This window comes from Chanos chanos, chromosome 10, assembly GCF_902362185.1.
Source record: "Chanos chanos chromosome 10, fChaCha1.1, whole genome shotgun sequence".
NCBI classification, from domain to species: domain Eukaryota; kingdom Metazoa; phylum Chordata; class Actinopteri; order Gonorynchiformes; family Chanidae; genus Chanos; species Chanos chanos.
Genome location: NC_044504.1, coordinates 35,424,221 through 35,495,595, shown reverse-complemented (window position 1 = coordinate 35,495,595; position 71,375 = coordinate 35,424,221). Strand labels below are relative to the sequence as shown.

General features: G+C 41.5%; 5 protein-coding genes across 5 annotated transcripts in view; 2 read left to right on the top strand and 3 right to left on the bottom strand.

Annotated features, from left to right (window-relative positions):
• The window catches only part of pknox1.1 (pbx/knotted 1 homeobox 1.1), a 5,456-nt gene extending 3,989 nt beyond the window's left edge, over positions 1-1,467 (top strand). The window contains exons 8-11 of the mRNA XM_030786773.1: positions 1-65; positions 205-281; positions 454-617; positions 1,280-1,467. The exon at positions 1-65 is cut by the window's left edge and continues 64 nt beyond it. Coding sequence (XP_030642633.1) covers positions 1-65; positions 205-281; positions 454-617; positions 1,280-1,467 — 494 coding nt within the window. The remainder of the gene's footprint in view (positions 66-204; positions 282-453; positions 618-1,279) is intronic.
• Positions 1,468-4,977: 3,510 nt separating this feature from the next.
• On the bottom strand, positions 4,978-11,381 carry tmprss3a (transmembrane serine protease 3a). Its single transcript, XM_030787613.1, has 13 exons — positions 11,262-11,381; positions 10,421-10,685; positions 9,493-9,609; positions 8,783-8,899; positions 8,560-8,683; positions 8,313-8,441; positions 7,187-7,233; positions 6,708-6,873; positions 6,325-6,494; positions 6,084-6,179; positions 5,706-5,848; positions 5,377-5,529; positions 4,978-5,022 (listed from the first exon to the last, which is right to left on the bottom strand). Exons 1-13 carry the CDS (start codon positions 11,379-11,381, stop codon positions 4,978-4,980), a joined length of 1,692 nt encoding a protein of 563 aa, XP_030643473.1.
• A 2,171-nt stretch (positions 11,382-13,552) lies between these two features.
• On the bottom strand, positions 13,553-16,347 carry LOC115823552 (fibroblast growth factor 4A-like). The gene is made up of 5 exons (XM_030787612.1): positions 16,272-16,347; positions 15,850-15,945; positions 14,346-14,501; positions 14,017-14,120; positions 13,553-13,747 (listed from the first exon to the last, which is right to left on the bottom strand). The coding sequence occupies exons 1-5, from the start codon at positions 16,345-16,347 to the stop codon at positions 13,553-13,555; spliced, it is 627 nt and encodes a 208-aa protein (XP_030643472.1).
• Positions 16,348-18,337: 1,990 nt separating this feature from the next.
• Positions 18,338-26,319, top strand: pdxka (pyridoxal (pyridoxine, vitamin B6) kinase a). The gene is made up of 11 exons (XM_030786310.1): positions 18,338-18,639; positions 19,048-19,102; positions 22,125-22,229; positions 22,355-22,438; positions 22,840-22,874; positions 23,107-23,192; positions 23,459-23,504; positions 23,639-23,750; positions 24,176-24,312; positions 24,882-24,948; positions 25,104-26,319. The coding sequence occupies exons 1-11, from the start codon at positions 18,559-18,561 to the stop codon at positions 25,214-25,216; spliced, it is 921 nt and encodes a 306-aa protein (XP_030642170.1). The 5' UTR covers positions 18,338-18,558; the 3' UTR covers positions 25,217-26,319.
• A 7,339-nt stretch (positions 26,320-33,658) lies between these two features.
• LOC115823551 (nectin-1-like) lies at positions 33,659-40,675 on the bottom strand. The gene is made up of 8 exons (XM_030787611.1): positions 40,529-40,675; positions 40,276-40,381; positions 36,457-36,810; positions 35,223-35,522; positions 34,878-34,983; positions 34,328-34,473; positions 34,073-34,166; positions 33,659-33,722 (listed from the first exon to the last, which is right to left on the bottom strand). Exons 1-8 carry the CDS (start codon positions 40,673-40,675, stop codon positions 33,659-33,661), a joined length of 1,317 nt encoding a protein of 438 aa, XP_030643471.1.
• Between the last annotated feature and the right edge of the window lie 30,700 nt (positions 40,676-71,375).

The following is a 71,375-nucleotide window of genomic DNA, read 5'->3' as shown; positions in this document are numbered from 1 at the left end:
AACGAGGCGTCCTCCCCAAACACGCCACCAACGTCATGCGCTCATGGCTTTTCCAGCACATCGGGGTGAGTCACGTCTGCTCAGAACTGTCACCTCTGGCCTGAATGCCCAGGGAGGCCTCTTCTTTAACTTTCCACTTCACTCATGGTTCTGTCCTCCCCCCCGCCCCCAACCCCCAACCCCCACCCCCTTCTTTTTCCTCAGCATCCCTATCCCACAGAGGATGAGAAGAAACAGATCGCCTCCCAGACAAATCTGACCTTACTACAGGTCAACAACTGGTTAGTCAAACAGTCTCTCAATAACATTATAAGAACACAAGGGCTGAATTTTCATTGCAATGAACTAACTCATCCCGGCCACTCAGCTGATTGGTCAGTTAACGTCGGCCTCCTGTTCCTGATTGGGCCTCTTGTCCACTATGCTAAACCAGTACGCTTTCCTCCACTGTAGGTTCATAAACGCACGCAGGAGGATCCTCCAGCCTATGCTGGACGCCAGCTCGGCAGAAACTCCCAAGTCCAAGAAGAAGACGCCACAGAACAGGCCTCTGCAGCGCTTCTGGCCCGACTCCATCGCCTCCTCCGTACCCCAGCAACAGCTTGCCATGCCAGACGGTACTGGCTTTCAATATCTCAGAAAGGCTGTTATACACAACAAACAAGAAAGGATCGCAAGTATAAACAACAACAAACAAAACTGTCCACAAAGCAAACAAGAAAGGATCACGTCTCACTTCAGTTTGACACGCAAATCCTGTCTTTTTTTTTTTTTATCAAAACATAAGATGAACCCTTGTTAATGCTAGCCAAAGCCTTCATAACGCTAGCCAAAGCCTTGGTAACGTCCCTACAGTGGTTAAATACCTAGGATTCCCCACCAGTCAGTCAGACCTGAAGAAGCCTCTTGGATGAGAGGTGAAACGTCTTCAAGTGTCTACAAACCAAGTCCAGTTGCCCTTGACTTAACCCGTTCTTGGATAACCCTTGTCAAATGTCTTTGAGAGCCTTTCCATTCTTTCTTCTCGAGAAGGCATCTTTGATATGCAAAAACTGACAGTAACATGTACAGAGATGCCTTGTTGTTCAGACACCGGTTTAGAATAATCTTATTAGTGTCATCAAGTGTTATCAAGTCTGGCCTGGGCGCAGGCCAAATGAATGAAATACTTTGATAATGAGGCTTTGAAAAGAACCCATGGTAGAAAGACACACTGATTCAGACCAGTTTTGGTAATCAAACGGTGGTTGTGTGTTCATTTCGTTTTCTGTTCATTTAGGTACCATGGTGACTGTCGGCATGAGCGTAGACGGGTTTCAGACGTTGTCCGACGGGGCCGCGCTGGCGATGCAACAGGCCGAACTAGGCAATCACAGCGAAGAGGAAACGGACGAGAGCGGCGACGAGGACGACATGCACCTGTCCTCCGCTAACATGCACGGCCTGGGCCTGGACGCCAGTGACTGAGACACGCACGCACGCACACACACACGCATGCATACGCTGATCCGAAAACTTCCACACAACGACAGAGGTGCACAGTGATTTACCTACATATATATTCATGTGCTCTCACAAGTAAAACCGCAGCTCACATATACAGCCTTAGCACTGCTGATACTCATACACTACAGAGAGAAAAGGGGTAATGAAAGGAAATTGTACACAACAACAAAAAAACCCCCTTAATTGTACTATATGTAGACGTAGTCCTTTGTACACTCACACATTAACAGTTTACAGAGAGCACAAAGCTAACAGACAAAGGTCTGCTAAGACAGTCAGGAGTTTCATTTCAGAAACTGTTTTTTATTGAGTAGATGTGTAGGCAAGTGCACTTTTTTTGTATAATACTATAAAGAAATGGAAAAGTAAAAAGAAAAAAAAAGAGAAAGAAAGAACGAAAAACAGACAGAAAGAAAAAAACGTTGAACAGCTCTGAAAGTTTTTTTGAGGTCCGTTAGTGATTGTTTGTTAATGATTTTGCTTTTGTATGATGACTGTTTTGGATGCCAACACTTTACAAGTTTGTCCTTTGCGCTGGTTTTCCACACACACTGCATGCTAGTGTTTTTCCTCCAGTATACTCATGCTTACGAAGACTCCAAGGCTTAAAGAGAGCCTCTGAGAGAAAAAAAAAAAAAAAAGAGAGAGATGCTTATTTTTATATGAACATGAAAAAACATTGTTGGTTTTTTCATTTGTTTGTTTTTGTGTTTTTTAAGGAATATTTATGTACAAAAAAAACATTATTAAATTAGGTACCCTGTTGGTCAGGGTTTGTTGGAATTTTCTAAATAATGTTGAAAGAAAGATGATTTAAAAGAAAAATGTAAATTGGTTTTACCGCAAGCTATAAAAAAGGCCTTACGTGATTTCTCTTTTGTAAAATGAAACAGTCGATAAGCATGAATTCATGAATCCACTATCGAATTCATCCAATAAAAAACACAGATGTTTGAATCAGTAAGTGTCCCTTCCTTTCAGTGATATAAGAGAATGGTCGAATGGTTGAATCAAGAATAAGTTTACAGGATTGAGAGAGATAATGTTATAGTATTAGCTGTAACTGTTGGGGGGGGGGGGGGGGGGGGCGAAATTTACCATTGAAACTGCTGACATCCTCAATCATAATGAAGTCTTATCAAATGCTGATTTAATCTCGTTTGCATTGTGCCAGTCTCTTTGAAAAAAATATACATTAATTCCCATTGCATACATAGGAGGCAAAAATGATTGGGAATGACAAATTCATTCTTAAGAAAGTTTCTGTAAATTAGGATAGTCCAATCACAATTAAAGCAGCATGAATACTGAAGAAACTGAAAGTATATCTTTGATTCTGGAAATGTGAAAAGAAATAGGTTTTTTCATACCCAAAGTTTGAGTCCAAGAGAGATGTCCTGAACAACTGTGGTTCATGGGATTAAAATGTCCTGATCATAAAATAACCATGGACCTTTGCAGTTTAATGAAATAATTAATGTGTTGTATATTAGCATAACTAATAACAACAATTAGTAACAAATATTAACTCCATTGCATTGCTTTGAATGCAAAGACTTTGCTGTGGTCTTAATAACACAAGTTAGAATACATCATTTTAAGCCTCTGGCTTTGTTTCATTTACACATAGCTCAGCAATATCATAAAGGTGCAGCAGAATTTCCAGCTGAGATTCCTGAATCACTGTGAACAAGTTATTTCAGATCATGCATAATTACTTATTTACAAAGCAACGATTTTCTCAAGGAAGTGTCTTAACCCTACAGAGGGCACGAAGATTAGAGCCCTGTCAATTATATTGGACTTTAGCATTTCCAAATGGATACTTACTGGAATATCTGTGCTGAAAGCATAATAAATCATGATGACCTTTAAATCACTATCTCATTAAATCATTGTATAATGATCTTTGAAACAGTCTTGGATTTCGACAGATTCTTTTTACGACTAATGAGGAAGAGAATGGTGAATATCATTCCCTGTTTGTCAGTTACTGTTCGTCAACACCAGTATGATTATCAGAGTAACACCACACCAAAATTACACATTTAAATTAAAATTAGTAGGTTATCTATATAATTCAGTGTGCTATATGTAATCTCGGTTTTGATGACCAGTTACAGCAAGCTAGACAGGACTTCAGTTGATATATAGTCCTTCAGCTTTCTGAAGCGTTTCGGTGATTTGGAGTTCCACAACTTTACGTCCCACCACGGTGTCACAAACTGTGTGGATTTTCCGATAAAATAGCTCCATCTTGTGGACGAATTTTGGTACTGCAGTTGACATGTGGCATCTGAACTAGACGTACCGGCCCAGCAGGAGTCCCCCGGGTCCTCCGTCAGAGGCCATACTTGCTCATGATGGAAAGTTCTTTGTGGCTTTTCAAGGAATGGTGAATTTCTTCTCCACCTTGTAGAGGAAGTTACTGTTTTGCCTCTGATTGGACATGGCTGAAAAAAGAACCACACTGTTCCAGTGACAACTGTTCATAAATTGGGTCTTTTTTTTATTTTTAGCTGATTTGTACTGTGACCAAGAGATCCCTTTGGGTGTTAAGGAAAAATGCAGCCATTGTTCCACTTTTCATCCACTCCGGAGGAGTAGATTCTTTTTGTTGGCTGTTATCTCTCAGTGATTCTTCAATTCTGTTCTTCAGCACCTTGGCAAATTAAAATAGTAGCACCACAGAGTTTCTTAGGGCATCATTTAATATCTTTTGTCATCATTCTAGGGATGTACCATTTTTTTTCCTATCTCTGTACCTCTTTGTGTTTCAATTTTGTCGTTCTCTGTCTTGCAGTTCTCAAGCAGAGGGTCTCATCACAAGAGGTCTAGTAACAAGATTAGAATTTATATGAACTCACAGTCATGAACTGCAGGGTATAGTTCATCTGAACTGGAGAGATATGTGACATCCGTGTTACTGAGAGCCATGTTCATGTCTTTGTCCATTCCGTCTCAGAGATTTTGAGTGTTTGATCTCAGCAGTATCTCACGTCACATTTATGTCACTTGCAATGCTGCCTTCATCCTTCTGATCCCTGACATCTGCAGTGATCGATTACTCGACGTTTCTTTCAGCAAGGATTTTTTTATTTTCGTGATCTCCTTCTCTGTAGTCCTACACTGAGATAAATTGGAAAGATTCTGGCAGGTTGTAGTCAAATCGCAGGGCCATGAATAACCCATAACCTTATTTTAAGGTGTCTGGTCACTTTGTGAGGTCTCACTCACAGGGCAGCGGGGTTCCTCTGTAGAGTCAGCCGGTAACAGACAGACAGACAGACGCCCACCCTGTGACTGTGTGATGAGCTCTGATGACAGACAAGACTTAAACTCCTCAAAGCTCCTCAACACAGAGGAGGTCACACCAGTGGTTGTTATGCCATCAGAATAAAGAAGCTGGATTTTTAGTTTAAAGTATTCTTTCACAGTGTGGTCTGCGGTAATTGCTCAGTACTGCCCCCGTCAGCTGTCTGAGCTCACAGCAGATGGATTCAGAGTCTCCTCTCTCTGCAAGGGAAAAAAGAAACTGTACAGCATTTTTGCTACATTATCTCGCTATATAAAGTCTATCTATCTATCTATCTATCTATCTATCTATCTATCTATCTATCTGCACAATCCTGGTGAGGTTCGTAAGCAATCAAAGCTAAACTCTTTTTCTCCATTGTGCAGATACAGCATGGTACAATATGAGACTCCTCTTTTCCGAACCTACTTCTGTTCGATACTCCTGCTTCCTTTGGTTCCTCAAAAATTACACACACACACGCGCACACACACACACACACACACACGGGCACACACACACACGTGCACACACACACACACACACACACACACATACAGCCATCCTCCCAGTACCTCCATTTGCTGCCGTATCCAGGTAAGGGATTCTGTGATGCGAGTATACACTCCAGGTTTGTTCCTCTCTGCACAGCCCTGTCCCCAGCTTGTGGCCCCAACCAACTTCCACACACCAGAGTCCTCACAGGCTAGTGGGCCCCCACTGTCCCCCTGTTACATGCCATGACACACACAGCATTAAAATGACTCATTGTTATGGTGTGCACAATTGTTTGCTGTACTGTAAACATAATATATGTCATTATTAACTGAAATATTAATTGCTTGACAAGATTTTCGTAATTAAATATCTATAAAGTCTAAATGTCAGAGGGCTGTTATGGTACCTGACAGGAATCTGTTCCTCCTTCCAGGTATCCAGCACAGATCATCCACGGGGAGATGAAGCCCTGGTATACCTCAGGCTGGCTGCAGGCCTTAGTGGAGATCAGAGGTACCCGGGCAGAGTGAAGAGATACACTCGCTTCACCTAGACCACATCATAGAGAAGACATTCGAGTGTGTGCATGTGTGCGTGTGTGTGTGTGTGTGTGTGTGTGTGTGTTTGATATGCAAGGCATTTAGCATACTATAATAATATCTGCATCGTGGATGTGTTCTGTGATCATTACTACGGCCGTGAAGTCATCTGGTCTCTCCCCAAAACACACCCATTATTACTCACTTTTGTTCTGTTCCTCCCCTCTCTGTCATGACTGACTCACCTCCATCCTCTGTAGCCCCCCAGCCAGAAATCCAACATATCTTTCCATCTTCAAACTCCTCTCCAAAGTTAGGGAGGCAAATGGGTTCAACATAACCTTTAAAAGACATAGTGGGGGAATCAACTACATTACCCAGGGTGCACCTGGCCAAACACAAGCAACTCCAGTGCTTTGTTGGCCCTTTCAAAGAGTCAACAATTTCTCGAGCAACCAGGAGTCAGGGCCAAAGGGTCAGTGTTACCGTTAAAGTTTAGTGGCTCAACCAGTTTCATTAAAGCGATGTCATAGTCCAGGCCTTTGGGGCGGTACCGGGCATGATAAAAGATCTTCTCCACGGCCAGAGACTGCGCCCCATTGACCGGCTGCTGTGTCAAACCAACGTGTACCGCCCACAGCTGAGGGTATGCAAATCTGAGTTAAAGACAGAGAAAACGCAGAGGAGAAAAAGTGACTGCAATTACAAAAGTCTAATATTATCAGGTTTCAGACTAAAATAAATCTAATGTCAATATGTTTATGCGCACGTGTGTACAAATTTTGCATTATTTCAAGGACAGTGTTCCTCAGCCAGTCTGTTTACGTGTGAGACTTGCCTTTGCGTATGTAAATATGTGCTTGGCTTACCCATACACACAGTGTGCAGCTGTTAGTATCCAACGGGAAGCTACGACGGATCCCCCACAAAGGTGCTCACTCTGGAAGTGAAGACTTGCCTGCCAGGGAAACTGTCCCTCTACGGAGAGATTACCCCCGACTATTCGACTGCTGAACTGAGGCCTGGAACCACAGTCTGTGCAAATACAAAGAACCTCAGTGAGATATTCTTCATCAAATTCAGCGCCTACTGAGAACACTGTCAATGTTTCCATATGCAGACGTAACTGGGGACGGATAAGTTGTCCTATAATGTCCCTGGACATCAGAACAGGACAGGGCCTTATATGGCCTAAAACTATTCTTCTGGTGTCGTTAGTACCATTTATGTGTAATACATGCACTTATTCATTTATATCGCAATCTTTTTCAAACGGATCAAATTCTATCAGTACTTTAGTCTTTCGGTTTATTTTAGTGTAAGTGTGGCATAATTCCCATGTACTCACCTAAACATTTTAGTGTGGTTACCATCCCTGTGCTACACTGAGTTTTACTAGAGAGAGAGAGAGAGAGAGAGAGAGAGAGAGAGAATGAAAAATGAAGGGATAGAGAGGGAAAGTCAAGGAGAGAGTTTAATAAAGATCATATACCAGGGGGCATTGTGACCTATGAAATAGAATAGCAACATGTGGAAGCTATACTTGGGGTGGGTGCATTTAAAACATGAACAAGGCAAGACTTGGTGAAGAATAGAAAAGCTAGAGGCAAAAAACTCTTAATTGTGAACTAAATGTTCTTCCAGAAACAAACAAATAAGCTGTTCATTTAAATGTTCCTGGATATTTAAGCTGCTAGTCCTCCAGTCCTGTGGCAGCTGTCTTGTGTGTGTGGATATGTTTACACATGACCATGTATATTAAGGCTTTGGGTGCTACCGAGCTATTCGTGTGGAGGGAAAATACAGGTTTGATTACATAGTAGAGAGATGATGTGTATCCATGCTGGTGGGTAAATTTGCCTTCGAAATTTTGCCTCTGTCATTTGTCATTCTAAGGCGCTTTGTTACGTGGGAGATACTGTCTGAGGACTGAGTTCAGGTTTCCTCTGAGTCAAATCTATAGCCTTATCATGGGGGGGGAGGGGGTTTAAATGGCGGCGCTGGCATCTAACTTTACCAAGGGGTCATCAAGTTCATTGTTTTGTTTCCCCCTCGGCTAAAGTGACATTGTTTGGTTGGGTACAATTCAAAATGAGTATCAAAAAACACAATGCCAGCCAGTACACTGAAAAGTGCTTTTTAATCAAAGGAATGAATGGATGAATGGATGGATGGATGGATGGATGAATGGATGGATGGATGGATGGATGAATGGATGGATGGATAAATGGATGGATGGATGGATGAATGGATGGATGGATGGATAGAGTATGTAGTTCTTAAATTTACTTAAGTTTAAACTAACTTAAAAAACTTACAGAAGAATGGCTTACTCAGTAGACATTGCTTGGACAAGTCTTTAGGACTGAATGACCATATAAGGCAAGAGCCCAGGTTCAAAAGCCATTCTAACCAATCAAAGCATCTCTCATAATGATCTGTTCAGGTCATCATGTACTTGTCACGTGACCCACCTGTGACTGGATACATTGTGGATCTTCACAATCTGCTGGACGTTATACTGGCTAAGGTTGATTGACACCAAGTTGTGTTGAAGATCCTGTTCTATTGATGAGATGGGGAGGGACTTAGACTCCACATATCTGAGAGAAACAGGACAATATGGACTTTTTTGTCTACATTACAGACGCATCCTGAAAGTGTCTTCGATGCCTGGAGTTTCAAGACCAATTTAAAGCCCAAACTGTCCTCCACCATTACCTGGAGTAACCCAGTTGTTTACAGGCTAACAAGGCCAGAACAGGGTTCCAGTCCTCTGAGCAAACAGTCTTCCAGTCACCCCCACTGCACACCTGTAGCACAGAGTTCTTCCCACTCAGCCGCACTGTGGAAACATGCAGAGGCTCAGAAACGCACATACACAGGGGAGGAAAAAAAAAAACCCCAGACACACAGAATGGTGTGGAGGAAGAAGGACACTCACCACAGTTGAGTTCATCTTCCCCGTGGTCACAGTCCACCTGTCCGTCACACTGGGCAGACCTGCCCACGCACTGGGAGGAGAAACCACAGCGGAACTTCCCTGCACAGCTCAAGCCCACTGTAAACAAGAGATATAAACAAGATAAACAAGATACAAAAAAAACCAAAACAAGATAAACATCATTAGTCATCTACCCACTCATCATCGCAAACTCTGAAAGATAAATAGAAAGATAAAGAAAAAGAGGGAGAAGAAGAGAATGCACTTACAATATCAACTGTATTCTCTACGTCAAATGAAACTCAGCATAAGCAATCTCTGTATGGGGTATTACAATACTACGCTATGAGATAGCTATTTGTTTCACTGCATAATGAACGACTGAGTTGAGTTTCATATCAGTTTATACATTATTAACTGCAGTCCATACATTATGACCAAGGCACTATGGTCACATGACATGGCATAGTGTTTCTTTATTGGTTCTTTTTGGACTGGGCAGCCAGTGCTCCAGACGTCTTCTGTTATTTTTACCTGGGGGGGTGGGAGTGTGGGGGGGGGGGGGGGGGGGGGGGGTGTGCAGGAGTGGGGGGGCGTGCTGTGGAGCTGAATGGGGTTCATTCATTATTTACGCTGGCTGGGGTGATATGCTGTGTTGTGGTCATTTAGGAGAGGAGAAAATGAGAGGATGGCAGGAGTTAGTCACTCACCTCCTAGTCCCACCCCCAGAGCCAGGCTGAGTATCAGCAGCACACACGCACCAATCAACAGCTCCATCCTGCGTGCGAAGAGACGCCCTCGAAGAGTCTTCTCCTCCGGAACATCGTCTTATCGCAGAGACGAATTGGGAGAGAAATACAATCTGATTACAATGGAGCGTAATCTATCATCTTAAACAAACTCACACACTGCTACTCTGTGATTGTATTCTGTTCAGTGACCTGTTTTGTTCTGTGTCTATATTCTGCTCTGTGACTGTACTCTGTTTGGGGATTATACTCTGATCTATGGTTGTTATAGATTTAAGTAATCCATCTAGATTTAGGTAATCCATCTAGATTTAGGTAATTTTTTCTTTGGCTGTCATACTGCATTCTTTCTTTGCTTTCACAACTGTCGGTGAATCACAGCTGTCAAAATCACACAGTACAGAAGCGATTCTTTAAAAAATTTGAGGAGGAAAACAAAACAGGAAAAAAACCCAACGTTCTTTTAATTTTGTCACGCTGTACACCTTTTTAATGAACTGGTTTCAGTGTTACACAACCCAGTAAATTCTCACAAATTGTAATTGGATCTGATCATTAAAAACCAGGATGCACACTGGTCCTCGTGAGTCACAGCCTGTTCCCCTGTCTGACAGAGCTTAGGGGTGACGTATTCTAAACTCTGTCTTAAACACTCTCTTTAAACACTGGTTTGATATTGTCTTTCTGATGTCTTCACCACTAACCTCAATTTCTTATCTATTAAAAAATGATTGGATCCAATTAAGCACTTATACCACACATGGTCCTTGGAATTGTTCTTGCCTTTTGTGTAGTGACATGTGTTGCCTACTTCCTATATTCTTTGTGAGTTGCTTTGGGCTAAAGCATCTGCAAATGACTGAGTAGAAATGTACCACTGGTGTCTTACCGCTCAGAAACGGCTGCACTTTGGTGACAGGGATCACAGGGCTGGGCGGTGCTGGCATCGTGCTGGCGCTGTCGGCAGGAGGGTCCCGTGTCTGTGCGGTGTCAGAGGCAGGGTCGCTGGTTCCATTCTCTTGAACTGGACTGGCGTTCTGGCTGCCAATGGGACTGACGTTAAGGGTGGTTGGCGTGTCGACGGCAGGGAGCTCCTCGTCGGTCACAGACACAACCTCTATTCTGGTCGGGTCCGGCTGCTCCGCTGTGCCATCCTGTTCAGACACACAGACACAGAGAACACTCATATTATACCACACTTACGGGAAAAAACCCCCAGCTGGCATTATTTTAAACCAGATAAAAACAAACAATTATTTTTGCCCTGTATTTGCTAAAATGTATGTTTTGCTGTCATTCAAATCCAAAATTTGATTACTAATACCTAGTCAACACCTATTGCTGCTTCACAAAGCAGACTCAAATCTCTAACATCCTTTAATGGTCAGAGTGCATATTTTCACATTTGCAACTATTTATCAGTTCGTATTGCATATTAAATTATGTACGACACACTTAGACACTGCGCTTAACACTTCATTAACAGAGCAGAGTGACTGACTGAGAGTCCATTATTGAAAAGGTCACATTAAAATTCACAGAGAAACTTAATGTGCCAGTGATCACACACAAACAAACATCCTGATCTCCAGCCAAATCGTGTTTACGTCAACACCCATTGCGTGGCTTGATTGCACACCGATAAAAATTTCAAACACACCACACACGAATCCATCCAAACAGGAACGAGAGAAATGTGTGTGTGTGTGTGTGTGTGTGTGTGTTCTCACCTGTGCATTAGTGAATGTACTCTGTCCTCCATTTGCTTCAACTGCCCCCTCACCAGTACCCTCAGCACTGGAACCAGTATCTACACCAGCTTTAGCCCCGGACTCTTCTGGAATGGCCATCTCTGTCCTCACACACTCGTTTTACAACAACCTTTCAAGCTTTGCTCACACACTCTTTCCAGCCATGTCTGTACACTGCTCATTTAGCTTTAGGATGAGGAAGACAACTGACTACAGGGCCACGTTGTAAACATAGAGAAGAGTTTAAAAAAAAGAAAAGAAAAGAAGCAGACAATGGAAAAACGAAAAAGAAAAAAAAAGACAGAATGATGTAAGTAACATTCGGTTCCTCTAGGGCCTTGAGTTCCTCCTGGACTACTTATCATTTAGCCAACCTGGATGTCAAACGCATAGTATAGTCCCTCTGTAATTTTCTCCTTCTCTGTGCCTGACTCCTCGGCTTCTTCCTGTCTTTAAATGTCTCCCTCTACCTCTCTAGCTATAACAGGACACACGAGGAGTCGTGTCACTCTGAGAGGGGATCAGGTGACCTCGCGTTTCCCCGGAGACAGGCTCACGTTACCTGTGTCCCACCGTGTAGCGGGCGGAGCAGGGGATGATACTGGCTCGACGCAGACGGGTAACGGGATGGGGTTGGTATGGGATAGGAGAATGGTGAGACAGACATCGATAGACTAAAACAGAGGAAACGTAGGATAATACAAGCCACGAAAGAGAGACAGAGATCCAGATAAACTCTTCATGCCAACACACGCTGACTATCTACAATGACTTGTCCAAGCAATACTTGCACGAGATGCTTAAAAGCAGAATTCAATTACCAATCCATGGCAGTGAATTGGGAAGCTAAGGATGCCCTCAGGAAACAGTCAAAGCTAAAGGGTACTGGCATTCACTCCATTTTGTGTGTGTTACAGACGTGCCCAGTACACCCAGTCCAGCTGGAGTCACAGGAGAGGCCAGTGGGTGGCAGGACTGTCTGTCCACACCCAGATTCTCCTTCATGCTTTATTCAGAAAGGGTTACACTGAGTCATTTTCCAGGAGCTGTTTGTGTGACGCTATCTGTCCCTCGCGTGTGCTGGGCCGACCGTTTATATCTCAGTGATCGCGTGTAGGATGCGCCACGTTTTCCCTCACTGATTTCTAAACCCAAAAATGAATTCAACTCTCAGAGAGGTAACTTTCATTAACGTTAAAAAAATAAAACACAAAAAGAGAAACAAACAGAGCAGTGACATTTAGCGTAACATTCTGCAGTTAGGACCAGCTTTTCCAGTCATTTACTCGCTGATTTCAGAGGAGCACTAGAAAGATCATGAAGATGTTGTCATACTTGTTCCCTCATTCGACCTTTGTCTCAGTAGAAACGGCAAAGGAAGACAGAGCAAGGAAAAACTGCTTCCATGTCCATGTGCTCTCCACACAGTCGTCAGTTTCTTGTAATCGATGCACATGAGAAAGTCTTTCAATCCACCTGAGCACCTAATCACTGAAGGACATATGTTTCATCTAGAGGTTTATAGTTCAGTTGGTTGAACTATCACATGTTCAATCATTAATTAATCATTTAAATCAGACTACATATATTAAAACATATATTTACTGTATGAAAGAGGATACATTCTGACCTTACATTTACTGTGCAAGACTGTTCACATATAACTTTCATCCACTTTAAAAAAAATAAACAAAACATTAACATATGCACAACTAACAAAATAAAGCATACTTTTGACAGAGAATCGAACAAACAAATGGACAAATAAATAAATAAGTGCATACAATGCATTAAGAGGATAAAAATACATTGGAAGAGAGGCCTTCACCATCACATTCAACAGCAGCTGAATCAAACTGCACTTTTCACAAAGTTCGCCGGTGTTACTGCTGTGATACATTCAAAAGTCAGAGGATGAATCTCATAACCGGACTGAAGTAGTGTTATCTTGCCAAACTAAGGCACTCATATAAAATACCTTTGTTATCTTACTTTTGAAATTGTAAATACGACTGAACTAAACACACCGCTGTCGAATGTAAGTTAGAACGATCAGTTAGAACCACTGTATCTGAATTCTATACCAAGACTGCATGAATAACTTCTATTTCAGTATTAAATGCAAGATGATTTGTAGAAAATATTTCAGATCAAAGCTCCAGTGAAGGTCCTTTTTGGAGATATCAATGTCTTCAGTGAGTGCACTGATCACATTTTGAAGTGCAGTTAAACAGTTTCTCTTTGTGTGTGTGTGTGTGTGTGTGTGTTTTTCAGCTGAGGTTGATCGGGACCTTGCGAGGCAGGAAGTGTGTGCAGGCCTGGTGTCTGCCCACGTTGTTTCCCCGTCTGAGCTGGCCGCGGTGAGACAGGGCTAAATACAGGCCTGGGTGAGACAGCGAGGAGTAGGTCGTATAGTGGTTCTCCTCCAGGTTCTCCTTCAACAAACAGTCAGGCGAGAACTTGCTCTGCAAGAGGGAATAGGTTTGATGTATTTACTGATGCCCTTAACTGTGGCTCTCGCTCCAAGATTCAGACTGTGAATTGTGACAGTTTGAGAGTTATTGTATAAGTGAACAGGGACGGTTGGCAGGAGGAGAGAAAAGTCATGAAATAATGTGAATGAACTATATTGGACATATGTTCACACAGAAAGAATGATCTGAGCTCATGATTTTAGCATGAGGTGGTGGGTACTTCCATTAAAACTAAGTGTACGCTTGTGTGTTCATCTCACCTCACCATGTGACATTCCCTCTTCGTTCATACATAAATACAGGCCGCTCTTCACACCACGTATGCCTACTACTCCACGTTTCATGGCAAACAGCCTCAGTAAACCTACCAAACAGTGATAAAGTAAGTGAGAGAGAGAAAACGTGTAGGAATAATTCCATGAGCTGTGCGAAATCACAAAGACAGATAGAGACACAAGAGCTCCATCGTAATCAGTGAACTCAGTTAGTAGGTAATCAACACAGTACATCTCTGGCAAGGTCTATGACATCACTCACAGAACAGTTAGCTTTTTTTTCCCATTCGGTTTCAGAATTCAGAAGAGCTTACTGTACTCGGTGGGTTCATGGACACCCCCCACGCTCCCATTGGACAGGATCTGAAGGTGGTAGCCAATCCCCACGCGGCAGTACAGCAGCTTCTGTGTGATGATCTCTTTGACTGGATGAGGATGTGGCTCTGTTGTCAATGTGGTGTGAACAGATACTAAGAAAATGAATGGAGATGATTCAGTAATTGAGGGGTGAGAAATTTAAAATGTTGTTCATTTTTTTTCAATCATGATCATAGTTATTTTTAATATTTGCTTCAGATTGATTTTAAGTAAATACATTCTCATCTATTCCTTATCCCCCACTCAACTGCATGACAGAGAGAGAGAGAGAGAGAAAGAAAGAAAGAGAAAGAAAGTAAGACAGAAAAAGAGAGAGAGAGAGAGAGAGAGAGAGAGAGAGAGAGAGAGAGAGAGAGAGGGAGAGATGTTGTGATGCAATGTCGTATTGGTTTCTTACAGGTGATATTGTCACCACTCATTTTAGACAGTTCTGCACTAAGCTAGTTTTAACCTATAGAAAACCTACACGTATCTACAGCTACACATACAACTGCAGCCTCATCCAGCAGAGGTGTGCACATATGGAGAAGAGACACATGCCAAACACATTCAGTCGAAGATCAGTGTACAGCTGCTGGTATGTGTCACAGGCCTATTCTTGTGTTTTTGATTGTTCTGGACCCTAATGGCAAAAAAGCTGCATCCAGATACTATGCAGAAGATTTGATTCAGAGTACAAATACATCATGGTCTACAAACAACTGTGTGAAGAAGGAAAATCTTGATTGTAGATTGTTTTGATTTTTCAAAAAGATGCTATATGCTACCTGTATGGTTACTTTGTATTCATATTACAGTGCTACACATATGCTGCGCACTGTTTATTTCAATATCTAAATGAAATATAATATTATCTGTCTACAGCATATAGAGAGTATGCTTTGCAAATGTGGTTATTATTGAATAGGGACATTGTGTTGGAATATAAATGTCAGTTAGACTGAATAATCATACCAAAACAATGATGATCATTTCTCCCAGAGCCTTTAAGGATCAATACACTGTTTAAACACTGTACCCTTTTTCTCTAGCGTAACACCATTACTATGTAATGTTAAAACGATTTTAATAAATATTATTATCAAAAAGCTTAAACTCATGTCCTGAGTTTTTCTAAACAAATGTTCCTAAGTAAATGCAGATGACAATATAAATACCTATAACTAATATGAAACAAATCAGTGCACTCCCTGATCCCTTAAGTCTAATTGCAACAATGCTACCTGAAAAATGAAACCAAAAAGTGGTTCTTTGGGGACAGAGGACAAGAGATATTCAGAGCTGTGAGAGGCGTGAACCTTAAATGGCCATCAAAAGTGCCATTAAAAAGTGCAACATTGCCTATAAAAAGCAAAACAAAATACACAACAACAACAAGAAGAACAAAAACTGCCAAGAAAGAACGGATTGGAAAGCCTTACCCAGATGAATTACTCTTACCTTTATCATTCTGTTTTGATTCTTTCATGGACAACTGCCAGAGACGTCGTAATCGACCACCCAAATCCCCAGAGAGCCTAGAATCTGCATCTCCATCTGCACAGTCACACCCCACACAAAAAGCAAGGACTGCTAGACATGGAAGTGCCCAGTAAAACTCCATGACAACCAGTGTCAGATCCATACCAACAAGCAGCATCTCCACTCAAACCACCCTGGCATATTAGCCATGAGTATCCAGGATAGCGTCTCAGGTACAGGCAGAGGTTAGCTCATCCGTGTCTCTCCTCTCTGGCTGCCACAGCAGTGCCCTCAGTGACTTCCTCTCCGCTTTGAACGACAGAGAGGAATACGGAGGTTTCCTTTTCTGACCCGACCCTTGCTGAACACGTTGTCCTGAACTCAGTGTAAACAGCCCCGACTCTGCTGGGTCAGTGTGTCTCCTTCACGCTCTCTGACTTTTCTCTCATACTCCTTTCTCCTTATATCTCCTTGCATTTCAGATTTTCTGCCTCGGACATATTTGAATAACATACAGGACATGAACACACAGGCACGTACATGTGTTGTACACAGCAGATACACAATTACGTCTGTAACTCAGTTTAATTACCCCTGATACATCAGCGTGCTATCATCACCCTCCCATCACTATCAGTTCATTGCAGCTTGTTGAGAAACAAGCAAGAATTTTTACAGGCAGTTTACAGGATAAAAACAGCAGGGCAGTCCCAAGCAAATCATGTGGGCAGTGTCCATTGTACATCACGTCATCTTTATTTCATCTCTGTCATGACAGGTAGGGCTGTTGTTTTTTGACAGTACTAGGTATGTACGAACTGACATGGTTTTCATCACTGTCCACATGTTTATAAAACGGACTTTACAGTGGGTCAGGATTACACTGTGCATTTAAACGACAAGCGTTAGCAATGTAACAGTGACCTATGTGTTTACAGGCAGGAAAATTATCGTTGTTTAAGAGAATGTTTATCAGAGAGTGCTGGGGGAAAGTACAGACGCAGATTACATTTATGACACAGTTGTTTTGGGGTGTGTGTGTGTGTGTGTGTGTGTGTGTGTGTTGCAGTATCTGGTAGCCCTACGAAGGACTGTGTACACAGATCCATGATTTGTCCATAATTTCAGATTGTTCATAATTTTAAAGTGAGCATACACAAATCATTACATCGACATCCAAACGGGTTGAACACAAGAACCCATGAAATATTGGGTGGGGGAAACATGAGCAAAACCAGATGCATTTCCCCTGGAAGCAAAATTAAGTGTAAACATAAGACACAACAACATTGGATGTTTAAGTCTTTACCAGGCCAAGATTAAAAGCCCTAAGATAAGTGGGAAGTTCTCTTTGTGTACGAACTTTAAGGCCTCTAAAAACAAAGGACTGACGTACGTGTTTTTTGTCCTGATGGGGCACAGAATGTCTGAAGAGTTACATAAAAATGAAAACAATATTAACAAGACAAGACTTACACATACTCTGTATAAAAAAATATCTTTCACTTCAGGAGAAGTTCATCTAATCCTTACAGGTCTGGGAAGCTGCTGCTGGTGTGTGTAGTAAAGACCTTTTTATTAAAATACATGCATTGTATGCTGAAATATAAGCCAAAAAGATCATGAGTAACTTGTAAATTAATTGTAAGATGTATTTATATTAAATACAAATCTGTCTACCTGTTAATTACTGTAGAAAAAGGTGAATTTTAAGCATACCGCTACAGGCTTCTAGTCTATGTTCGGTTTATGCTTAATTTAATACACCATACATTGCCGGAAACGAATTCTGCAGTATGAATAACACCACAGAATTTATCTAAGATTTGGCGTGACGCAGACACATGCACACGCCTTGCTCTGCTTCTAAATTTTAGTGACCAAGGCAGCACTCAAATTTTTTGGAGGTCATTCGAAGAAAACACTGTTAACTGCAATAACGAGAGCGAACCGCACTTTTACAACCTCTAGTTGAGCACTTGGGAACAGTCCAACAAATACGTCTGGGTGAGAGCACTCGTTTGCGAGAGCGGGGACTCTTGAGTAAGTGACACAGTCACGTGAAAGACCGTCGTTCCACCTGTTCCATATCTCCATGAACTGAACTTTGCGACGTTGTGAAAACTTCTTTTTTGTGTGTTTGTGTTCGAGTCAGTTATTTTCAAATAATGGACAATATATTGTCCATTCACGTGTCTCAAAACCTTACACTGATAGCGCTAGACGGCTTTTTCTGCCCGCTCAGAGATTCAGTGCACACAACATTTGATTTCCATACTCACAAATAAGCCACTATGACACACAGAACAACACTGCATAATGAGAACTCCCCCCGATCTCCTCATAATTACGTGATGTAACATGATGGTTGTAACACACTTCGTTAACTATTAGCGGAACTGCTTTTATAGTCAGTGCGTGACCATAGGTGTCCATCTCAAACGCCTGAAGTTAGCAGTCTGTTCCGCCGCTTTTGCCATAGGTATTTGAAATCTGTCCTGGTTAAACTTGTCTTTAAGTTACTTTTTGTTCACTTTTTTGGACGGTAATCTATTCTGTACATAACACGAAGTTCTTTTGCTTTTTTGCAACTCGGGCATGGTAGCCCACGAAACGGTCTGTCGTACGTAACCATAGCAGTGTGCAGGTTTTGCCGGTTCATACTTGCCACTCATTTGCACAAACGAAATGGATTGTAGAGTGCTGTCAATTCAAAGTCATGTTGTCAGAGGGTACGTCGGAAATAAATCTGCAACATTTCCCTTACAGGTGAGAAATGATTCCAATATTCAATATTTGACATATTATCCTACTTTTTTTTTTGTTTGTGTCAGTGACATTTCGAGAGACTTTTTAATCTGCTCTGTAAACTGCATCAGATTAACGACGGGAATACGATTTTGAGACTGTCAGTTCCATTTCAAAATCTGTGTTCATGGGCTATGAAGATCGAACTTTACTTTTCTGGAGTTGCATTGCAGTGCGTACACCGTTTAGACAACTTCACGGTTTTTGCGTTTCCTGACAGTATAGATTAGGGTTTCTTGTTGAAATTTGGTAATTCACAGTATCATCGTATTGTCTCTCATTTCAGTCAGTCATACTTACTGAAAATTCTCAGATAAATTTACGTTAATAAATACATCGAGAATAAATTTATCTGTTACTTATTTTCAGGTACTGGGATTTGAAGTGGACTCTATCAATTCTGTGCAGTTTTCCAATCACACAGGTAATTTTCTTTATCACGCACTGCATTGTTAGGCTATGCATGCTCATATGCCTTCAGTGTTTTAGTGTTTGAAGAGACATCTAAAACATGTGGTTCTGATTTCATAGTAGCGCCCTCGTGCTGTGTTGTGGTGTTGTGCAACGTTTTCTTGTTCATGTATTTCTATGTTCTGTAGAGACAGGCAGGGCATTCCTGTTGCTTAACCTGCCACATTACGATTCAAATGAAGTCATCCCATTGCCCCTTCTTCTCTTTTTGTTAATCACGTTAAGCAGAACAGGATCTGTTATGCAATCTGGATTCTTCTCTGTTTTGCAATCTTGGACGACCACTGCTCTCCCAGCTGGAAAACACACACTCAGAAACAGCCCCTGCCAAATTCCCATCTGCTCAGTACCTATCTTTCTCATCTGTGTCTCCTCTAACACTCAGACTTTTTTTTAAACCCACCTCTTTTCATGTGAAACACTCTCTCTGTCGCTCTTTCCGATGGACTAGTTCAGTGTGAATTTGACTTTGTCAGATGTACTAATCAGTACAAGAAATACACTTGAGAGAATCTGTCTTTGCACAACTAAGCGGCTGATTGGATTAATCATGATTGCTGACTTAATCAGTCAGTTTTATTGCATTTTGCATTGTCTACTGCACTTGGACTGTTCTTATGGTTGATAGTGCTCATACAAGAGATGAAGAACACGATGCATACACATGCTAATCTGACGAGAGGGCATAAAGCAATTATAAAGAGGTAAAGGGTGAGAAATGTGAGCATGAAAATCTGATCATGGAAGAAAGGCATACAGTGAGGCTATGGCTGAGGTGGGAGTGTCTGTTTTGTTGATGATAAACCAATCATCGCAGTTTGACCTGTGGAAGAGCTAACCACTGGGCTGTATCTGTGACTGACACCTATTGCACAGACAGGGCGGCCAGCTTGTCAAAGCTTAACTAAGCCCTGAGAACCATCTGCCTAAAGAGTGTCAATATCTCACTACTTAAAGGAGACCTTAATTTCTTTTAATACCAAAACTTAAACTTATTTTGAAGAGGAGCATTGGACCTCTGCCCACTTGAGAAGAGATTCATCAGGGTAGTGTACAAATTTAAAGAGAAAGTCCACAATGGCTGTAAACCAGGCCTCCCCGTAGATGTAAACAGAATCATTGTACGCTTTTAAACAGGCCGCTAGTTCCCAGTACCATGTATGGATGTTTTTTTTTTTTCTTTCTTTCTCTTTCTCTCCTCCACCCTCTCCTCATCTCATTTTGCTTTTCTATCTAAAGCGAAGTGCATTTCCCTCATTCTGGGATGTTTTCTGGGATGAATGCCAAAGCTGTCTCCCTTTTCCGGAGAACTTCTTCTTTATTCTCTACCCCGGATTCTTCCCTCTGACCCCCCCCCCCCCCCCCCCAGTTAACAACCATTCATTTCCCTCTTTCTGCTTGGCCCCGTTCACTTTGCCCTCTTCTGATGCCAACAAGAGCTCTCTGTGTGCAGAGCCCCAAAACATTCCAGGGGGACCCAAAACCAGAAAATACACACTCGCGAGGGAACATACGCACGCATTGCTGTGTGAGACAGCTGTGTCCGGACAGTTGTCGGGAGGTTGCGCTTACGCGCGCTGTAAGGCGGGGGTTATAGTTATGCCGTTACGTGCGTCCTCTCTCACCTCGTTGTGACGATCTCCGAGGATCTTCTCTGTCAGTGGATCGATCGTCTGCCGGTTCGAGAGATGTCTTTACTGAAGCCAAACTCTTTGTCAGTGAATTCCACCTCGTGATTGAATGCAGATGAACTGAGACTGATTGGCTGCATAGTGAAGGCGAGAGGCTGGAGGGGAAATGGAAGGACAAAAAAGAAAAATAGAATAAAAGATTTTTGTTGAAAGTGTAGTCGTTTTCATGGAATGGCCGCACCTTCAGTTTCGTGGTATGACTTAGAACTACCAACAGTGAAAATAAAACGTCATATGCAAGATCCGACTGTGAAAGTGTAGAAAAGTGATATGTGGGGACGAGGTTTAGGCCTGTTGACTTTCTTACTCTGTGTGAGGGGGTTCTCATTCTTAAGAAAATATCCCAACTCCCAGGCTGAAAAAGGAGAAGGATGTTTTTCACATTCCAGAACAGTCGATGAGGGATTATATGTTAACAACAGGGGTTTGTACCTCTGCCTGTCTGTCCTCACTGTGCACAGCACGGCCTCCTCTAGTTGTACTGTATCCAGTCAAAGGGCAAAGGTTATATATAAGCAGTTACTGCTGGTCCGCAGTTCGGTGTCCGCTGATCTGAGGTTATGTTAAAGTGGGCAAGTGACTTAACTCAGATCAACCAAACTGTCCTTGAGTCCACTACACCCTGCTGTCTCAGCTTTTACATCATTAGTTTACTGATTCTCCATGGACCCTCCATGACCTCAGTGTGTGCGTGCGTGTGTGTGTGTGTGTGTGTGTGTGTGTTTGTTCTGTGTGTGTACTAGAGCAGGAGAGAGATCAATCTCATTCTTCGGATTCTTTAGGTCTAAACCCTCCTCCATCAGTTGGCATGCTGTAGGCAGTTAATTAAAAGGAGTTTAATTTTTACAGATTAAGGACTAATCTGGGTAATTTTTCATCCTGTTTCTTTGGTATGTGAAACCTTCCCGCGACACTCAAACGGCCTCACGGCTGCCTCAAATCTACTTTCATCCTCTTTGGTTTGTGAGGTTTCATTTGACTGCTTTGAATGCAAGCGCAACACAACATGGGGAAAAACTCTCCAAAGTCCCGAGGCTTGTATCGACCTGTTGGATATTCATGTTGGCAAAGACTACAGCAACAATGCAAGACTCACCTCAGGCCATGCTTTTGTGCCAGGATACTCTGACACGAGACTTACCAGAGCAGAGCTACAGTTTTCTGATGAGACAAATGACATGGGCGTAAATGATCAGAAGTGAAACGATAATTCACTCTCCTTCACCCCCCCCCCCCCCCCCCCCCCCCCCCCCCCCCGCCGTCTCCTCTCTGTTTGTATCCCAGGTTACGAACACTGGAAAGGGCAAGTGTTGACTGCAGATGAGCTGAAGGTCCTCTATGAGGGAATTAAACTCAACAATGTGAATCAGTATGACTATGTACTTACAGGTGAGAGCACACACAGACACACACACACACACACACTCTGTCTCTCTCACTCTCACACACACACACAACAGACAGCAACATACCCATTTATTCACTGATTGTTAATAGTTAAATTCATTTTTCAGGATACACCAGGGATGTGTCCTTTTTAGAAATGGTGGTGGACATTATACAGGAGCTGAAGAAGATCAACCCCAAGCTGGTGTATGGTTGGTATCCCTGGGTCGTTTTCCTATTCAAAATCCCAAGTATAAGTCTCATCTATGCCTCTTTAATTTAAATGAGCATATACACGTACACGTATGTATGCAGGTACATCTCATGACTTAAGAAAGAGCTTTGATGAGGCATTCATGAGCGCTGTAGTTGTGGATTATTTTAGAGCTAATTTGTTGTTGCTAGAAAAGCTTTATTGACCTTATAATCTGATGTGTATCATATTATCATCTCTCCACTGTTTTGAATGAATTTCATTTCATCTGCTCAGTTTTTAGTTAAGTATTTGATTGAAGTATTTGACATACTGGTTCTGTGTGATTGGATTTAAAATATTTAGCTTGAACAAAATTCTGAGTAAACATGTTTGTGTGTTTTCTTTTTGTCTAATTAGTGTGTGATCCAGTCTTAGGAGACAATGGCTCAATGGTGAGTATGAGAGCAGTATACTCTCTCTCACACACAGACACACATGCACACGCACACACACACACACTCACACGCACACACACACACAAAAAACTATTTGTGTCTAGCTTGCTTTGTATCAATAGCTTCTTACTGTTTAGTTCACATCAGTCACTTTGATGTGCGTAAGCTTAGCCTTAAAAATAGCCTCACACAGAAAGCTCCTTTTTCTGTCCGTCCTCTCTCTCTGCAGTATGTACCCGAGAACCTCCTGCCCGTCTACAGGAATAAAGTGGTGCCTGTGGCCAATATCATAACCCCCAACCAGTTTGAGGCAGAGTGAGTCTACTGGTTATGGAGTGGGTTTTGAAGAAACAGCTGCCAGTGGAATGTGATGGTTGGGGTTGGGGGTGGGGAGTGATACTCTTCGTAGCAACGTGAAACTCTTGATATTATCCATACAAACTCACCCATTTCTATAAGCGAAATTGCGTAAAGTAGTCACTGAGTTGACTTCATATTTCCATCATTTCTGTCCTTAAGTGTTGTGTGCTTGAGCGTCAGTGTACATTAAGCGATGTCTTTTCATGTCTGTGTTTATGCAGGCTGCTGACGGGGAGAAAGATCAGCACGGAGAAAGATGCCGTCGAGGTGAGTGCGAAACATTAATTTTTTTTTTATCACCGGCTAATGATCGAATTCGCTTTGGCTGCGTCTTGGCGACGGCGAGCCGTGATTACGAGTGAAGGATGTGAAACTTGCCTTGTCTTTATCTCCACTCTCAGGTGATGGAGCTGCTGCACAAAATGGGTCCGGACACTGTAGTCATCACAAGCTCAGACTTGCTCTCTCCTCTTGGGAACCAGTACCTGGTGGCACTGGGCAGCCAGAAGACAGGTACTGTTTGGACTTACATCAGTGTGTTATGTATATTCATTCATTCATTTATGAATGGATGAATATTTATGTCTCGGACTGTGTCCATAGACTCCAGTTCACTTCTCAAACCAAAAGTGAACAGTAAAGAGAAGCAGAGGCAAAGCTCAATATATACTTTGTGTGTTGTGTGACAGACAGTGTGTGACATGCACGCCTGCAGTGATGGGTGATAGTCCAGCAGGAACAAAGTAGTTCCAGAATCTTGCCAATCTCGGTAAATTTGCTTGAATCCGTAATGACGGAAAACAGGTTTTGTAATTGAGACAACAGGGGTAAAAGCTAACACACAAATCCTCTGCAAAGAAAATCGACAAAAGAAAACTGTTACATCTGTAAAAGGAAGTTGCTGAATCCACTGAAATTACTGTTTTTGTGTGTCTTAGTGAAACCAGACGGTACAAAGGTAACCCAGCAGATCCGGATGGACATCCCAAAGGTGGACGCTGTGTTCGTGGGCACCGGTGACCTGTTCGCTGCCCTGCTGCTGGCGTGGACACACCACCATCCTGACAACCTGAAGGTATGCAGTGTCTCGACTGTGCCGTTTGTTCAGCCACTCTGTAGTGTTTCTAATGCACGAGCACTGTTGCTCTAGCCCTTTATTCTCATTGTCACTGTGGATTTTAGGTTTGCAACACCCTTGTTTACCTGTATTTGAAATGCCCCATTTGAACTAGTAATTTTTTTACTGTGTTGCAGTATGTTGTTCTGTAAAATTCTGCACATTAGTTACCATAAAAGATTCTATTGACAAAACTCTTATGACTTTTATTCATGAAAAAACAAAACAAATCAAAACAAAAGTGAAAGTAGATATTCTTTTAGCAAAAAAAAAAAAAAATCAAAGCATATATTATTTTTAACTTGAAGAACTGTCAGTCTACCTTATAACTCAAACATGTGTTGCCAAGCAACAGTGGTAATTAATCTGAATAAACAGAGTTAGTCATGTTATGTTAGGAGGGAGATGTTTATGGCTGGCTTTAGAGAGTCACAGCATTCTGCTGGACATCAGTTATAAGAGAAGTTCATGGAACATCATTGAGTTCAGTTTACCCTGCCTCATCATCTGTAATGTGGTTTAAACAGATGGCCTGTGAGAAGACTGTTTCGGCCATGCATCATGTCATTAAGAGGACAATGGCTTACGCCATAGGTAAGAACTGACACGACGCAGACAAAACGCCCAAGGACGGGAGATTTTGGTGTCTTTGCATTTTTTGTGTCTTTGTATCTCCATTGTTCTGTGTGAGAGTATGTTGACAATAAAGTCTCTCTCTCTCTCTCTCTCTCTCTCTCTCTCTCTGTCAGAGGTAGCGGGGCCTGACAGGAGACCCAGTCCAGCTCAGTTGGAGCTCAGGATGGTTCAGAGTAAAGCGGACATTGAGGATCCTGCCATAGCCATAGAGGCTGTAGTATTGTAGGACTAAGGCCCCAGTCCTCCTGCTCTGTGTGACCATCTGAATCGGAGGCCGGGACTGTGGCCCTGTGTTCACCTTTTAGAGCACAGATTTATTTTTTTTAACATTATGTCCAACATCTCAATCGGCCCCAGGGAAATGGGTGTTGATATGAATTAATATCAGAAAGAGCTGTAATATGGTTGTCAAGCATGAACAATAATCAGTATTTCTCTCTCTCTCTCTCTCTCTCTGTCTCTCTGTCTCTCTCTCTCTCTCACACACACACACACACACAAAGAGAGACAAACTGACCATATTTTGGAGGCATTTTAGAGTTCAACATTTCATTTTAATAGTACTGAATAATCTGGTTTAACAGTTATGAAAAGATTTTGTAGCAAATGTGAAACTTCGGAGGACACAAAGTGTAACTTAATGAAGTTACCAGCAGGTGGCATATGTGAGCACATCTTATAACACTGTTGTAATATCAGCACATTCACATTCCACTTTCAGATGAGACCATCCGTCCCAGTTTGTTTGCTGCCATACTTTTTGAATACTTGCATTCATGAAATCAGTTAATTAAGAGTCTATTGGGATTTCTCTAAGTCTGCGATCTCTTAGGCTGATGATATCTAATGGTCTCATTGTCATATCATTCCAATGTCGCATTTGTCTCTGTCACCCCTACCAGTGTCTTACCATAGTTTCAGTTTTTGCCTTTTTGATTTCACTGCCGAGAGATATTTAAATCACATGATTAATAGTATTTCATGAACCTTTTAAACATTCCGTTGTGTTAATTCTGAATCATTAGGTTTTCATGATCTCATCTTTATATATTTTTTATAATGTCATGACTAAGAGGAGCCTTAAAACTGGGTGGTAGAATTGGTATGTTGAATATGTGTGTGCATTAATGGAACGTGAAGGAAACTATGTAAGAAACTGCTAAACCTGAAGATGCTGCTGAATGATGTCATTAATAATTAGATTAATAGAATGAGTATGTCACATTCTATGGAATAAAGGATAATTATATTTACATATGATAATCTGATCACAATTATCTTAGTATGTCACATTCTATGAAATAAAGGATAATTGTATTTACACATGATAATCTGATCACAATTATATTAATAAAACTGTTATCTTTACAATAAAAGTCAGTTTGTATGTGCTCAGATACAGTTATAGACACACAAAGACAAGGCTTCATTGGGTAGCTTCAAGGACTATCTTATCATTATGTTTCATTTTTCTGAAACAAGAAGTTGGTGTCTAACAACTTCAAAACACAAATACACAAGATGTTTTTTAATCGCATACACAAGTCCTTTAGAATTCTGATTAAAATCTCATAAGTTAGGTTTCCTTTTATTGTTCCCCATGAGTGAGTTCTCTCCTGCATTAACCCATCTTAAGTGCTTTAGAGCCGTGGGCAGCTGTCATACAGTGCCTGCTAACCAGATAAAAGTTCTGCTCTAGTGCAGATGTTGGGAACACCTGCTGTATACCATGCATGCCTGGCTAATGTACGAAACCAGAGTACACCCCCATGAAAACACTGAGAGGACAGAAAATAACTTCTACAGAGAGAGGAGCCCTAAATGGAACAGAAAACCAAATCCTTTTCCTGTGAGGTCACCATGCTAGCCACTATGCCTCTGTGCTGTTAAGCTAAGTCTTATTTGGTTGAATTGACAGAAAATGACTGAAAACTTAGAGAGGATAATATACCATAAATATGTTTTATATGTATATATAAATATACAGAAGTATTGATGGATTACAGAAGGGCATAAGCTTGGGTTTATGTTCATTATGTCTTTTTTGCTATTTAGCTGATAAAGAGAATGTAGTTTCTCTTAAAGCGATTCTGTAATGATTCAATAAAAAGAAACGTTAAACGTCTGTCTTAGTTGCGTGCATTTTATTGTCTTGTGACAGATTTAATTGAGTCATAGACATGTTATCAGTGGACTTTTATTTTGAAAAAGTAGTTATTGCTCTGGGAGGGACAATTTTTGTGGCTTGTTAGTTCAGTTACCAGAGTTTCCTAATTCTACCAAAAGCCGAAACACTCTTGTGAGTACAAAGAGGCACTTCACTCATTTTCTCTTCAAGGCTTCATAACTTGAACTTTTAGACATATGCCAATGACTTTATACAACCCCATTCAGTGTTTAAAGGCCATTTAATTACTCTCTGAACACATCCCATCCTCCCTAGGTTGAAATGCTCCTCGTCATGAAAGGTTTGTTGCACTCTTTCTGAGAAGTTATTTTATTAGATAATTATTTTGCAGCGGTTCTTGCTGTCTTGAGGTGGGCCTTGGAGCAGGTGAGTTAGCTTTGTTGGCTGAACATTTCGCTGTGATGTTGTCTGAATGAATTATGAAGAACTTGGGTGTCTATTCATCCCTCCAAAAGAAGGTACCAGGTATCATGGTGAACAGAACCTATAAAACTGACAGTGCATAATGGCAAGAGATGGATAAACGGTTCACAGTGGTTCAACAGTGGTTTGAAAGTTGTTCCTTGAAAAAACAAAACAAAACAAAACATCAAGTCAAGCCACTGTCCAAAGTTCGGCTGAACTACACGTTCTGTGACTGAACCCATCTATGGTGTATCATTTTTAGTGTTAGAATTCTGGCACATGATTGTAATACAGGATATGCAGGAAAAGCCCTTTCTCATATGTTCAGATTCTGCATTTTTAACATGTTTCTTGGGTAAGACCACCTTCAATCAAAATATGTCTTATACTTATTTTTCTTTGCAACATTTCAGCATATGGTTGGGCAATGGTGTTTTTTTTTGGGGGGGGGGGGGTGAAATATTTAGAAGATAATTTTAAAATCCTTCAGACAAACCTCTCTTCGTGTAAAGCTAAAAGTGTAGGAGTATGCTCTCTCCTAAACAATGTTAAATTGGTACCTAGTATGTGGCTAAAAAGCGGTCTCTCAACTTGTTCAGTTTTTGTTTTAAATAACATAGAACAGTGAGCAATGAGGAGTCACAGTTGGGGCAAGATTTCACGAGTCCTGAAAAACAAAAAAACAAAATCAAAGGCCTTTGCACTGACATGCCTGAAACATGCATTTGTGACGCATCTTCCTACCACGGTCAAACCCTCCTTTCCTTTAGAACTGTGATTAGAGTTTCATAAGTTAAGTTTCCTTTTATTGTTCCCCATTAGTGAGTTCTTTCCTCCATTAACCCATCTTAAGTGCTTTAGAGCAGTGGGCAGCTGTTATACAGTGCCTGGCAGTCAGATAAAGTTCTGCTCTAGTGCAAATATTGGGAACACCTGCTGTATACCATGCGGGCCCGGTTAATGCAGGAAACCAGAGTACACACCATGCTAACCACTATACCTCTGTGCTGTTAAGCTAAGTTTTATTTGGTTAAATTGACAAAAAATGACTAAAAACCTACAGAGGATAATATATCATAAATATGCATGAATATGTTTTATACGTATATATAAATATACAGAAGTATTGATGGATTACAGAAGGGCATAAGCTTGGGTTTATGTTCATTATGTCTATTTTGCTATTTAGCTGATAAACAGAGTGTAGTTTCTCTTAAAGCGATTCTGTAATGGTTTAATAAAAAGACCCGTTAAACATCTGTCTTAGTTGCGTGCATTTTATTGTTTCATTACAGATTAAATTGAGTCATAGACATGTTATCAGCAGACTTAAGTTATCGTAGGAGGAAGAGTTGTCATCGGTTTTAGTGGCCAGTTAGTTCAGCTGCCAGAGTTTCCTGTGTTAATTCTACCAAAAGCCAAAACACGTTTGTGAGTAAAAAAGAGGCACCACTCATTTTCTCTTCAAGGGTTCATAACATGAACTTTTACACATACACCAATGAATTTATATGACCTTCTCTCAAACCTCATTAATATTAAAATACTTCAGACAAACCTCTCTTCGTGTAAAGCTAAAAGTGTAGGTGTATGCGTTCGTGCTGGCTCTTTCTTAAGCCATGGTAAACTGGTACCTAGTATGTGGCTAAAAAGCGGTCTCTCAACTTGTTCAGTTTTTGTTCTAAATAACATAAAACAGTGAACAATGAGGAATCACATTTTGGGGCGAGATTTCACAAGTCCTGAGGAAAAGTAAAATTCAAAGGCCTTTGCACTGACATGCCTGAAACCGAACTAAATCAATATCCTGTAATAGTGTATGTTCCCTTTAATAGGAGCTGGACCAGGCTCTCTGTGGCTAACACTTCACTTTTCATTTCCTTCACTTCAAATTTTCAATCCTTGAAAATCATCTCCTTGGCATATATTTGGGATAATTATTATTCAGACATCTAATGAACTCATTGATACAGGTTTATGAACTCATTGACGTGTCCTGTGTCATTTCAGTAAACCAGTATTTGCTCATTTCCTCCTTTTTTTTTTTTTTTTTTTTACATTGACATGCCCATTGTAAGGGAAATTTGGAGTCCCCTGTAGTGAGAGTTGCTAATTCTCAGAGACAACAAACTTCAGATGTGATGAATCATTTCCTTTTTATTACATGATCATGGGAGAAGCACCCCTCAGAGATGAAGCGCAGTTCTCACTGAGGTTAAGGAGCGCAGAGCTTTTCATACAGTGAGGCAGAATTACAAGGACGTGGGGGGGGGGGGGGGGGGGGGGGGGGTATATAAGGTAATGTTTCTCATGGAGCACAGGAGACTTGCTGTTTGCTCCCAGGTGTTACAGACCCACAGAGGCCTTGTCTTCTACGTGATAAATGCTCATTGGTCTAACACACAGATACATTGTGCAGCATATAGTAATTAAGCAAGCACAGGTCCCTATAATATTAATACTCCATCATGACAATAGCCATGAGGCATATCTCCCTTCTTCTTCCCGCTGAACCGTAACCAGTTCTCCTCCAGGCCAACAGGATATGCTAATTCTGTGGCCAAACAAGAATGTCAAAAACACGACAATGTTCCAAACATGTGACTGGCAGCAAATGTCAATACATCCATCACAAAGATAATTTTTTTTTTTTCCAGAGTGAAGTACATTCGAATCTGACCAATAGCACAGCATCACTGGTTCAGTCCTTAACATGAACTGTCATACAGTTTTATTTTACATTCAGTCTTGTTTACAAAACAAATCACAAAATTCTGCAGAAAAAAACCTGTATCACTTTCAGTCATCTTCTGCAGTGCATTTGATAGTCCAACACAACAAGAAGTGATGCAATAACACGCTTTTTTTTTAAACTTCACAAGAGGAAGTAGCACTAACATGTGAGCATACAGACAAGCCTACTCAGTAATGTCACGCTGTACTTTTGTAATTCTCCAGTTAGTGTGTATTTATGCACACAGTGTTTCATTCTCTGTTTCTTTTCATTCCACTTTTCTTGACTGATACAATATTGTGTCTATATCTGCAGAGGACCTCACAGTTTGACTGGACTCAAGAGACTGGGTGTATGTAGGAGTATGAACTGTTGAGAAGTTGGTTAGTCAGCCATAGATCACAGTTTAAAGTCACACTTGGCTAATCCTCCCATAAGAACACACTTTATTACTTAACACTCATAGGAAACTTTGAGGTTCACTGATGAGGGGGGTGGGAAGGATTGCAGTGTTAGTGTTGTTTGTAGGGATATTTGTGGTGTGTTGACATCAGTGAATAGAGTCTAAGCAGAAAAGTGCACAAACTTGCACAGGCTTTGTACTTACATGTCTCATACCAGACCAGATGAAATTTCTTACAGTCTGACAGATAATTATAAGAGGTTGTACTTGGCATCATCTGCTTTATTCCTTTCCCAGCTCTGAACAAAGCAGGAGCATAATTATAGCAGAGTGGTGTTCAGTGTTTTTTGATGTTTACATTTTGTCATTCAGAGTGGATGTCAGTGTATGGATTTGGTGGGCTGACTAAGAAAAAGTAGCTTATCATCTTGTCTTAAAGACCAGTTATAAAAGAAACGTATATTAATTACTCCTGTGAGAATACATGACACTATCACAACACTATCAACCAGATGAAATAGAGGGAAGGTCTTAAATTGGCAAGAAGAAAATGTTTAACAAAACCCAAAACACCTTTAGTTTATGGGTATTTAGACTTATTTATGGAAAGTATAATTTAATTTGACTTTGTTGCGGACCCTTTGAGAGTATAAATAGTGATACTGGGCTCTAAGTAACTTGTATTATTATTATTATTAGCAGTAGTAGTATTTACAGTATTTACAGCAAACATCGTTCATCTAAAGCATTTTGAAATGTAAGTGACTTGATTTTCTAAGACACAACAGTGGTATTTTGGCTTGGCACTTTGAGTTAAATGCTAGGAAAGGAAAGGTGCTTCAATTCCTCCTTTCCTATCTCATTTAGCATAGTGTATAATGGACCATCCTTTATGAAAGGAGAGAAGATCATTTTGTCCCACAGTTCTTTGCGGCAGCAACATTTAAAGCGAATTGATTGAGACAAGCGTAACTGAGATGGCGAATTCTCAACTTATGCAAATTTGAACCATGTGAGAACCAATCAGTTCAGCATGTGATGTGTAAGGTACGTGACCTTTTCTAGAGAGGTGGGAGTAACAAAAAGAAAGTCTGAACAAAATGGCAGAGGCTAGAGGCTACGGATTGGGTTCTTGCGTGGTTTTCATTTGCATAAAGTTGCGAATTTGTCATCTCAATTTTGCCTGCTTCACGAGATTCAACCAATCAGAGCAAATTTTGCACCCATTCAGCCTGATTGAGAGCAAAGCGAAATTTGCTGCAATGGAATGTGAGAGAAGTAAAGTCAAATGAACAAATAATTAAACACTGGAGGTTTGGATGCGGTATTACCGCAAACCGCAGAGGTGGTATTTTTTTTGAACATCCCACGCTTATGAAAGTTACACGTTGCAAATAAATTACAATGAATGTAATCAAATGTAATGGTAATAAAAATGGGGAAAAAAAGCAGCACCTAAAGTGAATGCTTTCAAAAAAGAAAAATGGTGTAGTACAAAAGCAACAGTGTAGTCCAAACATTTGTCTTATAGAGATATAAAAATCTTTTTGCTGTTCAGTTGTGATACTGTTCTATCCTGTCCAACCAGAGAAAGAGAGTGTTACCATGCTTATTAAAGGTGTACCGGTTCTGAAACCGAGACCGAAACCGCAATACAAATGTCCACGGTCACGTGTCGCAGTTCCAGAACACGGAAGCGCAATACCCCAACACGCTGCCACTACTGGAGTCTGTTGAGCTCCCATTACGTTACTAACGAAACTAAACCCATTTTGCATTTCACAATTAACACTCTAACACATGTAAATCATGAAATTATTATTCTATTTAAAGTTAGGGCAAGCTGTGTGCATTGTGATCCGAGTAAATAGAATAGTCTAGCTTTAACCACACACGTTACGTGCATAACTTTTTTATGCTCTGATTTTTAGTCGACCAAAATGTTAGAAAATAAAGTGATATTTGACAAAATACAGTGTGCCCTCTCCTCTACATTTCTGTCTGCGGAACTAAAATTAAAAACTCTGTTCACTCTCTGATTCCAAAAACAGAGCCTTAATTTAGCAACTGAATTAGTTCATGCTCGACTATGCAACCTCTTAAGTATGGCATGTTTTTTTTTCACTGCACTGAAACCGTACTGTACCGTGACTTCAAAACCGAGGTACATACCGAATCGTGAATTCTGCGTACCGTTACGTAATGCAAGCTGAAATATCCTCTCATTAGCATTGCTACTGTAAAGGGTAGCTTTACTTATACCTGGACATAACTACAGGCTGATTTGGGAGCAGCAAGGTAGCATTAATTTTCTCATTTGGCTAGGAGACTGTCTTGCAATTTGTCTAATAATTCCCCCATTAAATAACCTGCTGTCACCTGGTAGTATTCAACATTATCAACACAACTATTTAAACTTACTTATATTTTTAACAAGCGCATCAGAATACGCAGACCCAAGAATCATGGGTTTATGGGTAAATTGTGCGCAGGGCTCATTTATTTACCTCATGATGGGGCACTTCCTCTCAGGAGTGTCCTGGCATTTTGAGAGTAAGTCCTGGAGTTGAGGGACAAAGTCTGACTGAGACCCTGTTCCCTGTTAACCTCGTCATGGCAGAGTCCCAAGATAAGGAAAGAAAAGGCCACAGTATAAATAAGGCAACAGATAAATACACACAGTATTACAACTGACACTGCGTATCTAACGGCTGAGGATGCGACCTATGAATCCTAAACTTCCCATAAACTATACAGAGAAAACACACTGTTCATGATCAATGAATTGTTCGCTGCCCCCTTCTAATCTCTCTGTAAATAGACTTTAGTCTTTTGCCACCATCTCTGTGTTTGAGGACAGACACATCAAAAGAGGAAGTCGTCTAAATCCCCGTTTGTTAAAGACTGAATCAGAGTGATGTGGGATTCTACTCTGGAGTCATGGGAACACTTTCTTCTCCCTCTTCCTCTTCAACCACACGGCCAGCAGCTCCACTCTCTCCCTGAAAAACAAAGAGATTCCACCTGGATTAACAGTTTAAAACACTCACAGTAGCTAAGTTGCTAATATGTAGACGTGAAAATGTGTGGAAACCTGTTGCACATACCCTTTCTTGGATTCCTCTGCGAGGCGAACGTCGTTGCGTAGAAAACGGTAAATGTAACCTGAAATAACAGAGAACAGTTTGCAGCAGGATTAATTTGTGTCTGTATGATAAGTCTGCTTAAAGTATTTCAGTTATTCAATAACCAAAACTATCTAGAAACATTTGAAATACACCTTGAAATTTTGCCCCCAAATTAGGACTTGTTCTTATATTTTTATTCTGTGTGTGAAAGTAAATGTTGTTACCCAGGATACTTTTTAGAGATTATCCAACATAGTAAACCAATGAATATGATGAAGCTGAGGAGGACAGCAATGATGACTGCAGTTTTGGAGGTCTCTAGGAAAACATAAAGGGAGACAGAGAGAGAGTGTGTCATTACGTTATGTGTAGTTATTACATTATGATTTGCTACATGTGTGTACCAAGGTATGAATGTACAAGAATAATATTCATCCTAAATGATGGTTTAATAAAAAATATCCACAAAGATGACTAACCCAAGCTCACATGTACATAGACTGAACCTGATGCTTCTCCATACTGGTTTGAGGCTTTACAGATATACAGACCATTCAGATCTGGGCTCAAACTGGAAAGAATCAGTCTGTCTTCCTGTGCACCTGCAGGAGGACCGTGATTTTCCCTGCCCGGAAAAGGATGGTATTGCCAATGCATGTGTTAATGAGGGGTTAATATGTCATGATATACTGCGTACTACATGACACATTAAAACTAAACCTACAGCTAATCTATGTATTTTACATTCGTACTAGTTTGGGATTTTCACAGAAAACATATCAACAACAAGTTTGTAAGATTTTAGCTGCATATTAGTTGCACAAACACACAAATATTATTGTACGTTCCAGTAACAGAGCACTGCACCAGATCACTGAACCTGTAAACTTCTGGTTACACACTTATTTCCCATAAATGTTAACTAATCAAAAATGCTGAGCTGTCTTCTCTCTTGCTTTAGACTGTATGGATGACATCTCTTTAGTTCAGGTAGTAAGTTTGGATCAAAGGTGTGGACATAGTTACTACCTGATCCAGGTGAAACTTGGTTTTGGATTGGCTTCTACATCACAACGAAACTCTCGACCTTGTGTGGTATGTTCGACAGGAATTATCTTCACTGATTCAGGGGGATCTGAGTGACAACCCCAAACACAAATAAAATTTTAAAAATAAGAATAATAAATTGACAAAATTAAAAACAAAAACTGCTCTGCACTTTCAGCTATAGTTGAGATTACAAGCGATTTTCCAGTCCAGGCACTACTACGGGCAGGTCAATGTTCTCAGCGAAATCATACAACCTTTCTGCATGTAGCAGCTGCTGTTGCAGTACCATTATGTTTTTTTTTTAATTCTACTTTAGTAACTCACAGTGGATGTGTATAGTGTAGTTGACTGTCTGATCCCCTGTTATGTGACTGACCACACACCGGACCTGCTGTTGATTGGCATGTCTGGTGGGAATGCTAATAAGATGACTAGTGGTTGTGTAGGTTCCATTAGAATGCACTGTGGAATTTGTCACTATTTTCATTGAGTCACTAAAGGAACCCAGACGCCAAGAGATGTTTGCTGGAGGTCGGGCACCAGCAGCAGTACAGGTTGCCATGACTTCCTCAGACTCTCCAACTACAGGAACCACTTCAACAAACACTGTCACCAGGGGATGCACTAGGGAACAAAGAAGAAGTGGTTAGATAGGTTCATAGGTAGTTTTTAAAATTAAGATTCAGATTAAGATTGAATCTCTATGATCACACCCACACTCTGTGAGCAGTGAGAAGTGAATTTGACCTCTGCATTTAACCCATCTTTACACAACAGTAGTGAGCACAAACAATCACTAGGCGCAGGAGCAGTGGGCACCACACCTGTGCCGGGGAGCAGTTGGGGCTAAAGTACCTTGCCCTAGGGCACTTCAGCCGTGGATGTTTTCCTGCCAGTCCTGGGAATCAAATTGGTGACCTATTATGTATTAGGCAATCCTAGTATTAAGTTCTTGTAGTTGATTTTACAATGTTGTATGTATGGCTTTTTAAATGATCAATTTATTACTGTTTTTCTCCCCCCCATTCAATTTCCATTTTTAATTACAAATTTCTTACTGTTTACTTACTGCTTGCTTATCATGTACATAGCACTACAGGTTCTTCATACTTAGTTCTGATCATGTAACAATCTTTGATACTATGGGAGCTGAAAAACATCACTCTAACTCATGAGCTAGGTCTTCATGAGACCTGAAAGGACCCTGTCCTCTCACCTGTGCTGCTTGTCTTTATAGATTTGGCACATATATTACTGCCTTTCAAAGGGAGAATGCGAGTGTGGCTGCAGTTTATAGGACCAATCCAAATGTAAGACAGGAGAAAAATGGGGACAAGTCAAAAAAACAAAGAAACAAACAAATAAAAAACCTGAGAGACTTAATCCTCTCATTTTATCATCAGTTTGTTGAGGTACTTGCACCTCTAGACCGATACAGTGCTTTGTATAGTGTGTGTCAATGATATGCAAATATCATAAAAATATGCACATAAAAACAACAGCAGCAAAAAAATCATGAATCTGTCCTTTAATCGATAGAACATTAAGTGGTTTTTACCTGTTACCATAAGGTTGATTGTTTTGTCATAAGTGCCATCTGGATACATGGTGAAGATGCAAGTGTAGGCTCCTTCATCCATCACGTCAACTCCCCTAATCTGAATTGAGCCATTGCATTCTTCAGTGTTTCCAATAAAAATCACACGGTCAAACTGCCAATCACCATTGAAAAGGGATATCTTGCCATCTGGGCTGATGCTTGCAAATATTTGCTTTTTGGTGTCTTTCTCAGTTTTTTTCTGCCAGGTAATGCTAGACAGGAGTTCAGACTCAGAGGAGCCGGTCAGCTGGCAAAGCAGGTTGGCGTTCTCTCCAGCAGCAACTGTCTCGTCTTGACTGATGACCTGTGCAGCTGTATTTTAAAGAGTAAGGATAAGGAAAAAACACATGTATTACTGCAGGAATAAAAAAATCCTTTAATATTGTTAGAGTTTTGTCAAGTGCTTTCTATTTAGAGATAAGTACTTGTGAGGACGTTTCCTCCTGAAATAAATTATTGGTCCTACAACACACCCAATTCGGTAACTCATACTAAGAAGAAATTCTGGCACATCCGCTATACACACACACACAACAGCATCTAGGGGTTGTGGGGAAGGGGGGGGGGGGTGCTGCTATCCTTTTGGGTGTGTCTCTGCCTGAAAGGAGGAGACACTTCTTGAAATTTGGGAAGCATTCATTTGAGCTCGGTTGAAATACTTTTACATAACTTTTTCCCATTAAAGAATAGTACAATTACATCCGTGTACCCGTATCTGCCACACTTTAAGCTCCCGAACAAGACCAAATATGGTTTCTTCATCATTAAAAACAGCACAGTTACACCGATGGTCATACAATTAGCTGCTCATGACTTGGCTCCTGGCTATTTTTAAGTTTTACCGCGCATTTATGAATATACGAACAGATATGACTCGATATGCATATTTTATTGATAATATCGTATGGTTCGTTTCATTTTTCTTTTGTTCTACATAGTTTGCGCCCGAGTAGAGCAATGCAGATGGAGCCTGTGACATGGTCTGAATTCCATTCTCACAGGGAAACTAACCTCCCGAGGTGATCTAGTCTCCCTCGCAATTAAACGTCATCAGCATTTGACCAAATGGTCTGGGGGTTGCTGCGCTAAAACATCGAGCCTGGTGTCTGTTAGGTGTTACCGCGAGTGGTTTCTGCTTTGATACGCATTGGTCTTGAACGCAGGGAGGCCTGGGCCATAAAGAGAGAACTGGGATCAAAGGGGATAGGGATAGAGACGCTGATGACACACAGCTGTTCTTCTCCTTCCCCCCCTCTGACTCCCAGGTTCAACCTCGCATCGCAGCCTGCCTAGCTGACATTGCCTCCTGGATGTCTGCTAACCATCTCAAACTTAACCCGGAGAAAACAGAGCTCCTGTTTTTTCCTGCTAAGAACTCCCCAGCGATCGACAATACAATCACCATCGAGGGATCTGCGGTGTTTCCCACCTCAGCAGCCAAAAACCTTGGCGTCACCCTCGACAACCAGCTGACATACTCCGGGCACATCGCAGCAGTCACACGATCCTGCAGATTCGCCCTATACAACATCAGGAGAATCCGCCCTTTCCTCACGCAACAGGCAACCCAGCTCCTAGTCCAAGCGCTTGTCATCTCCCGCCTGGACTACTGCAACGTTCTACTGGCTGGCTTGCCGGCCTGCGCCATCAGGCCGCTCCAGCTCGTGCAGAACGCCGCTGCACGCCTGGTATTCAACCTCCCTAAACACTCTCATGTCACTCCACTGCTTACTGCACTCCACTGGCTTCCGGTAGCAGCCCGCATCCAGTTCAAGACACTGGTGCTGGCCTACCAGGCCACAAGAGGCTCTGCCCCATCATACCTTCAGTCTCTTATAACGCCTTACACCCCAACTAGGACCCTCCGCTCCACGTCCTCCGGACAACTGACGGTCCCCTCTCTCCGGGAACCCGGCAGCCGCTCCTCCCGACCACGCCTCTTCTCTGCCATTGCCCCGAGGTGGTGGAACGACCTCCCCCATGCAGTCAAGACTGCGGAGTCTCTTACCATCTTCCGCAGGAAACTGAAAACCCACCTCTTTAGAACACACCTGTCCCCCAATGCCTAACCTCCCTTCCCTAGAGAAAAAAAAAAAAAAAAAATACCTTTGTCTTGTATTTCTGTTTGTAAAAGTATTCCAGGGGCGCAATGCGAAAGGGCAATTTGACGCTCAGTCTTATTATGATCTCTGTTGAAGGTATTAGAAATCCGACTGATGCACCAATTGTAAGTCGCTTTGGTAAAAAGCGTCTGCCAAATAACTAAATTGTAAATTGTAAATTGTAGAGAGCCAGAGTGAGAGTGATAGAAATAGATAAAAAAGGGTGAAAAGGAGGGAGAGTTTTTACACAACTGCAACTTTAATTACTAAGGAACACTTAAGGTTAATAAATGTTCTTTTCCTTCTGAAAGCTGCACAGTGTCTGCCCGACACGTGACAACCATAAACCCAGAAGTTGATGCGCAAATACAAACACAAAACAAACATTTCATAGGACATGGCATATGGCTCCTATATCCCAGCCCCCAAATATTATCACACTGTAATAATTACAACATTACAAACCATAAATAAGAAACATATAATCTTCACAAACATCCTTGTTTGTATTCCATCAGTGTGTTCTTCTTCTTCGTGGAATGCAAGTCAAGTCTAGGCCAGAGGTTCAAGCACATCTTTAGTGATCTTTACCACCATGCTCTGTCAACCAGTCAATAATGTCAGTCATACTGTCAAAACAAAACTGCCCTCTCAGAACTGAGAGTCAGACCTCTGCTTCCTGTAGAAGACAGACCTTGGTTATGGGCCTATCCAAACAACTGGTCTTGGTCTTAACAAGCAACCTTCGTACAAATCCTCTCCTGTCTGGAAAGGTTTAGACAACTCTTCCCATAACCCAAGATTAACAAGGTGCTGTCTCATCCACAATGAGCACAACGTCCCTTGCCACAAAATTGTGCTTAATGCCAGACCACCTCTGACGTTCCTGCAACTGTGGCAAGTATTCCTTGACCCACCGCTTCCAGAACAGATTTGACACGTACTGGACCTGGATCCAGCGGCGACGAGCCTAGACATCATCTCTTTGCAACTCCCCTGATAGTTGGGATGGGGAGGTCTTCAGAAGCAAGAGACGATTAGGTGTTAAAGCTTCCAAGTCATTAGGGTCAGTAGATGCCTTGGTGATCGGGCGACCATTAATAATGTCTTTTACTTCACAGAGGACAGTGTGAAACCCCTCCTCATCAAGACTCTGCATTTTCATGATGGAATTGAGGACTTTGCGTTCTGACCTGATCAGTGTTTCCCAAGCACCCCCATGGTGTGAACCAGTTGGAGGGTTAAAGACCCATTTGTTTTCCTTCTGAAGAAGAATGTCATTTATCTGGGCATGATTCCACCTTTCAATAGCCTCCCTCAGCTCACGCTCTACTCCAACAAAGTTCGTTCCATTGTCAGAGCGCATTTCCATGACCTGGCCATGCCTTGCTACAAAATGTCGCAGCGCATTGACAAAGGAATCTGTATCCAATGAAGATGCTATTTCAATATGGATAACTCGTATTGCTAAACAGGTAAATATAACTCCATACCTTTTCACTATACTCCTTTGGCTCTTGACTTCAAAGGGCCAAATGTAATCCACCCCAACTCTAGTGAACGGAGCTTATAATTTACAATTTAGCATTTAGCAGACGCTTGTTACAAGCTTCATCTCGACAGACCCTGTCTTGGCACTTTTTGGTATTCATCAACTCATCAACTGTGATTAAACCTCTAAAAGCCTGGCCTTTGGCCACTGCCATTTCATGCTCTGAGGAAAGCCTCTGTTGTTCACTTGAGTCAGCCTGAGCAAAAGCCACGTCCAGCTGCTTCCACTTCTGACTAAGACACAAGAGCAAGTTCTTAAACCTAAGGATCCAAGCTATAGTCCTTCTCAAGCGAGTCCAAGCGGAGAAATGGTGAATTAAATGAGTGGTTGCATCCACGTCTTCTGAACCCTGCACAGCATTCACTGTAACACTGACCTTGACCTCTGGAAGGTCAGGTAGGAGCTCACCTGAATGATCTGGATTCACAGGCCAGTCCTGTTCAGGATGTAAAAGATACTTGGATCCTGACAGCCAGGTCTCATTCCTCAAGATCATGTCTGCCCTCAGTCCTCTAGAGGCCATGTCTGCAGGACTGCATGAAGTGTTTACATACCTCTATTGAGATGCCTGTGATACTTTAAGAATTTCTGAGACCCTATTAGCAACAAAGGCACAGAACCTTGAGGTTTCATCCTTGATGTATTTTACTACAGATGTGTTATCTGTCCAAAACACTGATTCCTGAAGCTGCATATGCAACTCCCTTCTCCAGAAAGTGTCCATGCGGCTTGCCATGGTAGCAGCTGTAAGCTCCATGCGGGGTATTGAAACTGACTTCAGTGGAGCTACCCTGGATTTTCCCATGATGAGGGCGGCATGCATCTGTGAATATGTATTTTGCAAGAGCAGATAAGACACTGCACCATAGCTATCTTCATCCGCATCTGTAAAGTGGTGTAATTGTGCTGCAGAGACTTCTCCAAAGTCTGGGGGCTTTAGACACCTAGCAATCTGGAAGTACCCCAACTGACTGACCTCCTCTAACCAGTTCATCCATTCTTGCACAAGTGATGGCGGTATAGGGTCATCCAAACCAAGTTCCTTTCTACACAGCCTTTGCAAGATGATCTTAGCAGAAAGGACAACAGGACTCAGGATTCCTAAAGGATCATAAATTGAACTAATGATGGAGAGGATCCCCCTTCTTGTCAGAGGTCTGTCTTGCACCATAATCTTAAACTTGAAGGCATCAGACTGAATGCACCATTGCATCCCTAACACTCTCTCCACAGGAAGTAAATCATGCTCAAAATCCAAATCCTTCATATCCTTTGCCCTTTGCCCTTCTGGTATGGCAGCCATCGCTGAACGCCTATTGTTCATCCATTTTGTCAGTTTAAAGCCGCCTTTAGAACATATGGAGACCAGATCACGATAGAGCGCCACTGCCTCTTCCTCACTGGCTGTTGATACAAGACAGTCATTCACGTAGAACAGTGTGGAAGTTTCTCAATAGTTTCCAGACAGAACGGCCCCTCATTGTCCTCAACACATTTTCTCAGTGCAAAGTCAGCACAACTTGGCGATGAAGTCACACCAAAGAGATGTACCATCATTCTGAAGTCCGCCAGCTCTTGGGTCACCATTGGGCCACCAGAAAAAATTTAAGCAGATCCGTATCTTCTGCTGGTACCCTTACCCGATGAAACATGGACTCTATGTCTGCCATGATCACCACTGGTTCCTTCCTGAATCTAGTCACGACTCCAGTCAGTGAGCTAGTGAGATCTGGTCCTTGCAGGAGTTAAGCATTGAGAGACTTTGACTGGAAAGTTGCTCCACAGTCAAAAACCACACGAATCTTCCCCTTCCAAGGGTGGTAGACGCTGTGGTGCGGGATATACCAGTCCCCCGTCACTGCGTGCCAGTTGTTCTGCAGGTACTCACTCTGCGTATCCTTTGGAGATAATGTCATTCATAAAGTCTGTGTACTGCTGTTGAAATGACAAATCTATCTTGAATCTCCTTTGTAGGTTTAGAGCATGCTGCTCTGCAACCTTCCTATTATTATGCATGTTCACTTGACTCTCTCTCTCAGAGGTAATGCAACCTGGTAGTGACCGTTTACAAGCTCTACTGAATCTGTGACCAGCTTCATGAAACTTTGTCCTCTCTCGACAAACTAGGTTGTTCATCATGACTGCATTCAGAGAAGTCCATTTTAAACTGCTGTTGCCAAAGCTCATCCAAGTTCAAAACTGAGATTCTGTTGACTGCTGCAACATCCATTCCATCACCACTGCCTCCCCCCAGTGGTCCATTCACAGTCCAAGCCAGAATTGTCTTAATGGCATAGGGTCCATCATCCACTCTGCGGATTACTTGAAGTGGTTCCAGTGGCTTTGGTACATTTGTTCCTATCAGCAGCTCAATTTCTGAGTCAATCTCTGGTAGACGAACACGTTTCAGGCGAGGCCATCTCTTAAGATCCTTCTGACATGGAATGTTTCCCCTATGGACAGGCATACTTTCCTGGGTGTAGGTACTGGGCAGTTGACAGAGTAAGCCAGCCACGTCCAGTCCTGTGACAACACAGCTGTTAACAACATTCTCTTGACCCATTGTCCGTAAAAGGATATGTGTCCTCTTTGCTGAGAGGCTGAGCTTGTTCATCAGGTTGACTGTACAGAAAACAGCCGTGCTACCTTGATCTAGGAAAGCATAAGTAACCAATGTCTTATTACTTTTCTTAGACTTGATTTGCACTGGAACTATGGGAGGTTTACAGTCATGATCACCAGCCCCGGTAAGACCACTGGATACTAGAGCACTGCCCACTGCGGTGTCCCGTTCTCTTTCTGTTTCTGATTCTGTCCCCTTTTCCTTTGAGTGGATATGAAGCATTGTAGGGTGCTTCAAACTACACACTTTGCATGACAGACACTTTCTACAGTCCTTGCTGATGCAAACAGGCAAAGCAAACTCCATTTTCCTTTAAGAAAGCAATCTTCTCAGTGTGAACCCTTTTCTCCAACTGAGGGCACAACTCCAGTGTGTGTCCACCTCCACGGAACAGACAGACTTTCTTGACTGATGAGACCGTGTCTGGTTTCCTTTCCTTTGTTCCAGTGTTGGTCCTATTTTCCACAGTAGTCACAGTTGTGGACAAAACTCCTTTCTTTGGACCTAGATCTGGGTTTGGCTCATGCCTTTACTTAATACTGGCGATGTGTCTTGAATATTCCCAAACACAGGGTCTGTTACAATAATATCACTGAATATAGCCCTTTGGTTACGCCTCTCTTGTATTTCACAGGCCAATGTTCTCCAGCGATCCCTAAGCTTGTAGGGCAACTTCTTCACTATTGTCAGCATGTTAGCAGGCAAATCCAGTTCATACATGTACTGCACCTCATTCCTTACGTTCCTACAGCCTCTGAGGAATAGGCTGTAGTCCTGAAGAGCCTTAACATCTTCTGATTTGATTGGAGCCCATGACAGAGCTTTCTCCATGTAAGCAGCTGCAATCCTTTGCTCATTTCCAAAATGCTCCTGTAGCAAGGCCTTAGCTTGAGCATAGCCCCTCTCAGGGTCAACAAGCTGGCAGCTTCTGACAAGTTCCCTTGGGCGACCTCTTGTGAATTGTTTGAGAAAATATAGACAATCGCTCTACCTATCAGACTTGCTTTCAACACTATTCTCAAAGGCTTTCATGAATGTGTGATACTGCAATGGGTCACCATCAAAGATCTGAACATCTCTCTTAGGCAAAGATGACAGTTGCTGTTGTTGTATCAGTAAAGTTGTTATTTCATTTTGCCTTTTCATGGTGTCAAGAACATTGTTTTTATCATTACTGCCTGAAAGACCTTCAGTATTAAGAGTGGTTCCACGCCATGAATGAACGTCATGAGCACCAGAATGAGGATTGGGCTTATGTATGTGGCCTTTTGAAGTAGGAAGCTGAAAATGGGAATCATGGGTCAGCATTTTGACTTTAGGCCTTGTGACTGGATCACTACTGCTGTTCATGACTTGTGGATCCTGTTTAGATGCTTCTGACATCTGAGGAATGAATGGGGCAGCATCAGCATTGAACTTTGTTGGCTTTCCTTGACTTTTATTGAAATAAGAGTTCATGGCATTGGACAGTTCTGTTGCAGTGCTTTTAGCACCAGACATGCTTGCAGCTCTTCACACACCCACTTTTTGTCCTGCAAAAGTTTTTGTCATGCAGTCAATGCAGCCAAGTCAGCCTCTGCTTTAATGAGAGCAGAAGAGGCGGTTGACGCAGAAGACTTTCGTCCGTTTGCAGAGCTTTGTGCGGATCGTTTGCTTTGCACATTTGATATGATGTCATTTGGGTTCACATCATCCTGTAGGTCTCTGTGAGGTGTAATGGAGCCTATGGGTTGAACTGCTGCCTGAGAGGCATCTTCCATTTGAAAGTGCAACCAAATCAGATTTAACTAGGTTGGAAGAACTTCCATTTCCATCCTGCCATCGTGTCACATTATCCTTAAATGTACTGCTGTAACCTTCAATACTAAAGAACGATTCATTTTGCTTAGTTCGTTCATCCTCAGGCAGTAAAGGGATTACTGATTCATGTAGCTTAACAGCAGTGTCAAAGAACCGAGTGAGAGTTTGTAACTGGGATTTCAACTGTTGTGCATTGTCACTTTGTTTCATAAGCTCCTTCATTGCAGGTATCAAGTCTTTGATTATGTTTACATGTTTTGTGCTCCTTTTGAAGCCTTTCAATTTTATTTCCCAACCTTTGCAGTAAGTTTGACGTCTCGGTTACCAACCACTGTTTCGGAATAATCGTTTTCAACTCATTCATTTGTTTCACTCATATTGCGTTTGTGGAAATTCAGCAATTCAGTAGTTTGCGCAGAGCATCAACAACACACCCAACAAAACGTTCCATTGAAGTTTCAGCACTGATAGCTTATTTTACATCCATGAGCATAGTAAAAACCAAAGTTCGTCACTCTCAAAGCTTAAACAGGACAGCGGTCAACTCGGCGAGCCTTTCTCAATCAGCGTTCCCCAATGGACATGCCGCTAACAGCCACTCAAAACTGCGTTCTATCCGATAATACACAGCATAAATAAAAGGCCTACCAGTCTGGAGTTCGCATCGCAATCAGTCTTTGGCGTCGCAGAGCGGTATCTTTGTGCTGACTGACCACCAGTAGGCTATAAGTTAACCTTATGAAATATTTTAAATGTGAAGGTGAGAAATCGATCGATGACAGAAATAAATTAACAATTCTAATTACATATTTCGTAACAAAATAAACTAATGAAATACACTACTTAAAAGCTTTTTTTGTTGTGTGTCTTTTGTGTTAATACTAGGCTAGGTCAAATTCCAGCATGGAGTTTTCCAGCATAGGACACATTTACTAGCCGTGGTCTTTAATTGACAGTAACGTTTGTGCATAACCTACATTACAGTAACTGTGGTCCTGTTCCTGATTGAAGTTTAGTGACTAATTAGTGTAACTGGTCAAGTCCGTATTGTTTTGAGCCAACGAATTGCATTCCTGCTTAAAAACAAGCGTTCAGGAGCAAAAATGTTGCCTATAAAATGTGTTCAGCTTCATATCAAATTCATCTTATCACTGTGGACAACCGAGAGGTCGTTGTGTTCGGTGCGGCTTTATTTTACTTGAGGCGAAGACGTCAGAGATCCAACTGGGTTCAGCCGATTCTTCGGGCTCGTGAGCAGCACGGGAATATCACCGGCTGGTGCGGGAGTTAGGGCTGGATGACGGCAGGTTCCAGCACATACTTTAGGCTTGACAGGAGCCAGTTCGACAGCCAGCTGTCAAGAGTCGGGCCCGCATGGCCAGGCTGGACACCAACTGTCGGTGCACTGTTTGTCCGGCTGAGCGGCTGGCAATTGGTCTCCGGTGAGTTTATAAATTTTTGCGTGTTTGTGCTTTAAATGGTTCAGTTGCCTGGACATTAATTTCAGTGTTTAATGGCTATTTACTGTTTGGTAATATAGCATAACGCTGTATTTTTGCTAGCTCATTTTGCCTTACTGTAATTTTTTTTTTTCCCAGATACTTGGCCACTGGTGATTCCTACCACACCATAGCTTTCAGCTACCGTGTCAGAGTTAGCACCATGGCAGGTATTGTTGTAGAGGTTGCCAGGGCCATATGGGACGCCTTAGTGTCAGAGTTCATGCCAGTCCCCACCACTGAGGACTGGCAAAGCATCGCCACTGACTTTCTCTATCGGTGGAACTTCCCCAACTGTCTTGGGTCCATCGATGGGAAACATGTGGTGATCAGGGCTCCTGACAACTCAGGGTCCCTGTTCCACAGTTACAAGGGGACTTTCTCGGTTGTGCTCCTGGCAGTGGTAGATGCCCACTACTGCTTCCGGGTAGTGGATGTGGGCAGTTACGGGAGGACAAGCGATGGTGGTGTGCTGGCTAACTCTACCTTCGGCCAGTCACTCCGAGATGGGACCCTGGGCCTGCCACAGGATGCTCTGCTGCCAGGTGCAGAGCATTTGGGACCACAGCCATTTGTGTTTGTGGCAGATGAGGCTTTTCCGCTCCGTCGAGACCTCATGCGGCCTTTTCCAGGAACCAACCTCTCCAGCAGGCACAGAGCTTTCAACTACAGGCTGTCACGTGCAAGGCTGATTGTTGAGAATACCTTTGGTATTCTTACAGCTCCGTGGTGGATGTACAGAGGAGTCATTGGCCTCAGCCCTGCCAACATGGACACCTGTGTGAAGGCTACCTGTGTCCTGCATAACTTCCTGAGGAGGACCGCAAGCACCACCAGGACGCCCATACCATCGGCTGGAGACAGAGAAGCTGCTGGCCTACAGGAGGTCACCCGAGTGGGCAGCAACAACTCCACACGGGAGGCAATCCGTGTCAGGGAGACATTTGTTTCCCATTTCTCTGCAGAGGGAGCTGTCCCCTGGCAACCAGTGGCATAATTCATGTCTACAAATGGCTCTTTTAAGAGCCACCAATAACTCAAAAAAAACATTATTTCCATTTTCAGCACAATATTATTATGTGATTAATAATTTAATTACACAACTTACCAATTGTTGCTGATAATCTGCTCCTTAAGGGGAAAATTATCAGAGGTACTCTCTTGGCTAGTAATTTTGCACTGAAATATCACGTGACAATGTAATGAACGTGATATATGTGTCCAAGATTAAGTGGTTCCGTTTAGTACAATATTTTCTACATTGACGTATTGTTAGAAAGAGACAACACCCGCTCACCCTACACCTTTTCAATTAGAATATGATAGATTTGAAAATAAAACACATATAACCAGAAATGTTTTCAAAAAATGTACTATAATAACCACAAAATGGAGACAGAAGAACTGTGAGGGAGAGCACAAGGTGCAGCTGAGCACTGCGAGGGAAATAAGCTTACTAACACCCCTCACAGCCTTATCAGCTGCATCCCGTTTCTCTCTCCTCACTGTTCAGTGTCTCCAGCCTCCAGACATTTTGCGCCTCCTCAAGGACAAGGTCCTAAAGTCCTCCAGCACACTCCTAAAGAATAAGCTGTCGCTGTCCTCTGGAGCAGGGCTGGGAGGGCGAGCTTTGCTTAACTGAATGACCGTTGTGAGAGGAGCCAGAGCCAGAAACGCAGGAATAGGTCAAACAGCGCTGAGTTTGAGGAGAGGCTGCTAACAGCCTCAAGAGCTGTTAGCAGCCTCTCCTCAAACTCAGCGCTGTTTGACCTCTTCCTGCGTTTCTGGCTCTGGCTCTGGCTCCTCTCCCAATGGTCATTCAGCTCTCTCCCTTCCTCTCTCTCTCACTCCCTTCCTCTCTCTCACTCGCCTCCCACTGATGTTCAGGCTGATTGTGCCTGGCCATGACATCCTCTCTCTCCTCTGGAGTCATGGTTACCCCAACCCCCCCCCCCCCCCCCCCCCCCCCATATTAGTGGAAGTTGCTCTCTCTTCCAGGAAGGGGTTGAGGAAGCCCATGACCCCACTGTAGCGCCATGGCCAGGTACCGCTTGCCCCTGCTCCACTTCTCTTCCTCTCTGCCTCCTTTCTCCTCTCTTTCATTTATGTGTTCCTGAGCGACTTCCAGCGCTTTTTATATTCATCAACTAGTGAAAAACGATACGATAGAGAACACATATTCCATGAATACCCCATTATTCATATTTCAGAATAGCTTGTCTGCATGCTATGTCTAAAATGGCATAGCTGTATGTGCTACTGTACATATTTAAGCCTAATGCCATTCATCGTTATTTTTGCCAGCTAAGCAAAGTCTGTGTGAACTCTTGGCAATGTATGATGTGCTGGTAAAAAAAATTGTTTAACTAGGTTCACATCAACGGTGCTTATGTAGCTAAAGTTTAAAATGTGCATTTCAGATTTACTGTCGCTCTGTCACTCTCGCCACTCTCAGTGTGAACGTACAGTAAGTGAGGGAGTTCTGCACCGTTAACTCACTACAAATAATAAATCCAGGCTTTGCTTAGCTGGCAAAAATAACGATGAATGGCATTAGGCTTAAATACAGCACCAAACAGCGCTGAGTTTGAGGAGAGGCTGCTAATAGCTCTTGAGGCTGTTAGCAGCAAAGCTCGCCCTCCCAGCCCTGCTCCAGAGGACAGCGACAGCTTATTCTTTAGGAGTGTGCTGGAGGACTTTAGGACCTTGTCCTTGAGGAGGCGCAAAATGTCTGGAGGCTGGAGACACTGAACAGTGAGGAGAGAGAAACGGGATGCAGCTGATAAGGCTGTGAGGGGTGTTAGTAAGCTTATTTCCCTCGCAGTGCTCAGCTGCACCTTGTGCTCTCCCTCACAGTTCTTCTGTCTCCATTTTGTGGTTATTATAGTACATTTTTTGAAAACATTTCTGGTTATATGTGTTTTATTTTCAAATCTATCATATTCTAATTGAAAAGGTGTAGGGTGAGCGGGTGTTGTCTCTTTCTAACAATACGTCAATGTAGAAAATATTGTACTAAACGGAACCACTTAATCTTGGACACATATATCACGTTCATTACATTGTCACGTGATATTTCAGTGCAAAATTATTAGCCAAGAGAGTACCTCTGATAATTTTCCCCCTTATGGAGCAGATTATCAGCAACAATTGGTAAGTTGTGTAATTAAATTATTAATCACATAATAATATTGTGCTGAAAATGGAAATAATGTTTTTTTTGAGTTATTGGTGGCTCTTAAAAGAGCCATTTGTAGACATGAATTATGCCACTGATTGCCAGGGGACAGCTCATTCTGCAGAGAAATGGGAAACAAATGTCTCCCTGACACGGATGGCCTCCCGTGTGGAGTTGTTGCTGCCCACTCGGGTGACCTCCTGTAGGCCAGCAGCTTCTCTGTCTCCAGCCGATGGTATGGGCGTCCTGGTGGTGCTTGCAGTCCTCCTCAGGAAGTTATGCAGGACACAGGTAGCCTTCACACAGGTGTCCATGTTGGCAGGGCTGATGCCAATGACTCTTCTGTACATCCACCACGGAGCTGTAAGAATACCAAAGGTATTCTCAACAATCAGCCTTGCACGTGACAGCCTGTAGTTGAAAGCTCTGTGCCTGCTGGAGAGGTTGGTTCCTGGAAAAGGCCGCATGAGGTCTCGACGGAGCGGAAAAGCCTCATCTGCCACAAACACAAATGGCTGTGGTCCCAAATGCTCTGCATCTGGCAGCACAGCATGCTGTGGCAGGCCCAGGGTCCCATCTCGGAGTGCCTGGCCGAAGGTGGAGTTAGCCAGCACACCACCATCGCTTGTCCTCCCGTAGCTGCCCACATCCACTACCCGGAAGCAGTAGTGGGCATCTACCACTGCCAGGAGCACAACCGAGAAAGTCCCCTTGTAACTGTGGAACAGGGACCCTGAGTTGTCAGGAGCCCTGATCACCACATGTTTCCCATCGATGGACCCAAGACAGTTGGGGAAGTTCCACCAATAGAGAAAGTCAGTAGCGATGCTTTGCCAGTCCTCAGTGGTGGGGACTGGCATGAACTCTGACACTAAGGCGTCCCATATGGCCCTGGCAACCTCTACAACAATACCTGCCACGGTGCTAACTCCGACACGGTAGCTGAAAGCTATGGTGTGGTAGGAACCACCAGTGGCCATGTATCTGGGAAAAAAAAAAAAATTACAGTAAGGCAAAATGAGCTAGCAAAAATACAGCGTTATGCTATATTACCAAACAGTAAATAGCCATTAAACACTGAAATTAATGTCCAGGCAACTGAACCATTTAAAGCACAAACACACAAAAATTTATAAACTCACCGGAGACCAATTGCCAGCCGCTCAGCCGGACAAATAGCGCGCCGACAGTTGGTGTCCAGCCTGGCCATCCGGGCCCGACTCTAGACAGCTGGCTGTCGAACTGGCTCCTGTCAAGCCTAAAGTATGACTGGAACGTGCCGTCATCCAGCCCTAACTCCCGCACCAGCCGGTGATATTCCCGCGCTGCTCACGAGCCCGAAGAATCAGCTGAACCCAGTCGGATCTCTGACGTCATCGCCTCAGGTAAAATAAAGCCGCACCGAACACAACAACCTCTCGGTTGTCCACAGTGATAAGATGAATTTGATATGAAGCTGAACACATTTTATAGGCAACATTTTCGCTCCTGAACGCTTGTTTTTAAGCGGGAATGCAATTCGTTGGCTCAAAACAATACGGACTTGACCATTTACACTAATTAGTCACTAGACTTCAATCAGGAACAGGACCACAGTTACTGTAATGTAGGTTATGCACAAACGTTACTGTCAATTAAAGACCACGGCTAGTAAATGTGTCCTATGCTGGAAAACTCCATGCTGGAATTTGACCTAGCCTAGTATTAACACAAAAGACACACAACAAAAAAAGCTTTTAAGTAGTGTATTTCATTAGTTTATTTTGTTACGAAATATGTAATTAGAATTGTTAATTTCTGTCATCGATCGATTTCTCACCTTCACATTTAAAATATTTCATAAGGTTAACTTATAGCCTACTGGTGGTCAGTCAGCACAAAGATACCGCTCGACCTGTTTGTTTGCTTTGTGGCCCCTTCATTTGCATAACCAAGATTTGCAAAGGAACTTGTACCCGCCTATTTCATCAACGTCAGATCGTCCACAGTGTTCAACAGCGTTGTTGGCAGGGAGGGTTGAGCGACTTTTGACGCTCTCGCGGCTCTCAGTGTGAACGTACAGTAAATGTGGTCTACAAAAAGTACACACCCCCTACTCATCTGTCACAAGGCCGGACCAGGTGGGCTTCGAACCCAGGTTGCCAGGGCAGAAGACAAACAACCAGTGAACGCTCCACCCAGGACTAGGGTGAACCCAGATGCAGAGTCAGACACTGGAGCATAGGTTTGATCTCAAAAAGATTTTAATGAAAAACAAAATCTCAAGTCCAAAAAGAGACAGCTCAATCCAAAAAGGGAAAAAAAGAACATGAGATCAAAACAGGGGAAAAAAACTTAGGCAAAATGCTTTTTAAAAAAACAAGCAAAACTAGTCCAAAAAGTGAAAAACAGGTTCAATCCAAAAAGGCAAACGAAAGCATTTCTTCAAACAGAAAAAACACTACACAGTCCAACAAAAAACAAGAACTCAGATGTCTTACATGAAACCGGACTCTAGAACGCAGGGAAAATGGCTCAAAGACTAAGCAACGGATGAACAAAAGACCATGGTTTAAATAGACAGACAAGACAAGACACAGGTGATACACATACAACAATAATGAACATTAGGGAAACTGAACATGTGACAAGGACAACAGAAAGACTGAGGACCCCAATGGCCCAAAAAGAGGAATTACACCCACAGTCATGACACTCATCCCCTCTTCATGCTGCAATACCGGTGAAAAGGTGAATCCCCCCATTCTTCAAATGCTGCCTGCACCTACACCCACCTGACATGCACGACAAACCCAGAAGTAGATGCGCAAATACAAACACAAAACAAGCATTTCATAGGCATATGGCCCCTATACACTGTCTTTCTTCACTCCAGTCTTAGCGACACACTAAGCAGCAAATTTTATTCAATGTTTAACACTGTGAGTGTATAAGCTGTAGAGAGAAAAGTTCTTGAGTAGACCGTTAAGGAAGTAGATTTGATGACAGCAGTACAATCAGCATCTACACTCACTGACAAAGATGACACCCGCAGTGAAATATGGAGATAGGCCTACTTCAGCTTTAAAGTGCCCAAAAAAAGTGAAAAGTGGTTAGTTGAATACCTTTAGTCATGCTTGTAAAAAACAAAAATAGCAGATGAAGACAGAGCGACGCCAGCCTCATTGTTTCAAGCCTCTGACATTCTCATGTGGTCTTCAGCTTCATGTTGTTAGTGACATCTTTGTAAAATATAGATTCACTATCAGCGAACAACAAAGGAATAGCGTCCCGTTAAATAAGAATGCGATTGACGCAACACGTAATAATAACGGCGGTCGAAGTGATTGAACACAGAATTGCCGTTACAAAGACTTTAAAAAGAAGTTGTTTTTACAGAGGTTTGAGAAACATCCAGAGGGTAACATTGCTCATGTGAAATTTCAAGGCACAGCAAATGTTTTTGGTCGCTCAGAACTCTGGGAAAAACCTCTCCAAAAGAAAAGCCACAGTGATGCATTCATCGCGCGTTTTGCATGTTCTCCTAGTCGGTGTGGGTTTCCTGCGGGAGCCCCGATTTCCTCCCACAGTCCAAAGACATGCAGGCATACACAAATTCACGGCACAAATGGGATCAGCCTCATCGCATAATAACATTAATTATCTTTCAAATTTCTACGCGTCTTACCACGTTATTAACAGTGTTTACTTGATCGTTAACCAGATAAATCCGACACATAGCCTATGGACAATCACCATTGCGCAGAATAAGCCATACAATGGAAATCATCATGGTCACCGCTAACAGGTAGCTGGTTCATTCAACGAACTCGACGACATCAGATGGCAAAAGTAAAAGTAGAGGTACTCCTGCTAAAAAAGTATTCTAAGCCGAGTTAAACTGACAACCGTTTTTGTAAATTGTAAATGAGTGACTAGTTTACTCGTAATGATATTTCATCCGTAGGGCTATTTTAACATTACTTAGAATAGCCTAGTTCTTTAAGCAAGAATATCTCTACTTATACTTTTGACATCTCTGGACGACATCGATTAATGAGGACAAGTAGTATCTCTTGCGTTGTAACTGTTTTGCATTGATTAAAATTGAGATTTCTTTACCGCTCTGAATCTCCTTGTTCCTCCACATAGCATCACAAATGTGGTGTTCTTTTGACGCTGGGTGTTTATTAAGCCCTTTCCCAGTGTCTACTGCACGGGTCCAGTCGCAAAATCCACTAACTGTAAACATGAATGACAGTCTAAAACGCGGTTTAAAGTACCAAATATGACAGGTAAACACTCCGAACTCCTCACATCTGTAGCTATTCCATAGTACTAAGTACATCCAAAAGCTTGAGAACGTAGTCAGAGGGGAAATATTTTAATTATTGATTAAGCGTTCTCTCTGTGCATATACGCTTAACGAGCTAGAACCTGCCTAAAATGATGGTCAGAGACTCAGAACCTTCCACGATTATAGCTAGTTCGTTCCTTCAGCACTAACTATATCCAAAAGCTTGAGAATGTAGTCAGAGCGTTTTCTCTGCGGATATTGTATTTAAGAACGCTTAACGAGCTGAAGCGCACAACCGGATCATTTCCGCTATCGACAAACAAATCGTTTAAATTATTATATTTTTTAAACAGACCAAATACGTCTTTATTCTTATTCAGGACTTATGTGTCTGCAAAACGATAACTTTTGATGAATAATTTGAATGAACAGTTATGAAAAGATTTTGTAGCAAGTGTGAAACTTCAGGTGACACAAAATTAATGTGTATGCATTAATGGAACGTGAAGGAAACTATGTAAGAAACTGCTAAACCTGAAGATGCTGATGAATGATGTCATTAATAATTAGATTAATAGAATGAATATGTCACATTCTATGGAATAAAGGATAATTATATTTACATATGATAATCTGATCACAGTTATATTAATAAAGCTATTATCATTTCTACTTGTATGTGCTCAGATACAGTTACAGACACACAAAGACAAGACTTCATTGGGTAGCTTCAAGGACTATCTTATTACTATGTTTCATTTTTCTGAAACAAGAAGAAGACGTTGTCTAACAACTTCAAAACACAAACGCACAGGATGTTTTTTAATCGCATACACAATCACGTCTGGTCCTGCCTTCGCATACACAATCACGTACACAGTTGTGTACACAATCACTTCTGGTGAAGCGTTCATTTGTGACATATCTTCCCACCACGGTCAAACCCTCCTTTCTTTTGGAATTGTGATTAGAGTCTCATAAGTTAGGTTTCCTTTTATGGTTCCCCATGAATGAGTTCTTTCCTGCATCAACCCATCTTAAGTGCTTTAGAGCACTGGGCAGCTGTCATACAGTGCCTGGCAACCAGATAAAAGTTCTGCTCTAGTGCAAATATGTCAGAACCTCTACTTGGACTCAGTCACTCGTCACTCTGTGGCCTCCTGCTGGTCATTCTGTGTTTTGTTTTACCATGTGCTTTTGTTTGTTTTGGTTTTCCTTGTGCTTCTGACCCCGCCCCTCACTTGTGTTCAACTTCCTGCCATTGTGTGTTTCCCGCCCTCTGAGTTCACCTGTTTCTCCTTTTGTTTGTATCACTTAGCCTATTTATATCTTCCTCTAGTAGTCTCTGTTTGTCAGATTGTTCCAGCCTCTCGACTGTGTCCATCTATACTGTTAACCTGCTTTTGTATTCTGCCTGTTTGAACCCTGCCAGTTTTTGGATTGTGGTTTTCTGTCTGCTGTTTGGGAAAGTCGCCTGCCTTTTCCTGCACCTAGATTTCTTTGGATTGTATTTTCCCCCTTGTTTCTTGGTCTTCTGCAATTTAGGGTGCAGTTTTTGTGTTTTCCTGCCAAGACTGGAGATTTTTGTGTTACTTCTGAGTGAGGTCTCCTCTTCATTAAATAATTGAACTAAATCTGCTTTTGGATCCAGTTCTCCATTCAAACCTGACAAAATATTGGGAACACCTGCTGCATACCATGCATGCTGGCTAATGTACGAAACCAGAATACACCCCTCTGCAAACACAGAGAGGACAGAAAATAAGTTGTACAGTGAGAGGAGCCCTATGTGGAACAGAAAACCAAATCCTTTTCCTGTGAGGTCACCATGCTAACCACTATGCCTCTGTGCTGTTAGGCTAAGTTGTACTTGGTTGAATTGACAGAGAATGACTAAACGTAGACAGGATAATATTCCATAAATATATTTTATATATAAATATACAGAGGTATTGATGGATTACAGAAGGGCATAAGCTTGGGTTTATGTTCATTACGTCTTTTTCGGTATTTAGCTAATAAAGAGGGTGTAGTTTCTCTTAAAGCGATTCTGTAATGGTTCAATAAAAAGGCATGTTAAACATCTGTCTTAGTTGCGTGCATTTTATGGCAGATTAAATTGAGTCATAGACATGCTATCAGCAGACATTAGTCATTGTGGTAGGGACAGTTTGTCATTGGTTTTTATGGCTAGTTATTTCAGCGACCAGTTTCCTGTTTTAATTTTACCAAAAGGGGAACACGTTTGTGAGTCCAAAGAGCCACTTCTCTCATTTTCTCTTCAAGGCTTCATAACTTGAATTTCTTAACAAACACTAATGAATGTATATAACCTTCTATCAAACCCCATTCAGTGTTTAAAGCCCATGTTATTTACCCTCTGAAGACGTTCCATCCTCCCTAGGTTGAAATGCTCCTTGTCATGAAAACTTATCAGAAAGAGTACAACAAACTTATTTTATTAGATAATTATTTCGCAGCGGTTCTTGTAGTCTTGAGGTGGGCCTTAGAGCAGGTGAGTTAACTTTGTTGGTTGAACATTTAGCTGTGATGTTGTCTGAATGAACCGAGAAGCACTTGGGAGTCACAGTGAACAGAACATATAAAGCTGACAGTGCGTACTGGTAAGAGACGGATAAACAGTTCAGTGGTTTGGAAGTTGTTCCTCCAAACAAATAAAGTGAGGCCACTGTCCAACACTCAGCTGAACGACCTGCTCTGTGACCTGTAACCCCTCCATGAGCCCACCCATCCATTTTGTATCGTGATCAGTGGAAGAATCTGGCACATGTGATTGTAATAAGGGTTATGCAGCAAAAGCCCTTTCTCTTATGTTCATATTCTGCATTTTTAACATGTTTCTCGGGTTAGATCACCTTTGGTCCAAACATATGTCATATGCTGACTTTTCTTTGCAGCATTTCAGCATATGGTTGGGCAACGGTGCTTTTAGGGGTGAAATATTTAGAAGTTAATATTAAAATACTTCAGACAAACCTCTTTTCACATAAAGCTAAAAGTGTAGGTGTATGAGTTCATACTGGCTCTTTCTTAAGCCATGGTAAACTGGTACCTGGTATGTGGCTAAAAAGCGGTCTCTCAACTTCAGTTTTCAGTTTTTGTTTTAAATAATATAAAACAGTGAACAATGAGGAGCCACATTTTGGGGCAAGATTTCACAAGTCCTGAGGAAAAGAAATATTCAAAGGACTTTGCGCTGACATGCCTGTAACCGAAAATATAAATATCATGTAATATTATATGTTCCCTTTAATGGGAGCTGAACAAGGCTCTCTGTGGCGAAAACTTCATTTTTGATTTCCTTCACTTCAAATTTTCATTTACTGAAAATCATCTTCTTGGCACACTTAATTGGGACAATTATTATTCAAAGATCTAATTAAGTTGTAAACACAGCTTTTCCTCAGGTGTCATTTCAATAAACCAGTATTTGTTCATGCCCTTTTTTCCCACAGATGTGCTATTTAATGTCATATGGGTTTAAAATAAAGGTTAAACGTTTAGGAGACCTAATCTGATAACTCCCCAAAAGGACTCAAACACGAGATTAAGTCGCTATTTACAATGCACACATCTCATATAACAAACACAGAGGGCAACGGGACATGACTGCTTGCAGAATTGAGTCCATACAAGTTATAGGAACAGGAGAACTTTGGTACATGGCAGATAAACCACTACAAACTTATGCAGAAAATTGGAGACGCAGTAACCAGGATCAACCCACTAACAAAGACAGTCCTTGAATGGAGGGCAGGTGGGGACACGGGTGTCACATTTCAACACCATCTGCCAGCTGGCAGAGTTTGCATCTATTTGTTTCTTTCTCCCTCTGAGCCATGACCAGTTCTCCTCTAGGCCAATGGGCTATGTTAACACAACAGCGTTTCAAACATGTGACTGGACGCGAATGTCAATATATGTAGCACAGCAAACAGTTGGTAGACTAATTGTTTTTTTTTTTTTCAGAGTAAAGTACATTAGAATCTGACCAAGGACAGAGCTTGACTGGCTCAGTTCTTAACATGAACTGTCACACAATATTATTTTACGTTCAGAGTTATTTTCAAAACAAAGCAGTAAAACCTGTATCACTTTCTGCCATCTTCTGCAGTGCATTTGATAGTCCAACACAACAAGAAGTGATGCAATAACACGCTTTTTTTTAACTTCCCATGAGGAAGTAGCACTAACATGTGAGCATAAAGACAATCCTGCTCAGTAATGTCACGCTGTATTTTTGTAATTCTCCAGTTAGTGTGTATTTATGCACACAGTGTTTCATTCTCTGTTTCCTTTCGTTCCACTTTTCTTGACTGATACAATATTGTGTCTATATCTGCAGAGGACCTCACAGTTTGACTGGACTCAAGAGGCTGGGTGTATGTAGGAGTATGAACTGTTGAGAGGTTGGTTAGTCAGCCATAGATCACAGCTTAAAGTCACACTTGGCTAATCCACTCATCAGAACACATTTTACCGCGCAACTCTCACAGGAAACTTTGAGGTTCACTGATAAGGGGGGTGGGAAGGACTGCAGAGTTATTTGTAGGGACATTTGTGGTGTGTTGACATCAGTGAATAGAGTCTAAGCAGAAAAGGGCACAAGCTTGCAAGGGCTTTACTTACATGCCTCATATCAGTCCAGGTGAAATTTCTCATAAACTTACACAAAGCTATGAGAGGTTGTACTTGGCATCGTCTGCTTTATTCGTGAAGGTTATACTGAGTCCATGGTGAACATCCCCTTTAATGTAATATGAGATTAAGATACAGGCAGAAAGAGAGGAGGAATTTCATGAAAGTTCTCACAAAATCTGCACCTATGAGATTACATCACTGTTTTCCGTTACGCATATCTCAAGCCCATCCACTGTGGGAAGTCCCTGTGCATAACCTTGAACTTCATGCATACTGCAAATCAAACATTTCAAAGGACATCTGTTCCCGCCTGACAAACCGCCTTGGTCTTTCACAAGAATAGTTCTCTGTAAAATGCCTAAGTGTGGTCATCCTTTCTATTGTTTTTTATTCAGTTAAAATATGAAAATTATAACCGTAAGCATGTATGGTTTCAGAAACATATCAAAATGTCTATTTTATGTATTCATGATGCTTTTTTACACTGTATGTATACAGCGTGTGCAGTCCCCCATGACCATGTAAAACTGGAAAACAAATCCTTATTTATCTCAGCAAGCATCGTTCATATAAAGCATTTTTAAATTTTACTGAATCGTCTTTCTCAGATGCAAAGTCTGTGGCTTCATTGTCATTTTAATGTGTCAGCTTTTGCAAATCCTAACTTGAAGTGCTAGCTTTGAAAAAAAAAAGAAAAGAAAAAGAGAACCTGCTGACGATCTGAAACACAGGGCTCAGTTCCCCCCATTTTAACCTATGCAAAACGACACCCATTTAAACAAAGGATTGGACAAGCCTCCTCCACTCTGCGTCTGGAAAGAAAGTGGCAGTTAAATTCAGTTGAACAGTTAAACCCTTTATCACCGCACCTGCTTTCACTGCGGTTTTTAAAGAAGGAGCAGTTTCGGAGAAGTTTTTTTCCATTTAGGGATTAGGAAAATGACAAAATCTGTATTTATTTCTCTTAATACCATGTATAACTGTCTCACTAGTACTGAGATGTACTTGGGTCTGAAACAAAGTTTAAAAATGGCCAATAAGAAATGCAAATGTATTTAAAACGTAACACAAGATAACTTTTGTACACCACACCCTGTTATGATTAATCAGAATTTCCAGAAGTGAAAAAACAAACATCAACATAAAACTGCAAAGAAGCACACAGCAAAACACACATCATTATGACTATCACAGAAATAAATATCGCAAATGAGCAACAAGGTCTGAATGAGCTTCAATCCACCAAGTACTTCACATGTACCAGGAGTGTGTTGTGTGAGTCATGAGAACATAAAAACAGTAAAAAGAGTAATAGACCATGAAAACCTCAGAGAAGCAGTATACATCACAGACAAACTACAGAAGAATTCAGTTAGTGCCTCAAAGAAAAACGATACACACAAGACCACAGCCAGAGACAACATTAATACACATCTCTGTGAGAAATGTATATGTGTAAAATCCTGATTTCTATGTAGAGATCTGTATGCGATGTGTCTCAAATGCTGATTCATTTTTAATGAGTGAAAGTTGTATGAACATGAGAAGAAATGACAAAAATAGCAAACATCTTGATCATTCCAAGCATCCCAAAGTCTGTAATGAAATGTAATGGTAATAAAAAGAAGAGACAAAGCAGAATCTAAACTTATTGCTTTCAAAAAAGAAAAATGATGCAGTACAAAAATAATTGTGTAGTCCAAACATTTGTGTTATGGAGATATAAAGATCCTTTTGTAGTTCAACTGTGATACTGTTCTATCCTGTCCAGCCAGAGAAAAGGAGTGTTACTGTGTTTAAGTAAGTAATGCAAGCTGAAACATCCTCACATTAGCATTGCCTCTGTGAAGGTTAGCTTTACTTATACCTGAATATAACTACAGATTGATCTGGGAGCAGCTAGGCTGCACTGCATTTCTCATTTGGCTTGCAAAGTCTCTTGCAATTTGACTAACAGTTCCCCCATAAAATAACATAGTGTCACCTGGTAGTACTCAACATTATCAACGACTATTTAAATGTAGTTATATTTTCAAGGCGTGTTCTGGCATTTTGAGACTAACTCCTGGAAGTGAAGGACAAAGTCTGACTGAGACCCTGTTGCCTGTTCACCTCGACATGGTAGAGTCCCAAGAAGAGGAAAGAAAAGGCTACAGTATAAATAAGGCAACACTTAAATACACACAATATTATAATGTACACTACTTATTTAACGGCTCAGGATGCAATCTAATCCTAAACTTCCTAAAAACTATACGGAGAAAACTAATTGTACACAATCACTGAATTGTTAGCTGCCGTATTCTGTTCTCTCTGTAAATAGTCTTTAGTCCATTATTGACATCTCTGTGTTTGAGGACAGACACGTCAAAAGAAGAAGTTACCCTAATCCCCGTTTGTTAAAGACTGAATCAGAGTGATGTGGGATTCTGCTCTTGAGTCATGGAAACACCTTCCTCCCCCTCTTTCTCTTCAACCACACGGCCAGCAGCTCCACTGTCTCCCTGAAAAACAAAGAGATTCCATCTGGATTAACAGATTAAAACACTCACAGCAGCTCAATAGCTAAGATGTAGACGTGAAAATGTGTGGAAACCTGTTGGACATACCCTTTCTTGGATTCCTCTGCGAGGCGAATGTCGTTGCGTAGAAAACGGTAAATGTAACCTGAAATACCAGAGAACAGCTTGCAGTAGGGTTGGGCGTTGTCTGGCATATAACAACGTCTAAAGTGAAACATCGTGATGGACAATGGCATTGGTGTGGAGGGGGGGGGGGTCATCTTATGGGCTACTCCTATAAAGGGACTTTATTACACAGCTTTGATGAATACTCAATTCTGATTGGTCAATTATGGCATTTTTCTTTCTTTCCAACAAATTGACCCCCTTGCTCTCCTTTCCTTCCTTCTTTTTTTCTTCTCTTTTTCTTTTTTCTTATTATCTATTGCCATGACTTTTATTATCATTAATAATAATAATAATAATAATAATAATAATAATAATATCATTGATAATTTTGTTACTAGTACTATTCTAACTGCTATCACTTACGATTATAAACTATTATAACTATACAAATGACGACGACGATGATGATGATGGTGACTATTATTGTTATTATTATTATTATTATTGATATTATTATTATTATTATTGTTGTTATTATTATTATCAAACTGTAATATAGTGGTGCACAGGTCGGATTGATGTGATGTTTTGTGATATGTTTTCTGTTATATGTTGGTCTGTATGTTTGTATGTATCTATAAATAAAATAAAAAAGGAAAATAAAAAGCTAAAAAAAAGGGAAAATAAGGGGAAAAAACATACTAAACATGAAATATCCTCAGTTAAATGTGCAGGGTGAGACATGGTGAAAAAAGGGTTAATAACAGTATAACGATTAGGAATGATTTGTTTAATATAGGTATAGGAGAGAATGGGGGAGTTCACTCAGTAGTTAAGTTTTAATCCTCAGTTTTGTGATACAAATAAAGACTTGCCCCATGATTTACTGAGGCAGGCGCGAACCAGGTAGATTTAAAAATAATTTTTATGTTTGCACCCAAATTAAAACTTGCTTTCACTGGGCAGTGAATAGTGTGATTAAATAAGAAGCTGTTTTTTCCTGTGGTAAATCAGCCGCAAGGAGCTTCTGTAACAATAAGAATAAACCCATCCTTCATTTTTCTGCTCTCTGGCTGACTCTCCTTAAAATACATAAACACCAGCTCTACAGCTCAACTTCGCAGCAAATAAGTAATGAATAATAACTAAGTAATAAATATTTTAAATAAAATGATATTTTTCTACGTTATAGCACAGACGCTGGAATTATAGTGCGTGTGTGTGTGTGTGTGTGTGTGTGGCAGGGTGCATCCCACTGTTGGTGTGGACCGGGGGCGGGGGCAGGTGTTTGGAATAACAATGCTGGGCTTAACATCATGACGACTGATGGCCCTCGGCGATGGATGATAGCAACGTCCACCGGCTCAACCCTAGTTTGCAGCACTATTAATGTGTGAGTGTGAGTGTGTGTGTTTGTGTATCAGTCTGCTAAAAGCACTTCAGTTATTCTGTTACCAAAACTATCTGGAAACATTTTAACTACACCTTGAATTTTTGCCCAAAAATTAGGACTTATTCTTATATTTTTATTCTGTACGTGAAAGTAAATGTTGTTACCCAAGATACTTTTTAGATTTTATCCACCATAGTAAACCAATGACTATGACGAGGCTGAGGAGCACAAGACAGATGACTGCAATTTTGGGGGTCTCTAGGAAAACACAAAGGGACAGAGAGAGAGAGAGAGAGAGAGAGAGAGAGAGAGTGTGTGTACCAAGGTAATATGAAGTATATATGAATAATATTCATCCTAGTCCATCCTAAACAATGATTTAATAAAAAATATTCACAAAGATGACTCACCCAAACTCACATATACATAGACTGAACCTGATGCTTCTCCATACTGGTTTGAGGCCTTACAGATATACAGACCATTCAGGTCTGGACTCAGGCTAGGAAGAGTCAGTCTGTCTCCCTGTGCGCCTGCAGGAGGACCGTGATTTTCCCTACCAGGAAAAGGATGGTATTGCCAATGCATGTGTTAATGTGGGGTTAATTTGTTATGATATACTGTGTACTACATGACAAAATTAAACTTGCAGCAAAACTATGTATTTTACATTCATACCAGTTTGGGATTTTCACACAAAACATATCAACAACACGCTTGTAAGATTTTAGCTGCATATTAGTTGCACAAACACACAAATATTATTGTACATTCCAGTAACAGAACACTGCGCCAGATCGGTGAATCTATGAACCTCTGGTCACGCACTTATTTTCCATTGATGCCAATTAACAACAAATGCTGAATTCACTTCTCTCTTGCTTTAGACTGTATGGATGACATCTCTTTAGTTCAGGTAGTAAGTTTGGATCAAAGGTGAGGACATAGTTACTACCTGATCCAGGTGAAATCTGGTTTTGGATTGGCTTCTACATCACAATGAAACTCCCGACCTTGTGTGGTATGTTCGACAGGAATTATTTTCACTGATTCAGGGGGATCTGAGTGACAACCCGAAACACACATAAAATTTTAAAAGTAAGAATAATAAATTGACAAAATTAAAAACAAAAACTGCTCTGCACTTTCAGCTATAGTTGAGATTACAAGTGATTTTCCAGTCCAGTCATTGGTATGGGCAGGTCAAATGGTTCAAATATTTATATGTTTTCAATCTTATAATAAAACATCTCTGCATGTAGCAGCTGCTGCTACATTTCCACTATGTTTTTTTTTTTAATTCTTTAGTAACTCACAGTGGATGTGTATAGTGTAGTTGACTGTCTGATCCCCTGTTATGTGACTGACCACACACTGGACCTGCTGTTGATTGGCATGTCTGGAGGGAATGCCAATAAGATGACTAGTGGTTGTGTAGGTTCCTTTAGAATGGACTGTAGAGTTTGTCACTGTTTTCATTGAGTCACTAAAGGAACCCAGATGCCACGAGATGTTTGCTGGAGGTCGGGCACCAGCAGTAGTACAGGTTGCCATGACTTCCTCAGACTCTCCAACTACAGGAGTCACTTCAACAAACACTGTCACCAGGGGATGCACTAGGGAACAAAGAACAGGTGGATGGATTAGCTTCATAGGTAGTTTTTAACAGATCTCATGTGTGGTTTTTAGCACAATTTTGCACAAAGGCAGGACTTAAACATTTTGGCATTTCGTGTCTAGCTATTATGTGCTAGGCAGTCTTGGTATAAAGTACTACTGGTTGATTTTACAATGTTGTATGTATGGCCTTTTTTAATTATAAATGTATTAATTAGTTCCTCCCCCATTCAATTTACATTTTTCATTTCAAATTTCTTATTGTTTGTTTACACCTTGCTTATTATTTACATAGCACTACAGGTTCTTCATACCTGATTCTGATCATGTAACAATCTTTGATACTATTGGAGCTGAAAAACGTTACTCTGACTCATGAGCTAGGTCTTCATGAGACCTGAAAGGACCCTGTCCTCTCACCTGTGCTGCTTGTCTTTATAGATTTGGCATATATATTACTGCCTTTCAAAGGGAGAATGTGAGTGTGGCTGCAGTTTATAGGACCAATCCAATGTAAGACAGGAGAAAAATGAGGACAAGTAAAAAAACAAAGAAACAAACAAATAAAAATCCTAAGAGACTTAATCCTCTCATTTTATCATCAGTTTGTTGAGGTGCTTGCACTGCTAGACCGATACAGTGTTTGCCAATAATATTCAAATATCATGATAATTTTCACATAACAAAAAAAAGTCATGAACCTGCCCTTTACTCAATAAAACATGAAGTGGCTCTTACCTGTTACCATAAGGTTGAATGTTTTTTCATAAGAGCCATCTGGAAACATAGTGAAGATGCAAGTGTAGGCTCCTTCATCCATCACGTCAACTCCCCTAATCTGAATCGAGCCGTTACATTCTGTGGTGTTTCCAATAAAAATTATACGCTCAAATAGCAAACGACCATTGAAACTGCTTATCTTGCCATCTGGGCTGATGCTTGCAAATATTTGCTTTTTAGTGTCTTTCTCAGTTTTTCTCTGCCAGGTAATGCTAGACAGGAGTTCAGACTCAGAGGAGCCGGTCAGCTGGCAAAGCAGGTTGGCGTTCTCTCCAGCAGCAACTGTCTCGTCTCGACTGATGACCTGTGCAGCTGTATTTTAAAGAGTAAGAATAAGCAAAAAACACATGTATTACTGCAGGAATAAAAAAATCCTTTAATATTGTTAGAGTTTTGTCGACTGCTTTCTATTCAGAGACAAGTACTTGTTAAATTAATTATGGATCCTCACAGCACACCAGATCAGGTAATCACCTGAAGTAGAGATTCTGTAGATCTACATAAACTTGTGTTTCAATACAAACATTATTACAGAATTTCTATGACAGAACAGGAGATAGAACTTTCAAATGAGAAAAATCCTTCTTTTATGCTTCATCAAATCCAACAGAAATTCGTAACTTTTAAGCATCCACATTACAATTTTGCTTCCGGCTGGATTTGTTAGCATGACTTTTTAGGTTATTTAAAAGAAAATGAACTAACAATTATTTAACTATGATTATTTCCATGCTGTTACTTTGTTAGAGAGCAAGTTAAACATTTGCTCTTTCATTACAATTGTTGCATTTATTTCATCCATAAAACTATTTAAAACTGCAATTGGTATGAGTTGTGGACCAGTTGTTCTGTGATTCAGAATGTGTTACAAACTTGAATCTGTTTAGAGAACTTGGATGTGTGCAGGGATGGAAGTAACGAATTACAGTTACTCTCATTACTGTAACAAAGTTAATTATTTGTGTACTTGTACTTTTTTGAGTATTTATTAAAAACTGTAATTTTACTTTTGCTTAAGTTTGTTTATTTGGAGATATTTCACTTCGCTACAATTTAAATTGCCTCCATTACAGAGTTTTTAAAAAGTCTCCATTAACTACACTCCAGGAAATGACGTGATCTCCTGTGCCAAGACAGCAAGGCAGTTGCTCATTTCATGCCAGGCGGTCAAGATGAAAACTATAGAAGCCTGTTTCCACCACATAAAAAAAGTTTAATTGCGACTTTATTTCTCTTTAATTCTGACATCCCCCCAGGGACGGATTTAGTCATTTTGGGGCCTAAGGCAAGCACAGGCATGGGGCCCTCCACATCCTTTGTTGTCCCCCTCTTTCAATTAGAGCTGCCACTGTTTTGCTATCGATTAATCTACCGACTATTTTACTGATTGACCAATCTGGAATAGCGCCTGTGTGTTTTCTCTTCAGGTGCTTGTGCATAGCGCTAGTGCAGCTGTGGTATACCATCAAACCAGTGTACAAACCACCTTTTTGTTTTGTGATAGTGTGAGGTGCTCCCATACCTTCGAAGCCTTTAGTCTTTGGAAACTTTTACACTCATCCTCTTTCGCAACCGTGTGGCCTGTGCTGCAGCTGCCACTATTGTTTTTAAACTGTAGCGCTGACTGCTGCCGAACGATGCCTGAAGCCAAGACGATTGATGTCATGCACGCAGCAATTTACATAGTGATATTAAAGAAAAACATTTGTTCGAATGAATTGAAGCGTTTTAGAAATCAAAAATTTGTTCACTTCTCGTTTCTTTGGTAGTACCGAAGAGTGAACAAATTAACAGTTATTAATACACAGCTTTGTTGAGCTTTAATGACCCCCCGCCCTCACAATTCTGAATTTATTTCTCTCAATTATGACTTTATTTCTCTCTACAGTTGCTGCGTGTGCTCTTTCTGGGTATTTTAAGATTTCCTGCACTAAGCCTCTCCTTAGAACGGCCACTGTCCAGTGCTATGTTAAGAACCGTGGCTTGGCTTGAGGCCTGTGCATATGGGACCTGCAAGTCCGACAGCAGATATCCTCAAAGTTTGGGGGGGCTTATTTTTCACTTATCCGAAGCCAAAAACGCTAGAGGAGAGATGTCGGATGTGGATTAAACAGTGTGGAGGACTGCTGTGAGTGAGGTCTTCCACACTGTTTAATTCAGGTTTCCACTGTTATGTATTTTTGATATAGGCTATAAACAGATGTGTTGATGTAATCCTCCTAAACGTTTTTTCTTTAGGTCACTCAGCCCTCACATACGGTACATATAGTACTACATGTGAATAGTTACATATTGTAGCAGTTGTACCTTTTTAGTTGTATGGAGTACCAGTGTTTCCCTCATTCTATGTTCTGACCTACACTAAGTAGGGAAATGTTTAAATTGTTTTCAACTCCCCCTTTTTCCAAGCCTTTCATTGCTAATGATTGCAAAAACTGTGGTCACACAATGACATGTTTAAATAGTTACTTTTTACTTTTATTCGAGTAGATTTTTACACAAGTAATTTCACATTTACCGAAGTACAGTTTCAGCACAGTAACAGTACTTTTACTTGAGTAAAATAATTTAGTACTCTTTATAACCTACCTCTAGCAGTGCGGTGCTAACATGTTTCCATTGTGCTTGCAGTGAATGGCCACGTCATTTTTCGTTATGAAAAGTAACACCAGTCCTCTATTTTTAAATTATTTAACTGAGTTTTAAATTTCATTGAATTTTTCCTCTCATAGATTTTGTTTTAACTGAACCGTTGTCTAAGTAAGAAATAAAGCACAATACTGATATTTGATAAAGGAAGGAATGAAGTAGTCTGTAACCAACCACCTGTGTCAACACTCAAACAAAGGCAGCATGGCCTCTTTGTTGCACATGAAATAAACATTATGTCCTCCCAGCCCCTCCCGTCCCATCATTACGGTGAAAAGTGGTTTGTTAAAATACCTTTAATCATGCTGGTAAAAAATAAAGATGACAAGTGGAGACGGAGCAGAAGCGCCCTCATTATTCCAAGTCTGTTCTCATTTGGTCTTCAGTTTCATGTTGCTCCTAGATAATCCGTCGATTCTGCGACCTGTTTCAATTTAGAACAGAAAAAAGCTGATCTGGAATGTTAAATGTTCCGCCAGTGAGAACTTCCTTATAATATTACTATTTTCTCCGGGAGAGTGACAGAAGAACCGAGCGTAATCTGACTGGAGTAGTGGGATTTGCTGAGCGGCAGTATCCGTTGCGGAACAGCGCGGCATAATTTGAAAAAAAAAAAAAAAAACTGGCATAGTGTACACCGGACCAATAAAAAAGGGCTGCTGACGCAAACTGCCTCATTCTTATGCATTCTTACTTAAATTCTTAACAGAGAACAGTTCATGAACTTAAATAATTTACTAACAATTTTTCAACTATTTTCTAATTAAAAGTCTTGGTACTTAAGTACAAGCATTAGTCATTGCAAAACAAGTTAAATTCTATTTTCTGAAAATGGCTCACATCAACAAGATCGACAAGAGACGTTTTCAGCCAGATGTGTTTTTTAATTCAGCATGTCTGAAACTCAAGAACCACGGTATGCACATTAGTAGATGTGTAGTCCTATGTTATCTTGGTTCATTTTAACAATATTACCACCTGGAATTCATATCGATAAATATGAGCGGACAGGAGGTTGAGCGTGGGCAACCATTCTCAATGTGATAACCATTTCGTTTCACTTCTGTGACTGGTAGCCTATATTCCTTTGTATTTCAATTCCAACCGGGGTAATGAAGTAACCTTTTTCACGACCAAGTCCATGTACTTTTGCATTTATTCATTATTCTATTTTTGGAAGTGAAATGGAAAACCACAAACAAGTGGTATATGACTTTTCAGAATTCTGTAGTCACTAGATAAAGGAAAAGTAGATTGTTGTTTTAATCATTTGGGCTTTAAAAATAAATACTGATCTCTTTCTTGTTTCTATTTATCAATTGAATATTACCTTGGCATAATATAAAAAGCGAAAATGTAATAATGAAAAACTGTCCTTCCTATGAATTCCCAATGATGGGCCGCCTGGTCATGCTATTGACCTGGAGGGACTATAACGTGGCGGTTTAATGTTTGCGACTTCTCCGACGGGGTGATTTGAATGACTATCATGTCTTCTCCTGAGGCATACTGATACATGCAGACTCTCATAGGCATGCGACGCATGCAGACATTTCATAGCAGTTTACAGACATTGGCGTGTGACGTGGATGCTCTGATGGGTGCGCGAAGACTTTGGGAAGGTCACAAACTCAAGCGGGGAACATCTGATGCTCTGCTGGAAACAGGCGGGTTTATGAAGTAGGCCTACAATTATTGCAAATGCCGCCTGTTTGCGGTGAATGACACTAGGGGGCAGGGCGAAAACATGTCAGACCGTTACTGGAGTGAGACACTCCACTTTGCGAAGGATCTGATTTGTCACATTGCTCAGAACAAAAAGAGATATGCTTTCGAGTGACGTGACAAATTAGTCCAGTACTCTTCAACGTTCTGTAAATACAAAGTATTATGAAAGCAAAATAAAGCCATTTCTGTTTTTCTCTTTTATTCATGTGAATCAGAAAACGATACTGACATCTTTTCCGGAATTTGATCTCACGTCCTAAAATAGAATAATGAATAAACACAAAAGTACACCGACCCGTCCACGTCTGTAAAGCCTGCATGAACCAGCACGGTAAGAATGCACGGGGCGAAGTATGAAGGTGCGCGAGATGCGCTTTTGGTAGTCCATCTTCGGAACATTGTAGTTTCACCCAGATCCATGCTCTCCACAACATACCCACCAGGTCAATAACATCCGGCGTCGCATAATTACGTAGCCTAGTGCAAGTGCAGTCGCGTTCTCGTAACACCGCGTTTGTCTTTTCCTAAATCCTGATGAATTCCCCTTCCCATCTTTCTTTAACCCTATGACGTTTTCCATCGAGGTCAAGAAAAAGAGGTTAGGAAAGGACATTTGACGTAGCCACAAATTAGGATTTGCGGCTAACCTTAGCATAATTTTCAAAATAAAAGACATTTCAGTGCTGTTGACTTTGGGCACAAGAACAGAAAAAAACGACAAAAAGGATTAGTCTTCAAATGTGTAACACTTGTTCTACATTAAAATTTTTTCCATTTCATTAAAAACCTAAAATTAAAATAAATAAAATAGTAAAAAAAAATGTTTAAGAGCCCACAGAGCATAATCAGACTGTAGAGAGTCAACTAAATATGTGTTGCTGGGAAAAGAACAGGTTGTGCATCCACAAAATGAGGACAATTTCAAATCTAAATTACAGTAACTCTCAGAACATGTGTAGATATTGATGCCTATGTAGCAACCAGGCAATAGTATCCACTGACCCAGTGTTACAGTTACTGGACCCAAAATGCAGACCATGAACTCAGAGTCTCGAATTGAATGAAAAGTTTATTATAAGAAGACGATGTACGAGCTTGTCGGTAGATGTACATGAAGCTCCTGGTCCAAGCGCTTGTCATCTCCCGCCTGGACTACTCCAACATTCTACTGTCTGGCTTGCCGGCCTGCGCCATCAGGCCGCTCCAGCTCGTGCAGAACGCCGCTGCATGCCTGGTATTCAACCTCCCTAAGTACTCTCATGTCACTCCACTGCTTGCTGCGCTCCACTGGCTTCCGGTAGCAGCCTGCATCCAGTTCAAGACACTGGTGCTGGCCTACCAGGCCACAAGAGGCTCCGCTCCATCATACCTTCAGTCCCTAATAACTCCGTACACCCCAACTAGGACCCTCCGCTCTACGACCTCTGGACAACTGACGGTCCCCTCGCTCTGGGAACCCGGCAGCCGCTCCTCCCGACCACGCCTCTTCTCCGCCATTGCCCCGAGGTGGTGGAACGACCTCCCCCATGCAGTCAAGACTGCGGAATCTCTTACCATCTTCCGCAGGAAACTGAAAACCCACCTCTTTAGAACCCACCTGTCCCCCAATGCCTAACCTCCCTTTCCTAGGGGGAAAAAAAAACCTTTGTCTTGTATCTGTGTTTGTCAAAGTATTCCAGGGACGCAATGCGAAGGGGCAATTTGACGCTCAGTCTTATTGTGATCTCTGCTCACAAGGTATTAGAAATCCGACTGATGCACTGATTGTAAGTCGCTTTGGTAAAAAGCATCTGCCAAATAACTAAATTGTAAATTGTAAGAAAGGGAATTCTGTGCAGGACTGTGATGGGTGAGGCAGCCGTAAACTGATGAGCATGTGCCGGTCAGAATGCGTAGTGGTGAGCAGACGGCAGTCAGGCGGTGAACACAGTTGGCAGGAGAACGAACGAGCATATAATCCTGGACACAGGGAAAAGCAAACATTAGTTTTAAGCAAGCACAGGCAGACGAACTGGTTAGTACTAGAAAGGCCTACGGATGAGCTCAACCACACAAGCAGAAGCGATGAACTGGTGAGGAGTGGGTGAGAAAGCAGGTTAAAAATGCAGTGGAGTTGATTGAGAGATGGATAGAAGGTGAGCCAGATGAGCAGCAATCTGAGGAGTGAGAGCGCCATGCCCACACAGACACACACACGCACACACACACAGACACACACGCCCACACACACATACACACACGCCCACACACACAGACACACACGCATGCACACACATACACACACACACACACGCCCACACACACATACACACACAGACACACACACACACACACATGCACGCAAACATAATACAACAGGAGGGTGTTCCAGAAAGTTGATTTAGTGAA

Bases quoted from the DNA above. Each gene is read 5' to 3' on its own strand.
- tmprss3a (XM_030787613.1), bottom strand. From the start codon at position 11,381: ATGGCCATTCCAGAAGAGTCCGGGGCTAAAGCTGGTGTAGATACTGGT. The intron at 6,495-6,707 runs GTAAGCCAAGCA...TCTTTAACTCAG, and splicing joins GCTGCACACTGTGTGTATGG to ATTTGCATACCCTCAGCTGT. The intron at 5,849-6,083 runs GTGAGTCAGTCA...GATGTGGTCTAG, and splicing joins GGGGGCTACAGAGGATGGAG to GTGAAGCGAGTGTATCTCTT.
- LOC115823551 (XM_030787611.1), bottom strand. From the start codon at position 40,675: ATGGCCTCTAGAGGACTGAGGGCAGACATGATCTTGAGGAATGAGACC. The intron at 40,382-40,528 runs GTCAGTGTTACA...TGTCTTAGTCAG, and splicing joins CTGACCTTCCAGAGGTCAAG to AAGTGGAAGCAGCTGGACGT. The intron at 35,523-36,456 runs GTAAAAACCACT...TTTGTTCCCTAG, and splicing joins AATCAACCTTATGGTAACAG to TGCATCCCCTGGTGACAGTG.
- LOC115823552 (XM_030787612.1), bottom strand. From the start codon at position 16,347: ATGCAAGGAGATATAAGGAGAAAGGAGTATGAGAGAAAAGTCAGAGAG. The intron at 14,502-15,849 runs GTAAGAGTAATT...TCATTTTCTTAG, and splicing joins ATCAAAACAGAATGATAAAG to TATCTGTTCACACCACATTG. The intron at 13,748-14,016 runs GTGAGATGAACA...TCCCTCTTGCAG, and splicing joins AGGGAATGTCACATGGTGAG to AGCAAGTTCTCGCCTGACTG.
- pdxka (XM_030786310.1), top strand. From the start codon at position 18,559: ATGGATTGTAGAGTGCTGTCAATTCAAAGTCATGTTGTCAGAGGGTAC. The intron at 22,230-22,354 runs GTGAGAGCACAC...TTCATTTTTCAG, and splicing joins GTATGACTATGTACTTACAG to GATACACCAGGGATGTGTCC. The intron at 23,505-23,638 runs GTGAGTGCGAAA...CTCCACTCTCAG, and splicing joins CGGAGAAAGATGCCGTCGAG to GTGATGGAGCTGCTGCACAA.